The sequence below is a fragment of the Protomyctophum parallelum genome (genome assembly GCF_964188405.1).
Source record: "Protomyctophum parallelum genome assembly, chromosome: 1".
Taxonomy (NCBI): Eukaryota; Metazoa; Chordata; class Actinopteri; order Myctophiformes; family Myctophidae; genus Protomyctophum; species Protomyctophum parallelum.
This window is the reverse complement of record NC_139697.1, coordinates 38086653-38158741: the sequence shown is the minus strand read 5'-3', so window position 1 is coordinate 38158741 and position 72089 is coordinate 38086653. Positions and strand designations below refer to the sequence as shown.

At 43.3% G+C, this 72089-nt stretch overlaps 1 protein-coding gene across 1 annotated transcript; it reads left to right on the top strand.

Annotated features, from left to right (window-relative positions):
• Window positions 1–27271: 27271 nt before the first annotated feature.
• LOC310869622 (voltage-dependent calcium channel gamma-7 subunit-like) lies at window positions 27272–63979 on the top strand (the record flags this gene model as incomplete). Its single annotated transcript, XM_083780451.1, has 5 exons — window positions 27272–27467; window positions 35532–35621; window positions 42949–43089; window positions 56951–57096; window positions 63251–63979. The coding sequence occupies 5 exons, from the start codon at window positions 27272–27274 to the stop codon at window positions 63977–63979; spliced, it is 1302 nt and encodes a 433-aa protein (XP_083636577.1).
• Window positions 63980–72089: the final 8110 nt, after the last annotated feature.

Genomic DNA, 72089 nt, shown 5'->3' with positions numbered 1-72089 from the left:
AAAGCTTCTAAACGTCATTAACATGTATCTTTTTGCAAATTGGGTGAAGTGTCCCTTTAAGTTACAAGAAATGGCTCCATCATCTTTTCTCTGCTTTCCCCTTGTGGCATTCTCTCCTCTCATCTCCTTGCGGTAACACGACGTAAAAGGACCTTGCAAACAGCTCTCACTAATTACTTGTCTCACTTTGAATCGAATCGTACTAAGTGTAATTACAATCATTAACATTAATCACAATTATTTCTCCCAATGGCTCTAATGCTTATAAAACAATGACTTACGTATATATAATTCTGTCAAAGCAGCTGGCAAGTGAGTGGCTTTTTTAGTACTTGGTTTATTTGAAGGAGCGTGAGAGTGTCACTTGTCTCACCGATATATCCTTGACTGATTCCTCACACAGACAGGTAGCAACTATAGCGAGCCACTTCGTCGCACATGTCACAAACACTCGGTTGCAGCTTTTTGAACAGTGACAAGTCAACCAAAGCATTGGTTCCCATCCTTTTTATACTGAAGTATACCACCTATATGTTAAAATACAGGAGCGTATACCCAGAGGCGCAAGACTGACCGAACTGACCGAACGCTAGGGGGGGATATAGAGCGGCGCCGCAAAGCGTCCCCCCCACCACCCTAGGGGAGGGGGGGATGGGGGGGTCTAACCACAAAAACGTGGGGTTATGGTTAGGGTTTGGGGTCGGACTACAGAGAGGTTGTTCCAGTGACTCAATGTACATATAAAACTGCGTTTTGGCACAGTTATTATTATTATTATGAATTACCTGGCTGTGATTCCTCCTCCTCCCCATTTGTCTCAAAACGTAAAATTTTAACCACATTATCAGCAGCGCCTCGAACAGGTCAAAACTCACTGACCATCTGATCTGTTAGGCTATCCTATATAAAATGTACAACACCTGGGAAGTTTTCAGGAGAGGATGTCTTAACATGTAGTTAGTGTTAAACCCATGCAACTTGAGAGGAAAGAAAACCTGCAGCGCCTTACCTGGTGTTGACAGTTGTGCTTTCATTAGTGCATTTAGCGGCGTCGATCTCCTCCTTTCCCCATGAATCCCATAATGGTGTAATAATATAATTCCCAAAGTGGGGTCCGGGGACCCCCAGAGGACATTGAGCGAGTTCCAGGGGGTACAACTACATGATAGTTTGTGGCTTCATGTGGACGCTCTCAGTTTTTTTAATTAATATTGATTATCAATTGGAGTCCCACAGCTAGAAATGGCATTAAAATAGGGTCCGTCCGAGCTGTATAAATCTTCTCTTATGGGGGTCCTTCTCTTCTCTTCAAATGGGGGGGTCCGCGGGCTAATACGTGTCCATTTGGGGGTCCTTGACATGAAAAGGATAAAGTAAATCCATTCATCTACTGATATAGCCAGGGGGGACCCCCTAACTCATCTGGGGGGGACCAATGTGACGCTGGCAGGGGATTCGTCCCCTGCGTCCCTGCGGTTATTGCGCCCCTGCGTATACCGTATACCCTACCCATGCCCTTTTTGTTCCATTCCTAAGCCAATAATGCTGCTGCTGCTCTAAACAAAACGCTGTCTCATCACAAATCAGCACAACTGATGACATTTCTAATGTGATTAATCCATTCTCAAATCTTCTATTTACAGCTACAGTAGGTGTGCTGTCATACCCATTTCAGCACGGCTAGATAGCCTATTTCAACCATTTTCTTGGTCAGAAGAACAACCTGTAGTAATATAAATATTTCATTCCACTTTTTAATTGGGTGATTCCTCTGTGTACCACCAGTGGGGGGCTCAAGTACCAACAGTGGTATACTAGCTAGTACCAGTGGTTGGGAACCTCTGTACCAAAGCATAGCCTTTGTTTCAACTTGATCAAATCTGATTCTGTCGTCCTGCGTTTGTACATAAAATGCAGAATGACATTATTCATTAGAACTTGTGGTTAGTGTCTTTGCTCCAAAGCATGGGTGTCTTTGGTGTGTTGCTTTCTCATCACCTGTTTTGCTCTCCTTCTCGGAAATTTGACAGGTACAGTAGGACAGGTGAAAGGGTTAGGCTATACTCTTCTACTTCAAAAACTGCCATCTTGCCATTGAAAATAATATTCAGTTTTTTTATTTCTCATTCAAGATATAAAATGCCTTGGTGTGCACCATGACAGCCTCAACAATTTAAAATCTCTGAGCTCAAGGCTACGTCCTCAGATCCCATCTTGGGCCAAGTTGTTTCGGTACAATGTTGCTGTCTTCTTGGGTTGAGCATACACCCGTTGAAATGACACCTCACACCCTCGTCATCATTAATTTTTATTATGTCAATATTTCATAGAGAAATACACAGAAGACATACTCTAGGCCGCTCAAACATTTCCAATCAGTGATTGAACCTATTGCACTATATGACAGTGAAGTTTGGGGTCCTCTCACAAAAAATCAAAATACTGCATGCAGAGTTTTGTAAAGCTACCTCCACATTGCGCCGACGGTCGGCTGTCGGCCAGTTTGAAAGAGTCGCGAGCGTGTCGGCAGGAGACTCCCTACGAGAAGCTCCCGTCGTTTGCCGTCCATATCGCCTTATCGACGCGTTGGAACCCGTTGATGAAGAACCGAACATGTCCGGTCGGTTGCCGATGTCGGGAGCGACGCTATTCATGTTGTAGTGATGAGGGGGGTAAATGCTCCACACTGTAGAGTGGACTTCTAGTCCGTCATGTTTCAGGGCTGACTACTGGTGTAGTGTGTGAACTAGATACCATATTCTCAATATCAACTCTCAATTAATATATATGTAATACCAATCAATTAACTCCAGTCTCCAAATCAACTCCAAAGCAAGACTAGTGGACATAATGCTATCTTTGTTTGTTTTGGTGTGAAGCGCCGTGTTGTCAGATTCTGTGAGTGAAACAAGCGACCAGGTCTATGAAAACAAATCCAAAAGAAGCAACCAGTTTCACTACTTGAGCCCTATTGTGTCTGTCTTTGTGCAGATACAAAATGCTAGTCTGCTGCAATATGAGAGTTTTAAGTAGTCTTTGACTGGTCTGGACAAGTTTCCTCGGTCTGGAGTCACCTTAAGAGAATCCTCCGGGTCCAGAGGAAGATTCCTAACAATGCATGCAGAGCAGAATTAGGTCAATACCCTCTAATTATCAACATTGAAAAAATCACACACGTGTGAACCGAGTGGTGCAACTCCCCTCTCTCTCCCCCCCCCCCCCCCCCTCCTCTCTCTCTCTCTCTCTCTCATTAGCAGGCAGCAGGCACAGCATACCCCTCTCTCTGTTTCTGGCGCCCCCTACTGGTATTAATAAGTCACATACTCGTGTCGTTCCAATATCACGCATGTGCACACCACTCGTGCTCATACACACAGGTACACGGACATTGCACACACAGGTACACACACAGGTACACGGACATTGCACACACAGGTACACACACAGGTACACGGACATTGTACACACACAGGTACACGGACATTGCACACACAGGTACACACACAGGTACACGGACATTGCACACACAGGTACACACACAGGTACACGGACATTGCTGGTTGTAGGAGTGGTTGCACCACTCAAAAAGAGCCATAACATTTTGGAAACACCTAAAACTGAGTGACCCCAAATCCTATCATTATAAAGCCCTCAAAAGCCAAGAGATGAACATAGAAAAGAGTCCCCTCAGTCAGCTGGTCCTGATGCTTAACAAACCATCAGCCAACAATAACCAGCCTCAGGACAGCGACAAAAAATCCGACCCAACAGAAACAAAAATACGTAAACTATTGGCTTGAAAGTTGAAACAAGCAAAAACCCAAAGTAAACTTAATTGCTATCTGGCCCTAAATAGACAATACACTGTGGCAGAATATTTGAGCATTTGAATTGAATTGAATTTAGAGAGAGAGAGAGAGAGAGAGAGAGAGAGAGAGAGAGAGAGAGAGAGAGAGAGAGAGAGAGAGAGAGAGAGAGAGAGAGAGAGAGAGATCATTGAATTGAATTTTGAGAGAGAGAGAGAGAGAGGACCTCTCTTTCTGTGTGCATTATGACCTTTATTGTGAAATGTCTAAAACAGATGCTGGTTGTTGTGTCTCAACGAATCTACCATTGAAAGAGAAAATGCCCTCAGTGATATTAGTCTGGCCATACTAGGCTATCAGTACGCATGCACCGAGGGGCAAAAAGAGAGAGGCAATGTCCAAGCCCGTTTACTGCATTGTCTGTTCCTAACCCTCCAGCTGTTTTCACTTGTTTAGGCTACATTTAAAGCGACTATGTTTGCAATGCACCATCCGGCCATCATCTTTAGTTAGATTCAGAATAGAGTATTAGCCTTGGGCCTATTTTTTGTTGTTGCCTATATTGCTCTTTAAAACGGTGGTCCTATAGCCTCTCTTCTAATGTGTGTTAGTGTTAGTGTGTGCTTTCTACAATCCATCCATTGATGATATACAGACATGTGACAAGCTCACTGCTTTGAACTTAGTGCCGGTGCTACAGGGGGACGTTGTGATTGGATAGATTTTTAATATGTTTTACAAATGTTAAATCTGTATGTTTCTTCATGATTATTATAAATATATACATTTTCAAATTAATGAAATTGTTAGTAGAAGTACTTGGTAATATGCGGAAGACATAATGCTCAACATAATGTGTTTGTTGTTGGTGCTGCTGCATCATTTTCAATGCATCACTGTGATTATTGTAGGCTATAATTGGTGAGCAGTTGTTATACACAGGTGTAAATGTATGCCTCCCTGCTGATTTGTGCCTGTGCACTGTTGGCATCGAACCCATTTTTCACTAGAATTCCCTTGAAGCACAGGCAAACACGAGTGTCGAGTGGCCTTCTGGCTTGAAGGCCTAGCTCTTCAAATCCATTGAAAAAAGAGCCATAACATTTTGGAAACACCTAAAACTGAGTGACCCCAAATCCTATCATTATAAAGCCCTCAAAAGCCAAGAGATGAACATAGAAAAGAGTAGGCTATAACTAGCCATTCTGACCGCGCACCCATTTTGGTGTCGGCATCATGTCGTGCTTTAGCTATTTAAAAATAGCAGATCTACAAGCTCATATCGCGCCACCGAGTGGCGCGATACGAGCTTGTAGGTCTGCTATTTTTTGAAAAATCGAAGAACGACTGACATTTTTTAGAATCTGACCTCAGGTCAGAATGGGTTCATCAGACCAGTGTGTGTCCGGCGGAAACCTCGTATGAATCTGATCTCAGGTCAGAATGGGTTAAGGATGACCCCTTATAGGGACCACCTTGACCCACTATAGTCAAGATATATATATATTTTTTTTCAAAGGGCCACTTACAGTATTGCTGCAGCACCGCTGCGCTCACAGACAGGCGCCGAGTGCCCATTGACCTTATGCAGACTGCGGCCATCTTGACAGCAAGGTGCTAACTAGATGCAACTTCCCATTGACAGCCCATTCCGTAGATATTAAAAATATATAGATGCCTCATTTGTCACTGCAGTTCGTTGGAGCGACCTGTCTGCAACAGGAGGAGGAAGTCAAGCGGAATCTTGAAGGCTCTGATTGGCCTATATACCGTTCTTCCGTTTTGCTTCCGCTATGCTTCGCAAGGGTTCCTGGGAAAGCTTGCCAATGTAATCACGCATCGCCATCGCCTCCCGTTGCCTCCATGTTGCCAGTTTCGAATTGCAGCCGTCCGTAGGTGCCCTTTGAGAGCGGTTTTGAAGGAGTCAAGGGATTCACATGTCTTAATGACTGTTGGTAGGGTGTTACACATTTTGGTGGCATAGGAGCGAAAGTAATTTAGTCCCTTGTTTGTGCCGAATTTGGGTTGCACATGGTTTGTTGCACTCTGGTGTTGTGGGTGTGGACTTCGTTAACATTAAGGAAGTATTTAGACAGGTATCTTCAATCTTGGTGGTTGTCGAATCTTGTGGACCATTGCAAGATGCTGTGCTCTGTCGTCGACCCTAAGCCATTCCAGCCTGTCGAAGTGGGCAGGGGTGAGGTGGGTTTGGGGGGTGAGGCCAAGTAGGAGCCTGACCAGTTTGTTTTGGGAAGTCTGGAGCCTTGTTTTAATTTTTTTTTTTTTTAGGTGCTGTGGTACCAAGAGGTGCATGCATAGTCGAAGAAACCTTGTACGAGGGCTCCTGTTAGGGTCTTCAAGGTGTTTTTGTTGACCAGTGAGGAGATCCTGTAAAGGAATCTTGTTCTTTGGTTGACTTTTTTGATTACGTTGGTGGCTATTTTAACACCGGAAAGATTAGCCTCCAGGATGGAACCTAGGTAATTTCATCTTTTCGTGTGATAATATTGTCACCCACTCTAACCAAGAAACCATCAGCCTTGCTGAGATTACTATTTGATCCAAAGAGAATGGATTCAGTTTTTCCCAGGTGTAAAGATAGTTTGTTATCAGCGAGCCAGGTGCAGATTCTACCGAGCTCAGAGCTGAGGTCCTTTTCAACCTGCAGTTTGTTCCTGTCCGAGACCAGCAGTGCTCAGTCATTTGCGAACAGGAACAAGTTGCAGTCACAAGCTGATGTCATGTGGTTTACATATATTAGAAACAGTAAAGGCCCTAGTATGCTTCCTTGTGGAATGCCACAGCACACTGGGAGGGGGGGGGGGACAGTGTTCCGTTCACCTCCACCATCTGTTCTCTCCCCTCCAGGTAGGATTGCACTGATGTGCTATCAAAACCAATTGCTTTTAGCGTGTTAACCAGTATGGAGTGGTTCACAGTGTCAAAAGCCTTTTAGAGGTCCAGCATGACCATGCCGCAGTATTTTCCAGCATCCACCTCGTGTTTGATGTGGTCGCTCAAATAGAGGAGGCATGTGTCGGATGTTCTGAAGCCAGATTGGAATTCATACATTCGTTTTTTTGTGTCAGGATACTTTTAAACCTGTTCATAGACTATTTTTTCCATCACTTTGGAGATGGAGCTAAGAATAGAAATAGGGCGGTAGTTGCCTAATTTTCTCCCTTTCTTAAGGGGGGTTACTTTGGCAGAATTTAAATCATGGGGGACCTGTCCCTGTTTGATGGAGAGGTTTATTATGTGGGTGATGATTGGAGCTATAGAGACGGCTGAGTCTCTGATCAATACATTTGGAGGGAATATTGTCATGGCCAGTGGCCTTGTTGGGTTGAAGGGCACTCCATTTCTTAAAGGACCACTTCACCACTTTTCAACCTATCTTCATATAATAGGTCCTCACTAATAATCATGAAGAAATGGCACGATTTTTTTGTCTCAGTCTGTGTCTCATATAAGGGCCGTGGGCAGTTTAGAAACCGTCTTCCAGTGACATCATCATTAGGCAGATTTATTTTTAAACAATTTTTTTTTACAAAACTATTTAGATTCTCATTATCGTGATAACAATGGCTTCCATTTTCGCATTGCAACTTTTCAGGACTAGAAAGCCTGCAGTTTCTATTAGCTTGTATTCCCCATCGATGATGTCACTGGAAGACTGTTTCTGAACTGCCCACAGCCCTCCTATGAGACACAGACCGAGTAGAAAAATAATTGCACTATTTTTTCATGATTATTAGTGAGGACCTATTATATGAAGATAGGTTGAGAAGTGGTGAAGTGGTCCTTTAAGTACCTCGATCATCAGTTACCATAACTATAGTTCTTTACAAACTCCTAGGTTTCTGTAGAAGGTTTTAATGTGCTACACCAAAGAGCCCAGAGTGGGAGGGCATGTTTGCAGTTGCATCTAGTTGCAATTTACATTAAACTCAATTATGCAGTGCTATTTTCCATTGAGCGCTGAAAGGAGGCCTATGCAAAATATGCTTAAATCCACGATGCCACATTCGTGAATGACTGGTGCAATTTGCGTTTGACATTCGCTAGTAGCACTCATATGCGTGCGTGCACGCACACGTGTGTCCGTCCTCCATATATCCCCCTGTCTAATTCTCCTCACTGTTCCGTTCCTCAGGCAGTCTGGCACCGCTGTAGCAAATCGCACCGTGCGTCCAACAGTAGCCTATAGGTAAGGTAGCCTAGTACACGCTCCATTCAAGCTATTCTCCGCAGTGCTGAAGCTTGCAGAGGGGAGGGAAGGGAAAGGGGGTTGACTACCAGAGAGAGAGAGAGAGAGAGAGAGAGAGAGAGAGAGTGAGTGAGAGTGTGTCTGTCTAGGTAGGGTAGGGTAGGGGAGAGAAGAGGAGAAAAAATTGGAGTTGGAGAAGCCCGAGAGAGAGAGAGAGAGAGAGAGAGGGGATCGACAACCGCAAGTCCGCAACATTTTCGCCGAGGTTTCCCAGTGCGTACGGATCTGTCGTCGGCTGCACCGTCCGAGGAGATACCCCGGCAGCGAGGGTGAGTAGGCAACTATACTATTGTCATCGTCTTTAAGGAACACAATTTCGTTTTCTCTGTGCCTCAATTCGTTCCACATCAATCATTTAGCTCGCCCGGATACGGAGCCTACATTCTATTGACTTTAATACTTGCGATGCTTTTGGAGAGTCTTCTGAATGTCTGAACTAGAATGAATGTCTTCACGTTTCTGTCCCTACAGTGACAGCTTTTTTCTGCGTAGCCTACTTGAACATTGTAGATGCATCTGTATCGGTTGTGGGAACTGGGGAGATGCTTGACAAGTCACCCCAGCTGAAGAAGTGTCCCTAAAATAAGACATAGCCTACTGACATCCCTAGGCTAAGGGACTAGCCACCAGGGGTCTCTCTCTCTCATTCTGTGTTGATCAGTTTTACTGTGTGTGTGTGTGTGTGTGTGTGTGTGTGTGTGTGTGTGTGTAAGAGAGAGAGGGGGGAGAGCAATATAAGGCAGAAAGATGGGGGCCGAAGAGTGTGTTTGTGGTAAGAGACAGACATGAAGGGGTAATGAGTACAAGCATGAGTGTGTGTGTGTGTGTGTGTGTGTGTGTGTGTGTGTGTGTGTTCTAGAATCCAATTGGCATATATTGGGGAAGCCACACTGTGAAATGGCTCCAACAGACTGCAGCACTTCTACTGAGTCTCTCTCTCTCTCTCTCTCTCTCTCTCTCTCTCTCTCTCTCTCTCTCTCTCTCTCTCTCTCTCTCTCTCTCTCTCTCTCTCTCTCTCTCTCTCTCTCTCTCTCTCTCTCTCTCTCTCTCTCTCTCTCTCTCTCTCTCTCTTCAGTAGCTTATTTATTATTTTTACACTTTCCTCTCTATAGCCTTATCTGTGTAGGCGTATGCGTGCACAATTGTGTGTGCACGATCACAAAAGGTTTCAGTGTATAGGTAGGCTTAATATGTTTAACTAACTAACTATGCTGACCTTGTAATTCATACCATTTCAATACTGGGTATACCAATGGTGTAGCTACTTTAGACTGGATAATAGACGTGTAGATAGCTTCCCACAATGTGCACATCATTACTGAACTGGTTTCTGCCAAGTTTAAACCATGGATGGATATTAATGGATGGATGGATGGTGGATGAATGGATGGATTTTGGATGGATGGTTATTGGTTGGTTGTGTGTTTTGTCAATGGCACTGTGTGTCTAACACAGTGGCATTGTTTATTCTCTAACAGAGAATAAATAATAATAAAGTGGTTGAGCCACATGTATTAGGGCTGTGGGATGTGTCACAGTTAGTGTGCATGGGCGTGCGTGCGTGCGTGCGTGCGTGCACATTCATAATGCACAGGGACTCTCCTCACGGTTTCTAGGCCAAGGTCTTTCCCAAAAAACGCCCCCCCTTGTGCTACCTTCTCCCTCCATCACTTTTTTCCACCTCTCCCGTTGTCTCCCTCTTTCTGTTTTTCTGTCTCCCTCGGTTCACTTCCTCCACTCTCATCCTGTCTTTCTCTCTCTGCAGCGCGCTCTCTGTCTCCCCTCTTCTTTTTATGTCCGTTGCTCTTGATCTCTTTACTAATGTTTTAGCTCATGTACATTTGTGTGTGTGTGTGTGTGTGTGTGTGTGTGTGTGTGTGTGTGTGTGTGTGTGTGTGTGTGCGCGCGCGCGCGCGCGTGCGTGCATGCGTGCATGTTTTCTAACCAAGCACATAAGCTAATTTCTTTATCAGAGCCGCAGTAGCGGTGCGCTAGCTATACAGTATCAGGGTTTCTTTCCCCAAAGCTCTCATCGGCTTAGAAGTGCTGCCTTGAGGACTGAGACACCATTTCGCCATTCCAGGACATTTCAATGTTATTAAAACACAAACACACACACACTCCTCCGGTATCTCCCGTAAGTGGCTTAGTTTGGGGAAATTCACTCTCTTAAATAAATAAAGAGTAGCAGATCCGTTTTGAGCTTGTAGATCTGCCACTTTGAATTTCAAAACCCAAAAGTAAGAGTTTTGGACATATGAGGTTTCCACCCGACAGACGATATTTGAACACAAAAAAGAATACAGCTGAAGACAATAAATCTCTTGTCGCAACTGTCTCTTGCCTTGGGCCTATTCACAAAAAATAATTTCGCACACTTTTGTTAAAACTGTGATGTGACAATAAAGATTATTCTGATCCCTCCTCCTTCCCTCCGCTCTGGTCTTTTAATAACTATCTATCATGCATGCCGCCAGTTGACTTTGTTGGCTTGGTTCTGCTGGCAGAAGTAATAAGACAATATTATAGTCTTCTCAACATCAAAACTGCAGAGCACCAAACCTGCATGGGAACACCATCTGTATGTGCACAGTTGCGCACACAGAAAATTAAAGTTGCCATCTGGCATGTACCCATAGCTGGTTCTTAGGAGTGATGCCATAAAATAACCGTTGTTTTGGTTCCAGAAACCAAAGACCAGGTTCGTTAAATCTGTAGTGCCTATATCTTTACAGACCGTTTTCTCTGGAGTCTATATTCCTTTCACCTCTAATACACCAAATGAGGTCCCTCTGGTTAAATAAAGGATTGATTAAAGGATTCATAAGTGTGTAAACCGAATAAAATACTGCTCCTTCATATTGAAGTCCATTGTGTTCAAATTCACTCTATCACATCCAATGTGACCTCACAGCACACTCTCCCTCCAAAAATAGTCATCATTATACGGACACTTGGTCAGGACCCCTTGAACCCAGTTTTAATTAACCTACTATCCCGCGACTGATAATGAGAATGCAGACCATGCAGATGCACCATTGAAAACAAGCAATGTTGCCATTACAAACGTCAAAAAAAAGGTTATAAAACTATATGGAACTAGACAAAGTGCCAATCGGCACAGGTCTCCACCAGGGCAGGTCAGGTTGTGGCCTCATGGTGGCGCTATAACAGGCTGTTGAGGAAGATTTGGGCCGGAGGTTCGTGTTGGAGGGATGCAGGTACAATGTTTTTCCATGTGTGCATACATAAGTTGTATACAGATCGATGCAGTTATAGCTAAAAACAGGAATTGGCCTGTTATAGCGCCACCGTGAGGCTGATTTTGAGGGGAAAATTGTGGCATGTCGTCCTCGGCCTAGTGAAAATGTACGTGTATAATTTAACGGAAATTGCACACTGTGTTTGTGATTTGTGGCCTTTTTTGGAAATGGACGAATCGTGTGAGCTTTGGAAGCCAATCTTAGCCAATCAGGATGGAAGATGGGAAATGGTGGCGCTCCGTGTTGATCACATGACTATGGAGATAGTGTATACCGATTTGCGTGAAATTTTGATCAAATCTGAAGGAGTAATAATAGAAAATGTGTTTTACATATGTCGGCCTCCTGGTGGCGCTATAAAGAGCAGATGTGAAAAATTCCAGGCAAAGGTTTTTCCTTGGCCTCTAGGGAGTTGGCATACAAAGTTATCCACAGATCCGTGCAGTTAGAGGTAAAAACACTTTTGGGCCAGTTATAGCGCCACCTTGAGTCTGAGTTGAAATTGTTCATGTGGCATTTTGTCCTCGGCCTAGTGGGAATGTGGGTGCACAATTTCACGGAAATCACGCAATGTGTTCATGATTTGCAGCATTTTGTTTGAAACTGAGCACTCCTGTGAACTTTGGAAGCCAGTCTTAACCAATCAGGATGGAGTCTGAGAAATCTGAAAGACCGGTTTCGTTGAATGGCTCTAGAGAGACTGTGTACCAATTTGCGTGATGTTTGGACAAAATCTGTAGGTGTACTGTGCAAAAACTTGTTTTGCACAAAGCGGCCTCCTGGTGGCGCTATAACAGGCCGTTCTGGAAGGTTTGGGGCAGAGGTTCATCGTTGGCATCCAGGGAGTGTGTGTGCAAAATGTGGCATCGACCGGGTTAACGGTGGCCGAGATTAGCTGTTCACGGACACACGGACACACGGACGGACGGACGGACACACGGACGGACGGAGTGCAAAACATACTCTCCCCACATGCCTTCGGCCTGGTGGAGACAAAAAGGCAGGTCTGCTGCTGTCAGAAGCAGGCAGGAACCCCATGTGGTACACCTGAGTGAGGCAAAGAGCCGTGTAAGTGGCCAATGCCGAGCGGCGTGAAGACCGCTATGCAGACTCAGTGCCATCCAAGTTGCATACGGATTAGTCTTGCGTAGCCAGATGATCACAGATCTCTGCCCGACTGATACAGCTTGGGAAATCTAAATGCATTGAATGGGTGGGGGCAAAAGCCAGGGCTGACAAACCTATTTGTCCTATACTGCTTGGAAAACCAGTTCTGATAACGTTCCAATATGACGGGCCGCCCTCAAGTCTTTGTATTGTTTCTGTGAGCTCTGAATTGTTTCCAGCACCCAGTTTTAGCAAACAAGCTTCCCGTGACATCCACGTCTACAGATTTAACATTTCAAATGACCAGGCATTTTCTCAGAACGTACTAGGGTAACTACTAGAGTATATAAGCTCTGAAGAAGAGCGGGGTTTGCTTGAAATGTTAAACTCGAATCGATCTGCACATTTAGGTTTGGGATCTCGGTTCCATCACATTTGGAACCGTTTCCAGAAGCGGTTTTCTCACACTGTCAGAGCTGGTATGTGGACTTCACGTCTGCTGTACAATTACAAATCCGGTGGTTCTCAAACTTATACATTTGAAGGACCACCATGACTCAGAGAGTGAACGGGTCCATCTGGTTCCATTTGTACACTCTGAGTTACAAGCCTGTAGGGGTCCATTTGGAACCCCCTCAAGTAACCCAGAGGGTCCCTGTACGTCACTTTAACCCATTCTGACCTGAGATCAGATTCATACAAGGTTTCCGCCGGACACACACTGGTCTGATGAACCCATTCTGACCTGAGATCAGATTCTAAAAATGTCAGTCACTCTTCGATTAAAAAAAAATAGCAGACCTACAAGCTCGTATCGTGCCACTCGGTGGCGCGATATGAGCTTGTAGATCTGCTATTTTTAAATAGCTAAAGTATAACATGATGCTGACACCAAAATGGGTGCCCGGTCAGAATGGGTTAAGAACCAGTAAGTATAGGGATACATAGGAATCGGTAAAAGGAACCAGAATCGTTAAAATCATACAGGATCCTTCCATGATATGCCAGAACCAAATGGGCATTAGACAGCATACACTTACACTAGATAATCACTTTAAAAGACGCAGATAGGTACTAGATAATTGCATGGCTGTGAATTATACCTCATTAAATCAGTGGCCTGTTTCCATAGATTAGTTCATATTCAAATGATTCCATTAGTTAATTAAGATGTCTTGTACTGTAATACCCCAGTGTTGACAACCTGATGTGCCATTTTAATTAAAGTAAAATACTTTCTTTCATTAAGGTAGGGTTAGTCGATATAGCTCCTGGTTTTAATTAAATGAAAGTGAAAAGTTAATTAAAGATACATTTGCTGAATGACTGTCCATGTTATGCATTCATATAATCAGTTAGACAATGCATTGTTGCACACATACTCATTGTTGATAGTGTATGTACAGTATTGTCATTCATATATCACTAGCAATAGATGTACAATATAGTCTTCATTCATGTACCGGTAGTCACTGCGTCTCTAAAGGTTATGATGAATTGAACAAGGTGGACCCTCTTGTAAACAAGTGTTGTGCTTTATTGGGTCGTCCACTGACTGTTTTTGCATTGAGTTGTGCTTGAAATGTACTGTAATTCCGCCAACTGTTAATAAATACTTCAATCAATCAATGTCCAGCAGATTGTATTTGCTGCTGAGAACACGTCTAGCTGTGAAATATTAGTTGGGTTGGTTTTGACTAATTATGAACTGACTGATTTCATTAGTGTTGTTTTTAGTATGTTAGTGTTGCATATTTCACTAACTGAGTATAGTTTTAGAATTATGTAAGCCAGTGGAACACAAGTATGCATTGTATGTACCATATTGTTGAATGACAAATCTATCTATCCGTTAACTTGGTTTGTTTCTCAAGGCCTACTCTTACCTCTGTTGCTATGAACCCTGAAGTCTACAAATGTGTAGCCTACTTGAAGACTTACATGATGTTATGATGCCACCCTGGCCTGTACATGCATTTGTCCTCCATCCCATTATTAACACTGTATCAAGTGGATTCCGTTGAAGAAGTCCACGTTCATGCTTGAATACTGTAATGCAGATCAGATATAAATAGCATACAGTAGCCAGTGCAGCCCTTGCCGAAAGGGTAGAAAGGCTGTCTGGGTATAAGAAGGTCCCAGGTCTTTTCTATGTTTGACGCAGAGCCGTGTCAGCATTGCTATGAAATGTTAATTTTATTGAATGTCATACCAAAAGAACCATTACGACACAATACAACGATCAAATGTTCTTCTAGGGATAGTCCAAAAGTACAGCAGTATGTTTGGCAAGACAGCAGGAGGAAGTCTGCATATTATGTCCACATACAGTAGTATAATCAGAGAGAGAAGAGGGATAGGAAAAAGATAGGAAAATATAGTGTGAATGGAGAGAGAATGAGAGAAAAAAGATTTGAGAAACCCCATCAGTTTAAACAGAGGAGAAGAGAAACAGGGCTGGTGTTACCTAGCCTTCATCTGCCCCTAACAGTGCAGCGCAGTGGTATATTAGCCCATTCTGAACGGGAACCCATTTTGGTGTTAGCATCATGTCGTGCTTTAGCTATTTAAAAATAGCAGATCTACAAGCTCATATCGCGCCACCGAGTGGCGCGATACGAGCTTGTAGGTCTGCTATTTTTGAAAAATCGAAGAACCACTGACATAGAAACATGGCTTCATCAGAAAACTGTCAGGATGTAGAAGACGTTTATAGAATCTGATCTCAGGTCAGAATGGGTTAGTATCGCAACGCGAGGCTAGGTGTTACCAGTTGTATAGTTTCAGCACCACTCTGAACGAACAGGTGTGTGCTCTTCAGAACCAAACTGGGTGGATAGCTTCTCTTATCTCAGCACCATTATGGATGGATAGTTCCTCGGCTGTTGTGTGTTTTCAGCACCACTCGGGGTGGACAGCTCCTCTGTACTACCTCCACTACAGTAGGCAGAGCCAGTGTCTACCTTGGTTCCCTCACCCTCTCTACTGTAGGCCTAATATGACCCTCTTTCTTGTATCCTTCTCCCCATCTCTCGCTGTCTCTGCCCCTCTCTCTCTCTCTCTCTCTCTCTGCCTCTCTCTCTCTCTCTCCTTTTCAACTGTCCTGATTCTATTTTTGAGTGGTGCAACCACTCCAAGGAACAGCAATGTCCGTGTTCACCCGCCTATGTGTTAGTTCACCCACCCACCCACCCACCCATGCACCTATGTGCCTGTGAGCACCATTAGTACACTATTAGTACCTAGGGGCGCTGTTGTGCCAGAAACAGTGAGTGAGATAGTGCTGCACTGTTGCCTGCTAATGAGAGAGAGGGAGAGAGTGAGAGAGAGGGGGGGGAACCACTCAGTTCACACGGGTGTGATTTTAATTTCCATTCCGTGTTGCTCACTCAATTCTTCTTTGTCATCTGTCTCCTTCATTCGAACCCTACTCTCTCTTCCTTCACACATCCTCCCATCACTCCCAAGTTGTATACAAAGTCCTATCTATCTACCTACACAACTTTTCTCTCTCTCTCTCTCTCTCTCTCTCGTGTCTCTATTTACCTCCCACTGGCTGTCCTCAGACCTCCATTCATGTGTAATTCATTACACTGCTTCCTCCCCTGGGCTCACCCAACACACACACACACACACACACACACACACACACACACACACACACAGGTTAGTTAACTGCTACTCCCACCTGGGAATCATAGTTCTCTTCCCCAGGCTTATAGCTACAAAGTGCAGCTCATCCCAAATCATTTGTCGTGAGATATCGTTTGGAGAATAAGGCTGGTGTGTGTGAGTCTCAGTGCGTGTGCGTGCGTTCGTGTGTGTGTGTGTGTGTGTGTGTGTGTGTGTGTGTGTGTGTGTGTGTGTGTGTGTGTGTGTGTGTGTGTGTGTGTGTGTGTGTGTGTGTGTGTGTGTGTGTGTGTGTGTGTGTGTGTGTGTGTGTGTGTGTGTGTGTGTGTGTGTGTGTGTGTGTGTGTGTGTGTGTGTGTGTGTGTGTGTGTGTGTGTGTGTGTGTGTGTGTGTGTGTGTGTGTGTGTGTGTGTGTGTGTGTGTGTGTGTGTGTGTGTGTGTGTGTGTGTGTGTGTGTGTGTGTGTGTGTGTGTGTGTGTGTGTGTGTGTGTGTGTGTGTGTGTGTGTGTGTGTGTGTGTGTGTGTGTGTGTGTGTGTGTGTGTGTGCGCGCGCGTGCACTATTGCAGTGAGCTATTAGTAGAGTGACCCAGGAGAATGGTCCTTGTGTAGCAGAAGCATTGGCTTCCAGAGATACTAACTCACGTTGGCTATAACAAAAAAGGTCGAAATACACTTTTTATGTCTGACTAGAAGGTGACCTTATAATTAATTGTGGTGCATGTGTACTGAGAGTGTACAAATGGACCCAAATAGACCCCATTTTGGACACTCCCACAGTTTAAGCAACACTCTGCATTTTTACAGTATAGATTGCACGGACATTGTTTTATTTAGTTTTTAGTTTTTTCAATGTGGGCTATTTTGGGACAGTGCGCACTAAAGTGTGTTCTGACTTTATTGAGACAGTATGGATCCTAAGTGGGAGGCAGTGTAAAGGAGAGAAAGGCTATTTCTGGTGCATGGTGGTTTTGGAAAGGTTTCCTAAACTTAGTGTTGGCCTATATGGGACGATGATACGCCACTGAATATGCATTCGTAAATGGTAAATGGTGCATTTATATAGCGCCTTTATCCAAGGCGCTTTACATAGATTGTGCATTACATTCACCCATTCACACACACATTCATACACCGATGGCAGCGGAAACCATGCAAGGCACCAACTAGCACATCGGGAGCAATTAGGGGTTCAGTGTCTTGCTCAAGGACACTTCGACAGTAACTCTGGGGGAGCCCGGGTTCGAACTGGCAACCTTATGGTTACCATCCAGGCACTCTATACCCCTTAGCCACCGCCGCCCCGCATTTGTGCTGTCATTTATTTAGCCTGTCAACCGGGCGGCCTGTTAATTAATTAATTAATACCCTACTTGATCATACTAGAGCGTCACACACAAGCATCAAAAGTAGCAAGCTCGAAGCTTTTGAGCTACGTTTGATGCTTTTGAATTGGAATGATGGAATCCTGAAAAGTAACAGTTTCGGAGATCTGAGGTTTCCACCCGACAGAGACTATAATATGCGAACTTTACTCTTGCGGTTGCGGTAGACCTGCCATACCATGTGGATTTCTTACCTGTGAAGTTTATGCCCTATGTTTATTTCGTTTTTTTGCACCATATATCTAATCTAATATGCCGCTATGTGGACCTACCTATGTGTTACCACTTTCACACCTTATGTTTAACCACACCTACATACTGTATCTGCTGGTCTCACAATTATCACATAATTGCCTAATCGCAATAATGTTTTGAGATATCACAATTATTTTTGCATAATCGTGTTGAGAAAGGTTTCATGCATTTTTAAACATTTTCCAGAATATGTGACGAACTACACATTTTTTGAACATGTTTTGAGTATAAAATATTAATAGCATATTTTGAGCATGATACATTATTTATCGGTCATTTCGTTTTTTCGAATTTATGTTTAAAAAAAATTAACATCTGCCCTGTGCAAATTTTAGCCAGGAGCCAGGTCAGGTATTCAGTATTTAAGTCTGACGTCATTTTGTAGTGTTATGTTACGTCCGGGTCCAAGTGGCACCAGCTCCCATCCGCATCTCATTGTTAATAGAATATCTCTCTCTCTCTCGGCTCTTCGGTGCTACTGAAAATTTCTGACGAGCCGAAATCATTTCGGCACTACAGCGCCGAAACAGCGGTAAAATAGGAGTATGAATCGGCCCCAATGCTTCCAACTCGAGTAGAATTATTAATGTTTTGTTCCAGTGTCCATGACAAAGAAAATATATGATGTGGAGACAATAAAGGCTATTATTATCATTATTATTGAACGTGGTAACAGTAAATTTTCTCAGTACAATATTTCGGGGGCATATTTAGAATGTGTGCAGGCTTGAGTATGTTGAATCTAGTTTGCAATGAATGAGTATTTAGTTGACACAATGAAATAAAATGGCGATAGTATCCAGTGTGGGGTAAACGGCCTGTCACAGCCAGATTTGGGAGAGCAGCAGCTTTGTTGTTGCGAGGAAAGCGGTAAAATTAGACTTTCATGGTTGTTTTCGTCTCAGATTTAGACCGACGGAGCGTCACAGTATAACTCTATGGGGACACAAAAGCAACACAAAAGTAGGACCCGGAAGAATCTCTGGAGGGGGCGCTCACGTCACAGCTAAAATACTGAATTGGTTAATGTGTGCCACAAAAGTTCTGAATTGTATCAGCCTTCTGGGCATGAACAGGCACGTGGGAACTTTGCACAGCAATCGGAGGCTGCGTTCATGACTTGAGGCATTTTGATCAAAACGGACCAAACCTGCAAACTTTGGAAGCCAATGTTAGCCAATCAGGGATTATGGAAAATCTGACGGATCTTGTGATCCGATGGCCCACAGAAGACATTGTGTTGCAGTGTGACACATTATTGTGGTTTGGATCTTTTTGGTGAAGGGATTTGCTGTTGTATCACAAGAGCAAAGAATGATTTCTTCTGATTTCTGGGACAATGACAGGACTAGTTGTAAAACCTCCAAGATTCTGCCACTTTGAAATGACAGGGATGCTCACAAATGAAGTCATGTACTCGTATCCACTACAAAATAAATAAATACCACACTGTTAGTGTGAATATGGTGAATATGGTACAACTTGCAACATTATATACTGTACTGCATGTGACTTATTTATACTCCACCACCTCTCCCAATCTCATTACTTGCATGGGAGGGGGAGAGGTGGTGGAGTTCGTTGCTTTAATTGATAATAAGTCGCAATACCAACTTTGATGCGGCAGTATTGCATCGTTGCAAAAGGCTTTCTTCATTTCCTGATAAATGTATATTTTTAGTTTTTAGTTTTTTCATGAGACATTTTGGAGTTATAGGAGGTTTCTCACCTCTAGCAGCGATATACTGTACATTTACATAGTATACTTTACTATACTATTTCTTGCCTAAAGATGACCATAGGAGGGCTTGTACAAGAACCACACATTTGATGCTTGTAAAGTTCATTAGGAGAAATTAACCCATTCTGAACGGGCACCCATTTTGGTGTCAGCATCATGTCATGCTTTAGCTATTTAAAAATATCAGATCTACAAGCTCATATCGCGCCACCGAGTGGCGCGATACGAGCTTGTAGGTCTGCTATTTTTGTAAAAATCGAAGAACGACTGACATTTTTAGAATCTGATCTCAGGTCAGAATGGGTTAATCAGACCCAGTGTGTGTCCAGCGGAAACCTCGTATGAATCTGATCTCAGGTCAGAATGGGTTAATATTATCTGCCATCCATGTCCAGGCCTGGTGCAATTTATACAGGTGATTTGTCTGATCTCCCTCAGCGGGGGACCAAGTGCAATCATCCAATTATACAACCCCCGGCCTCACTCCTTGTTGGGGTTCATCATTATCATTCAACCCCATTTGTATTTGTCGTTCACGTTTCACCATCTCCAAACAATTCACACATTGCATCATTATTGCCAGTGGTGTAAAGCAACTACGCACATTTACTCAAGTACTGTACTTTACCTTTGAGGATGTTTACTTTAGTAGAGCATTTTCCAATACATACTACTACTAAATATCAGAGGCAAAATGTTGTACTTCTACAATCGTTGAAAACTAGTTACTAGTTAGTCCTATGCGTATACTTATTTGAAAATAGACGATCCACGAGCTCACAAGCTGTCCCAAGACAACATGTTGTACATGTACTTTGTTACTTTCCACCACCACTATACTGAGTGAGTCATCTACAATCAGTGATTGGTTAATTTAGTCATTAACCCATTCTGACCTGAGATCAGATTCTAAAAATGTCTATTACATCCTGACAGTTTCATTATTAACCCATTCTGACCTGAGATCAGATTCATTTTTTTTTTTTTTTTTCAAAAATAGCAGACCTACAAGCTCGTATCGCGCCACTCGGTGGCGCGATATGAGCTTGTAGATCTGCTATTTTTCAATAGCTAAAGCATAACATGATGCCGACACCAAAATGGGTGCCCGGTCAGAATGGGTTAAGCAAAGGGATGCCTGCTCAAATGGTTGGGTTAATTCTTTCCCCATATGGTGATGAGTCACTCCTGATCATTAATTGTTTAATTTGTTGAAAACCCCACTTGTGAATCGGTAAATCACCTCATCTCAGTGATTGGAGAATGAGTCATCCATCCACTTTAATCTTACTCTATCTGAGTATTGAGCGCTTTAGGGGATTTAAAGGAAGACTTTGCCCATTTCTTTAACGCAAAGGCCCTATACATACCTGGATAGTGACAGAGCAAACAGTGCGAAATTGCATCTGTGCATATTTCACATACTGTAAAACTATGAACTTGTTGAAGCCTCAATCATATAGGGGGGAATTTACATTGCTGCATAATATTGGCTTTCTGTGTGGATGTTTAATCAATGCGAATTGCTGGGCTAATTAATCACTCAAAGTAAACTCTCCTGGTTTGTAAGGACTTTTATAAAATAAAAAAAGATTAGATTTGAAGAAATCATATCATATAACGCAAAAGGGTTCCCACACTTTTCAGACCACAACCTCCAATCATTATTAAATTGTCTGCCATTACCACGCCATCAAGGCCCGCCAAAATATTTTTTTGTCGACAAAATCAACTGTAGCTTTAAAACTAAAACTAGACCAGTGGCGGCCTTATGTTTCAATCGTTTCAATTGAAACAGGGGCCTCCCGATAAAAGAAAAGAACATTTTTAATTAGTAGTAGTAGTAGTAGTAGTAGTAATATTGCATTGCAGCCTTCCAATCAGCCTCGTCAATTTATTATTCAGCCTCATCCTGTACGTCCACTTACCACTAGTTGGCAGCAGCTAATAATCACTGCAGGTACTTGTCATGTCACATTGACCTGTGTTGTTTGTTTGTAATTGTTCCCACTTCCTCACTAGCAGCGCTGACAGTTGCGATTGCATCATTGTATAGCCTATGCTGTCTCCCAGTTATACCTTACACTTACAGCAATTCAAGACAAAGTAAAATAATTGTTTAATCTAGCTGCTTTTGTGTATTTTTCTACTTGGCTGTGCTGTATGCTATTCATGCTTTTATTTTATTCAAAAGAATATGACTCAAAACTAAATCAACATTTGCTGCCAAAACCAACACTATAAGAGACAATGACTTCTTTCAAAGGTTGACGGGTTGGCAACAGGAATGGGCTCTATGCACACACGCCATTTTGGAAAGAATGTGGGTCCCTTATCCCGACTTTCTTCAGGTGTTACCGCTAATATAGCCTCGATACCCAGGCTTTCATTTCGTCTGCGCGAAAGATGAAAGCCTGGAAAAAGCCATGGGCTGAACCAGTCTAAAAGTGGGAGTCAACCCTTCCAGGTGGGCGTCGCTCTAAATGATGTGACGTAGCGCTGCACTAGGGGGGAGAGGAGGGGCCGGGGGTGACGGACAGATCGATGAGATCCAATCAGGGTGCGCGCATTTCTGAGGCGCGACCCTCCCATCTAGGCCAGAAATGTCTCTGCTTAGGTCAGGCTACCGCTAATATGAATGAAGACTCTGTTCCATTCTGGTCAAACAGAGTCGGGGTGCTGCTATTGTGCGTTTTGGCTCACTGGAAACACTCTGCTACCCCAGTGGGTGTACAAATGGAATCAAATGGTGCATTTGGTTCCATTTGTACACTCTCAGAGTTATGGGGGTCCTTGAAATTAAAAAAAAGTTTGAGAACCATTGCACACTTAATGGAACAGAGCCTTACTAAGTATCATCGGTAACACCTGTGAAGGAAGTGGGAAGAGTTCATCTGTGTGCATATACAGTAGTCCATTGCCTCTGCCATCGACGTCTGAATGGGTGAACGCATTAAGGAACATTGTACAAGTGCTCTGGATGGAAGAGAGAGGCGCTGTGGAAACGCTGATCGTTCCTGACATTTTCAGCTGTAAGACAGATGTTTGTTTAAGCATAATTTGCCAATGCAAATGTCCCCAGCCGGGCCGCCTCGGTCTGAGGCCGTGATGTTTGGACTCGTCCGTGTCCCCGAAATGTTGGGACGTGCCGTGACTCATTGAAATCATCGGGGCTGACCTCGCGGGAAGCGCAGAATGTGTCACCATGCATCAAGTCTAGGCACACACGCATGTACAAACGCGCAAGTGTGCGCACGCACACACGCTCACGCACACACACACGCGCGCACGCACGCACACACACACACAAACACATGCACGTATCACAGGCAATCTCACCACAAAAGAGACACACGCTCCTTGCCTAACGCTGTCTATTCTTGACTCTCCTGGAGGCTAATGTGTTTCAAATCCCTTTTTTCGTGGAGGTCATACCCCCTGCGTCACCTCACAACTAAAGCCCTCCCTCCCTCCCTTCCTCCCTTCCTAGCAAGCCCCCCTAGCTGGCACCTGCTGCAACCCCCACCCGCAGGTGCTGCGTGTACTGCATGTTATATGAGAGGTTTATTTTTGTAGTGTGCATATGTGCGTGCGTGTGTGCGTGCGTGCGTGCGTGTCCAGGTCTACCTAATGTATATTGTCGGACAGAAACCGCTGAGTATCATATTCCACGCCCTACTTGATCACACCTCAGCAAAGCAGCAAAGGTAACAGATCAATACAAACTCGAAACGGTATGAGCTTGTCGATCTGCTACTTTCGCTATTTCTTTATTTGAATCCTGAAAAGTAACAGTTTGGGACATACTGTATATGTGGTTTCCCCCTGACAGAGATGATATGGTGTGTGTGTGTGTGTGTGTGTGTGTGTGTGTGTGTGTGTGTGTGTGTGTGCGTGCGCTAAGCTTAGCTAACACAACAGGGTGCAGAATGACAAAAGCCTGCATGTGTGTGTCTGTGGGTGCGTGTGTGTGTGCGGACGGGCGGGAGTCCACCTCTATACCTAATGTATACGTGTAACAGCACTGCAGGTGGTCTGCTGCGTTGTCTGGGCTGTCCTGAGACGACCACACTACCACAGGGTGTTTTACCATATATCAGATGTGTGTAACACTGAGTGGTGACTCATGACTGGCAGAGAATCCACTCTGACACTGAGGCACTATATGTGCCTCATTACCGCAGCTCCTCCACAACGATGAGGTCATTCCTTCCTACTCTGTCTCCTTCTGCTCTCCGTCTCTGTATGTCTCTCTCTGTCTCTGTATGTCTGTCTCTCTCTGTCTCTGTATGTCTCTGTCTCTCTCTCTCTCTGTCTCTGTATGTCTCTGTCTCTCTCTCTCTCTCTGTCTCTGTATGTCTCTGTCTCTCTCTGTGTGTCTCTCTCTCTCTCTCTGTCTCAAGATTAACCAGAAAGTTGCATTTGAAAAATTGACTCCATGATCTCACTGAGGCAGTTAAAAAAACTTGCTAGCTATTGTCTAAATTGTCATTGTTTTAAATTATTCTGGTTTTCATACTCTGTCCTTTGCTTGTTTTTTATTTTTACTTTATATAACTCACTTTACGCAGCTGTTCTTATTTTCAATATTATTACACTGTTGTATTATGCCTTTTGTTGCCACCACTGTTGGAGCAGCCATAAACTACACAGGTTCATTCCGATGTTCTGGGCATCTTTGTAAAGTTAGTAAAAAGCAGGCAAAAGAGTAACGTTTGAGCAGATTAACATCATCGAGTTTACACCGCAGATATGTCTTCTCCGCCTACAGGAAATATGTTCGCTGCGACCATGAGACCCGTTTCTGAATTCGTCTATAGGGGTGATCAGGTCCAGAGCTCGGGCAGAGATATTTTGTGGCGGTTCTGGACAACTGTGGGTCCGACCGACTCGACACCGGGCAATTTGAAGTCGGTGGCGCAAACGGTTCTCGAGTTACGTGGATTACATACGTACGTAGAGACTTGGTGCATTTTTATAGATATTATAGATAGATACCGAACTTTACTTGTAACAGACTATATTTGTACAATAGGGTACTGATACTTTTACTTAAGTGAACATTTTGAGTAGTTCTTCTATCAGTGCCCCCAGCACTGTCTTTCTTCTACACCTCTTCTTGGCGTCTCCTCCCAGATGGGGCTGTTCTTTCACTTCTCATTATGTCTGCTGTCTGGTTGCCACTCTGCTCTCCTCTCCTAGCTGTGCACTTGAAGAGTCACTGTTGTTCGTCAGGGACATTGGAAACCTTTGGCTTTCACATTAGCATTTTTCTGCGTACTAATGGCAAATCAAAGCCAGCTTTTTAATGTTCCTTTTTGCAAAAGCAAAGAAAGAAAGAAAGAAAGAGGGTATCAAATTAATTAGAATTTAAGTATATCGATTAGATTAAGTGTTTGAGTTTTTCCCTCCGCCTCTCTCCTCTCCTACTACTTTAGTAATTAAATAGTCTGCAATTAGATCAGAGTTGTATGCAATCCATAACTTTAACGATGGCCTGCCCTACAGGTTGCCAAAATGTCTACTTCTGAGCTGATATAGAAAGCCTTGGGCAGAGTATATACAGAACAGTTTCTCAAAGTGGGTGCTGTGAAGCAAATCCATGGGTGGCTCAGAATACTTATAGGCTATTTGGAATTTACCAATATCAGTTTAGACCCTCTAGTCTGGACTGATTAAAACAGACTTCTGACTTGAGTTGCACTTTCATTGGTGCGTTCTTTTTCAACTAAATCTCTTCACCGAAAATAGACAATCTACACGCATTGTTGTTTTCCTCGTGACGTACTGTATGTTAGGGGGAAAGATTTACCGTTAATATGACAAAAGCTAAACTAATATGTAATGTAGGGGTGCCGTGGATGAAAAGGGTATTTACAGGGGTCAGGGGTGCCCAGAGACAAAAGTATTTGACAACCAGTCCAGTACTGTACTGTAGTGTTTTGAGCAGGGCTCCTGCTCAAAACACTACAGACAAATCCCTGGCAAGACTTGGCCTCGTCCGTGGCAATTTGTTTTTTACACTACACCATTATACAGTATGTTCTTATTTTGTTCATAAGACCCAATCACTGAATGTCAGTCTCCAGGTTTTCTTCAGAATATGTATGACACTGATTTACTACATGACACGATATGGCACATTAGGAGTCCCATGGTGCAGCGGTTCTAAACGTTTCATTGTCAAGGACCACCATAACTCATTTAGACATTTAGATGTACAGACCTGTATGGTCATTTAGGGCTAGGCAAAAAAATGAATCTATAATGTCGGCACCCTGTTTTTTTTCTCAAAACTCAAACTCAAAACTAACCTAAACGAATGGATGACCGTAAAATACAATAACAGAACATCTTCGAACACCTTGGTACAGTAGTAGTACATTTTCAGTACCAACAATATATCAATAAACGTTTTAGAAGACATTTTTAGGATCGGCCTCTGATGCGGGTAAATTCAACTCTCCTCTATTAAAGTGTGATTCTCTTCAACAGATGAGTTCGTTCAGCACCCGGGCTCTCCTTTTTTTAACTTACATTTTTATTGATTTTTCAAGACAGAAAGACAGAAAACATACAGTACTCACAATAACACCACAAACATAAAAAAAAAACAGTAAACAGGTGGGTCACGTAGGGCATCACAGTACATATCATAATTGTTACAAGTCATTTGTTACATTTCTTGTTATTAACTTTCACAGTGTAACGGGTCTTACAGTTCCAGGAGAGTAAGGGAAACCCCTTTGAGTAGTTTCAGAATGTCTTAGTTTGTTCGTTTCCAAGTATAGGGTTCATGATAATCACACATCGGTAGAATAAAACAATAAATAAAGTCTTTACAAAATATCTCCGGGCTCTCCTTTATTAAAGTGTGATTCTCTTCAACAGATGAGTTCGTTCAGCACCCAGACTCTCCTTTATTAAAGTGTGTTGTTTCTCTTCAACAGATTAGTTCGTTCAGCACCCAGACCCTCCTTTATTAAAGTGTGATTCTCTTCAACAGATGAGTTCGTTCAGCACCCAGACCCTCCTTTAATAAAGTGTGATTCTCTTCAACAGATGAGTTCGTTCAGCACCCGGGCCCTCCTTTATTAAAGTGTGATTCTCTTCAACAGATGAGTTCGTTCAGCACCCAGACTCTCCTCTATTAAAGTGTGTTGTTTCTCTTCAACAGATGAGTTCGTTCAGCACCCGGACTCTCCTTTATTGTCTCCACCAGGCCGAAGGCATGGGGGGAGAGTATGTTTTGCACTCCGTCCGTCCGTCCGTGTGTCCGTCCGTCCGTGTGTGTGTCCGTGAGCAGCTAATCTCCGGCACGGTTAACCCGGTCGATGCCAAATTTTGCACACACACTCCCTGGATGCCAACGATGATCCTCTGCCCCAACATTTCCAGAACGGCCTGTTATAGCGCCACCAGGAGGCCTTTGTCCAAACATCACGCAAATTGGTACACAGTCTCTCTAGAGCCATTCAACGAAACCGGTCTTTCAGATTTCTCAGACTCCATCCTGATTGGTTAAGATTGGCTTCCAAAGTTCACAGGAGGGCTCAGTTTCAAACAAAATGCTGCAAATCATGAACACATCGCGTGATTTCCGTGAAATTGTGCACCCACATTCCCACTAGTTTACTTTTGTTGCCCTTTTATCCAACCACCAGATGAAGGCAAGCTGCAATGTCCTACATTCCTATCCTGGTGGAGACCTGTGCCCAGAAGGGCACTTTTTCTAGTTAAAGTGTGATTCTCTTCAACAGATGAGTTCGTTCAGCACCCGGGCTCTCCTCTATTAAAGTGTGATTCTCTTCAACAGATGAGTTCGTTCAGCACCCGGGCTCTGACGCTGCTCTCCTCAGTCTTCGGGGCGTGCGGGCTGCTGCTGGTGGGCGTGGCCGTGTCCACCGACTACTGGCTGTTGATGGAGGAAGGCATTGTGCTGCAGCAGAACCAGACCATGGAGGTCAAGATGTCGCTGCACGCCGGCCTGTGGAGGGTCTGCTTCGTGGCAGGTCAGTCACCAGACCACCTTCACCTTCCATTTATTTTCCTTTTTTTGAGGGGTGCTATATTCAGCTTTTACTGTAGATTTTCGTCTTATGAGTTAATAGCACAGGCAGACTCTTCACATAGAGCATGTCTGACATAAGTGTCAGAGCTGAAATCGACATGTATATGAAAAAAATGCTTAAACATGTAGCTAGGTGTAATGTTAGAGACCACAGAAGTGAACCTTTCAAGCCTGTTTTCTCAACTCGCTGCAAGACATTACTCTATAAACCATATGTGACCGGGGACAGTAGTTTGATATACAAGGGGGCCATGGTCATTTTTCAGTTCTTTACATATTATGAAACTGCACACTGTAACCTTTGTAATTGGGGGAAAAATGAAGAAGATATGACCATTTGAAACCTAGTGAACCAGAAATGTCAAAATAGAGCGTTCCACCTTCAAAGATTTCAGCAGTGATCTGTGACTTTAGGGGGCGCTGTTTTCCCTTCATTCCTCCATTAGTCAACAAGCAGTGTTGCCATGTCTGCGACTGCTTATTATAATTAGTTGGCCTTGTTTCTAAAGAAAAAGAATGCATAGGCCTACTGTACCAATAAGTCTACACAATTAGAGAATGTTGTTATCTTGATAGTTTTCCTGTTATCTCTCCTTTTTTAAATAGGCTACTGTATTTATTTGGCATTTTGTAGTATGAAAAAAGGGCAAAAAACAGTGGCAGATAAATTAGGCCTATGTAAATGTTCCAGATGAGTACAAATACAATAGCTATATTAGCCTGTTATTATTATTTGTCTGCAGAAACCCCATCTGAAAATAATGTATGCCAGGGACAAGATTTGTTTTGTTAAATGCTTGTAGATCGGCTATTTTCGCTTATTTTGGGCTTCTTTTCATATACGGGGTTGCTTATTTCTCTCGCAGAACCTGGCAACCCCGCAACGATAGCTTTTTAGCTACATTCAGCATTATATTGATATCAATCCTGTAGCTAAAACAAGTACATAGTACAAGTGCAATATTACATATCGATGTGATCTGCGTTATGACCTTAATTTTCATGGCAGGTACATTCCAAAGCAACTAATAATAACCACGTTATGGTGACAATGTTACAATGTTTACATTAAATCCAAGTCTTCTTCTATTGGAAACAGGAAGCCATTTCAGCATGTTCCATTGTTCTGATTCACCAGTGCATCTGGAACATTAGCTTTAGGCGGACCGAAAATAAACACACTTTTTACAAAATACGATGGTTAATACTTCTTTCTCTGCTATTTCTGTTAGCCAGTTAGCTTATAACAGGGAAGCAGGAAAGCTGGTTAGCATTTGTTAGCATTGGTTAATCCAATGGTTAAATCATTAAACATAGTGACATGTTTAAGCAATTACAACGACTTAATGACACTAAAACGACTTTCTGATGGAATAAAAACATTCTTTAACATTCCAACTGTGTTAAAGGGATTGTGACATTAAAAACAAGGTTTTGGAATTGTTCTTATTTTTTTTTAGGTTTTCTAAGCTCAATTGCACCCAAAAAACCTGAACTTTTAACATTCAGTAGACTTTCTGTGGTCTGGAGTTTTCTGGCTCAAACAGGTGCTCTGATTTGCCGGCAGTTTGTGATGTAAGAGCCTGCAAATCCCATATATGTCAATGGGATTTGCCAGCAGATGTCACTGTTTTCACTGTCTTGCCTGTTTTCATTGTAGCTCAAAAGGCTTCCAAACCCCAAAGAAAACTCCAGACCACAGAAAATCCACTGAATGTTCAAAGTTCAGGATTTTGGGGTGTAATTGAGGTCATAAAACCTAAAAGAAAAACGAAAAATTAAAATAAATTAAAATGAATGTCATAAAACCTTTAATGTGGCTAAAAACGAAAACCACCAAAAAAAGAAATTAATTGTATTTTGGTCAATTGTGAAATACGAACACTGCCGACTTGTGGTTGAAAATACTGGCACTGGTCACATATCTCCAAAACTGGTGGGTCAAACTGAACAACCAATACGTCAATTTGAAGCTATGATTCCCTGATTTCATATGACATGAAACAACGAAAAAAAAAAAAAAATCCAATGGCAGTCTCTCAGTCAAATGTGGTCACATATGGAGACATATGTCTGTCTGCGTCTCTATATGGAGATTTCTGTATCGGGCAGATTTTTCCCCTTATATATATATATATATATATATATATATGGAGTTCCGTGTGCCGTGTCAAGCATGCCCAAATATGGAGTCCAGGCCAGTCTACGATGTCATTACTATGATGTCATATTGATGACATCAGGGTTCTCCATATATGGGGATTTACCTCCCTCTCATGCTACAGTTTGAAGATGATATAATGTATATAGTACAAGGAGCATATATGGGCATGTCCAGATTGAAGGTTCTGGGCAACCGGATGCTTCCATGGGGGAGGTTAAGTAATAATTAACATGAAAATCACTTTAAACATGCACAAAACCCTGACTTTTGAAATTATATATTAATAATACTGTATGGCAGCCAAGTCTATGTACTTTTATGGCACCCAAGTCTATGTACTTTTATGGCACCCAAGTCTATGTACTTTTATGGCAGCCAAGTCTATGTACTTTTATGGCACCCAAGTCTATGTACTTTTAATGTTTGTTTAGAGCAATGACGTGACGATGTGAGACGTCATGTGGCCAATAAATACGTCTTGTGACTGATTTTATGTTATATAACATGCATTCATGTCTCGTATAGTGGAAATGCATTCATGAATGAAAGTGACTCTGCCACATATGTGCAGGCTTATAAAAGTGTAAATGCTCCATTTCAACATTGCCAGGCGCCCCTTACTGAATGTCAAGTCTCCAGGTTTTGTTCATATGTATGACATTAGGTGCGTTTCCATCCAGCCCTGTAAATGCGCATTAAGGCTCTTGCACATAAACATAAGACGTTTTCTTTCCCAATGGAAATATCCCAAAAAACAGGGTTGTATTAGAATCGGGGACTAAACTATTTGACATTCAATGTTCTTTTTCCACAAATTGAGCTTGAAAAATGGGGGTCGTATTATAGTCAGAGTTGTCTTATATTCGGCACAATACAGTAGGAGTCCAACTAGTCGGCTACTAGTTCTTATCAAATGTTTTATTTGCCGTGTACAAATGGAACCAAATGGATCCATAAGGGTCCATTTGTTAGCAGTCTAACACTAAGGATGTTATACTGTAGATTGGGTCCCCAACGACTAGAAATAATCACACTTGTGTGAAGTGAGCGGTGCCTTTCATCACAATGATAACGTCTGATGAGGTCAACAACATGACGTCATGGACATTCCGTGCTCAAAACGGACAGACAGAGGCAAAGCTGTGCATTATTAGAGCGGCCAGTCCGCTCAAAAAAATCTAATGGAGCTCTGTGGCCTAATGCATAGCAAATTGGGGGTCCTTGAAATAAAAAAAAGTAGCTTAGATTACTTGTAGTTTTAAAATGCAACCAGCAGGGGGTGGTGCCCTGACAGAGTGACCACCAGAGCACATGATGTGAAATGATCTCAGGAGGAATACATCCTAAGAATACCTATAAATAATCCAGCATTCACGGAATACCTATAGAGTGTACTAATGTAACCTCGTTGAGTAAGTGCTACAACTAGGAATGTGTCACATTCAAACATGTTTGGGGTCATTCTAACATTAACATGTACTCAAGCTTGAATCAGTATTTAGATATTTGATTAAAAAAATCACACCTGTGTGAAGTGAGGGGCGCTCTTATCATCTAACTGTACTGTACTGTACTGTACTGTACTGTACTGTACTGTACTGTACTGTACTGTACTGTACTGTACTGTACTGTACTGTACTGTACTGTACTGTACTGTACTGTACTGTACTGTACTGTACTGTACTGTACTAGCCCTCCTCCCTGGCATGTGTGTGTCTGTGTGTTGAGCTGTGCAACAGTGACACTTTGGTGCAGGTGAACAAACGCTATAATGCTATTTTCGTGGTCGGACACAGCCAGGGACACCGGGACAGACCCAGGGACACAGGGACAGACCCATGGACACAGCCAGGGACACCGGGACAGACCCAGGGACAAAGGGACAGACCCATGGACACAGCCAGGGACACAGGGACAGACCCAGGGACACAGGGACAGACCCATGGACACAGCCAGGGACACAGGGACAGACCCAGGGACACAGGGAGAGACCCAGGGACACAGGGACAGACCCAGGGACACAGGGACAGACCCAGGGACACAGGGACAGACACAGGGACACAGGGAAACAGCCAGGAACACAGGGACAGACCCAGGGACACAGGGACAGACCCAGGGACACAGGGACAGACACAGGGAAACAGCCAGGAACACAGGGACAGACCCGCATGGACACAGCCACACACATAGCTGTCTATAGTGGTTGCAAACATGCACGCTTCCCATACAAACACATTGCAACTTTGAACACCATTTTAATCATGATACAGTAGATGGATTCATTGAAAACACCCATCCTTGGTTCTGGTGACTTATAATGTCCTAATGTGTGAGGGGGCCGTGTGATTTTCAATCTATTTCTTATATCTTTGGGGGGAAATTATTATTATTTTTGATGGAGTTTGACGTTACAATGGGTTTGTACAGGCAGGGTCTGATTAAATTAATTCAAATGTCTATTAAATACGGAATCAAGCAACTTAAAAAAACTGTCTGAGACGAAATGAGCCTGAGATAAAAATGACCTCAAACATGTTTGAAAGTGAAATATCCCTTTAGGTGGTTAATTCGTCTCTCACTTCTCTGCAGGTTGTTTCATCATTTGCATACATCACAGACACCCCCCTCCTAACACCCCCCCCCCCCCCCACCCCATTGCACGCACACACGCCCACGTGCACACACACACACACACACACGTGCGCGCGCGCGCACGCACGCAGCAGGAACAACTCTGGTCTTTGTAGTAGCGATGATGGTGCGATGAGCTCCTGGGAGGGCAGCCATGCTTCCTACTACTGTCTGACAGGCTGATACAGCGGGTGAAAGGGCAGGCGATGCTGGTGGCATCTGGACCAACTGTTCTCTCTGAATACTTTGCATGTGTGCGCGAGTGAGTGTGTGTGTCGGGTGAGAGAGAGAGGGAGAGAGATAAGAGAGGGATTATGTTTGCATGGAAGCTAGGGAGAGAGAAAATGTGTGCGAGTTTTGTCGACTAAAGCTGACAAATTAACAATTTTGTGGACTAGCTTTTTTACTGACGAAAACTAAATAAAAGCTAAGCTATGATGTCTAAAACTCTGACTAAATACACTAAAATAATATACTTGACAATTTTGACTAAAATGTTAGGGAGAGAAGAGATACAGTAGAACTAAAAGACAAGAAATGTTATGTTTGGTTGGCTCGGGTGTTGCGCTCATGCAATCAAGTGTAAAATCTGCGACACCGCAAGGCCCGCCAAAATTGTGTCGAGAAAATAAAAATTGCTGCCACAATAGAACTCTAGTGTGGCAGCGGGGGCAGTGTATTGAGTGTACAGGGTTTGATGAGGGCTCAGGTAGGGCCGGGCCTTAATTTTCGGGCCAGTTGAGAACTCTAGTTTTCGCCGGCTGCACTAATAACTTTGGGGCAGGCCCGTCTAGAGTTTAAATGGACAGGTATCAGTCAAAAGGGAGACATCGAAGAGGAAGGATGGATGGGGAAGGATCAACATATGGAATGTCAGAACAGGTCAGCTCCATATATGGAGATCAAAGGTCAGATCAGATGTACAGTTGCTGGCCAATATTGATGACATCAAGGATCTCCATCCCTGATGATGTCATGTGATGTCACAAGGTCATGCCTGGGGTGACCAACCAACCAAACGACTGACTGACTGACTGACTGACTGACTGACTGACTGACTGACTGGCTGACTGACTGACTGCACAATTTCATAGTAAATGCGACCTGCAGCAATAAATTAATCTCCCATGCCATTTTTCAATTATAGTGAAAAGCTCACGCAACACGTTGCAATGCGATGCATTGTGAACTTCTAGATTTGTGATGTTTCCTATAATTTGGAGCAATTTAGAACAATTAGTTGAATTCTTTCGGAAGGTTTTCAGAAATAAAATGAAATGAAAAAGAACTTCCGCTCTACCAGTTAAAGTTTAATAGCATGGCCAACAAACAGTAGGTGGAATCGACAATAAAAACTGCCAGCACATTGAAGATAAATGATATAATAAGGATCATTTCATGTAGCCCACTAGCCCTAGACCTTCCTCAGCTGATTCATAGTTGCATACCCATATTGGTTAAGATGTCATCCTTGTCAACATGCATGTCATCCCATTTTATATGTTATCGGATATAAATATGTCTGTCTGTCTGTTTTGTGAATCTGTCTGTTCTCGCCTGTCTCGTTCTCCTCCGCCGCAGTTTTTTTTAACCGTGCTTGTGTTTCCGTTGATTTATTTTCCTTTCCTCATATTTATGCTATTACGTTTCCTACTGTACAGCTTCAGTGTGTGTGTGTGTGTGTGTGTGTGTGTGTGTGTGTGTGTGTGTGTGAGCGTCCTTCACTGTCATAGTAGTGTCAAGTAGCATTTGAAGCCTCTGTCCTTTTCTTTTTATTGTAGGAGAGAATGTGCTAACGTCTCGTCATTCACAGCAAAGTCCTGAAATGAAATGGACACCAAGGACCTCATGGGTGCATTTTCACACTGATTTCTGTTCAGTTACACGCGTCATGTCTCGCAGCAAATACAGCCACTCTACAAGCTCACGACCCGTCACGGCACGACGCGCCGTGCGCTCGCATCGGCTATTTTCGGTGGCGAGAGACACGTGGCACACATGCAACTGAGTATACATCAGGTGCCAGGATTGGCTGTGTACAGTGTCACCTTCATTGAGGTTAACCCTTTCTGGGCGGGAACCCCTTTTGGTGTTTTAAACATTGTTATAATTTAGCTATTGAAAAATAGCAGATCTACAAGCTCATAGCGCGCCACCGAGTGGCGCGCTACGAGCTTGTAGGTCTGCTATTTTCGAAAAATCGTGAAAATGAGCCTCAAATTTGGAATATATTCTTTCAGAACGAACGTTTTTAACTCAAATCTTTGCTTCTGGAGAGGTCCCTGGAACAACATATTTTCTGATGTGGGGTCTCGGAGTCCAATTACAGATAATTTTTGGGGTCCTTGACATGAAATATTGAGTGATATAGGCCTAGAAAAACAGGTATTTCAGAAAACTGAATGGCCTAAATGGGTTAATGGGAAGTCTAAACTTAATGTCTTTGTCTCTCCGTCTGGCTCTCTTTGACTCTTTTCTCTCTCGTGTCTATGTTTATCTGTCCCACCTTCCCCCTCTCGCTCTCAGTCTCTGCCTGTCTTGGACTATATCTCACGCGTTTATCTCCATCTTTTCCCTTTCCTGCAATCTGTCTCTGTCGTTTTTCTCCCCCACGCGCCCTGGGGGGGGCCTGGTTGCTCTCTCGGTCTCCCTGTCACTGTCCATCTCTACTCTTCCCTCTGTTTTACTCTTTATCACTGACTCTGCGATGTGCCCTCGAGGTGTGGCGAGACATTGTAAGCTTTATATATATATATCGGCTATTTTCGGTGACGAGATTTGGTTTAGAGGAGGGGAGTATAGTCGAGCTCTGGGGGAATCCAGTCCACGGAGGGTTTAGATGGTTAATTCAAAGCTTGCTTCGTGTTTAATTAAATAGAAATACCTTTCTTAATTAGCCCATCTGTCTTTGTTATTACATTCCACCACCACCCCTCCCCCCCCCCCCCCCTCTCTCTCTCTCTCTCTCTTATGGTTTGAATAGAGTAGTCTGATGTTGCAGTTGTTCTGGTTAGTTTTCATTTGGTTAGTTGTATGTCTATTTTGATTAGTGGTATAGGTTTATATGTTGTATAATATATTTATAATTTCACTAGTGCATTAATTCCTGTTTCAAACGGCCATGGGGCGTTTTTTAATAAAGTTATTTAATAAATCTCTCTCTCTCTCTCTCTCTCTCTTACTCTCTCTCTCTTTCTCTCGTCCCCTCAGGTGCAGAGAACGGGAGGTGTGTGGCCTCCGAGTATTTCTCGACAGATACGGAAATTGAGATCACCACAGAGAACACCGCCAACATACTCAGTGAGAACAGCGCGTGCACACACACACACACACACACACCATTAATGAAGGTGACACAGCATAATACCCGCACCGTGATGAATAGCTTTGTTAGTGTCTATCAGTGCTGGTGTCGATGCCACTGTAAGATTGCGATGAAGCCCATTTGCAGGACCACATGCATATCTCGCCAGCACTGGGCCATATGTGAGGCCTGGGCGGAGTCTTCGCTGGTGCCACACTCTCCTCAAGTAAAGGTGTGTGTGACCCCAGTGTGGCACCGCCAGGTCCATTTCAGCTGATCTGTATGCAACACCTTTCAACCACCAAGGCCTTAATTGCTGGCTTGACAGAAACTGTCCATGAAGTGCCTCGTTGTGGTTAGTTTTGCAGGAGGAACCACATCCGACATCGAGACGAGGAACCACTAAGCAGGACTCCGTTCCATCTCGTTTAGAACCGTTTCCGGACCCGTTTTTTTATAACCCTGTCAGAGCCGGTATGTGGACTTCACTGCTATACATCATCTGCTATACAATTACAATACCGGTGGTTCTCAAACCCGCTGGGGGGGCGTGTTCTCTCCCCCGCGTCATCAGTGCCCATACCCGAGGTGGGGTTGGCGAAAGGGCCTTTCTGTGTGGCGTTTGCAAGTTCTCCCCGTGTCCCCTAGGGTAGGTACCCTCTAGAAACATGCAGTAATACTGGTCTCTAAACTACCTCCCTCTGGCCAGCCGGGGCACCTGATGGGAGGGGAAAGGAACTGGTCTGAATAACGTGTTCCTTCCACGCGCTACGTCCGTCCGGGGAAACTCTCCCCCCTGTCAGGTGAAAAGAAGCAGCTTGGACTCTTCATGCATAGAAGGAAGCATGAGGTCAGTCCGCTGCACCCAATTGGCAGGGGAAGTGTAGCGCCCCGGGATTACATTACTGTAGATAAGACACTGGGTGAAAAAATGGTTTGCAAAATAGTGGGATAAAAAAATAGAGGAGTTATAGACATCCATAGTCCATTTGGATTTTTGGAACCCCGTATAGGAATTGCTAAAGGGAACCGTTAGGGAATTGTGCCGTTAAGAGGAAATCAGAATCGTTAAAATCTTAAAGGTTTTAGTGGCGGTAGATGGCAGCCAAGCATCCAGGCAGACCCCACCCACCCAGACTGTCCTCTGCACTGGGGTCGTGCCTCCATTCTAATGGATGAGCTAATGGAGTGCGTTGGGCGGCATGGGAAACTCAGTCCTGCCAAGCCAGGTGATGCCAATGATTGATGTGCTGGAGTCCTTTAATGTCAAATGCATCAAGGTAGTCCCGGCTTATGACCCATAAAGCAGCACGCATGCACGCACGCAGCCATGTGGACAGCGACAGCGTTGGTGTTCTTAAATGTTTTTTTTTTCAAAGACACAAGGTCTACCAAAGGCAGAGGAGGCTAGCTTGATGCGGGGCCTGGTTGTCATCATCGATTATCCACGCGGATGTTAACCCATTCTGACCTGAGATCAGATTCATACGAGGTTTTCCACGGGACACACACTGGTTCTTCGATTTTTTCAAAAAATAGCAGACCTACAAGCTCGTATCGCGCCACTCTGTGGCGCGATATGAGCTTGTAGATCTGCTATTTTTCAATAGCTAAAGCATAACATGATGCTGACACCAAAATGGGTTCCCGTTCAGAATGGTTTAATATACTGCCAAGGTAGCAAAACCCGCTGCACAACCTTCAGGGTTGCTGTCGATGCCGACTTCTGGAAGGATACTGGAAGGACAGGCGGACGCTTGGAGACCTCTGTTGAATGATGATTTCAGTTTTTTATGGGGGGTAAATCGTGAGTGGTAAAAAAGAAGACATGATATCCAGTTCATGCAGCATGGCAGCTGGGTTGTAGGCAAAGAGTGCGCAGTTATCTGCATATTGCAGCTCTTGGATGTTGCTGACCAGCCAAGGGTCTTAACCTTTGCCTCTTACAGCGTCTGATGTTAGAAGCTGCCATCAAGGCGAATATAGGGTTGTGAGCAGAACCGGAGGAACCATATCCAGCATTGAGGAACCGGAGGAATTGGTTCCATCACATTTGGAACCGTTTCAAGAACCAGTTTTATGGATCCACATGGGTTGATTTGGTTCTATTTGTACAATCAGAGTTCCAGACTTCTAAGGGTCCATTTGGAACCCCACATAATAATCGTTAAGGAATTGGACAGTTCAGAGGGAACCGGAATCGTTTAAAAACTAAAGGATTCCAACCCAAGACAGAAGTAGGTTTGAATGCCACCATCGCTCCACTGGTGGACTGGTGGAAAAGGAGTGTGAACTGCCTTCAGGAAAAGGTGGAATATCACAGGACCAACATCCCTGCATCACAGGACTTCTGACCTCCAACAAACAAGTACACAAGCCTGCATTACTCCGCTAGTAATCAAATTATTGGCTTAGGAATGCGATAAAAAAGGAACAAAAAAACTCTCCATGAATTCAGGGGAGGGGGGGGGGGGGGGTGCGATGTCATCGCGTTTCGATGATTGCGTGAATGATCTACGTTTTTATTTGATGGTTGCCCCCCCCCGTAATGTATATATTCCGTAGTTCCGTAGTTTGTTTTGGAATCGTACATTGTTTTTAATACAATTATAGAGAACTAACTATGCAAGTTATAATCAGGGCTGCACACAACTTTTTTGGTCTAGTACTCAGAAGAGCACCTGGAGGAGTTGCTTGGTGCTCCTAAAATGCGGCGACCCGTCTCGCCGGATGGATAAAAGAGGGATGAATAACTTATAGCAAAACAATATTTATTGGATGAGTGGGGAGTCAATGGAGGGTATTGCAACTCTAGATTTAGCCCTAGAATGGCTCTTGTTGTAGATTCATCCCATTATTAAAAATATATAAATTTGCTAAAATCTAGGTCCATGTGTGGTCCAGCCCTATGGAATGCATATTATAATAAAAACAAGTTAACAACTTAAGGATAATATGATATGAGCATCAAAGCAATATTTAGATTTTGTATTATTTTGTATTTAAATAACCAATCTACTAGCTCACAACGTATTGCGACACGTTGTGAGCTTGCAGATCAGCTATTTTTTTAACATGCGACACATAGTACGGCGAATCATACATCAGGCTTCCCTAGTTCCCTTTTGTTTTTAGATGAGGCGACGTACGTAGTCAGACAGTCAGACACACACACATGGCTCCTCGGTGAAAAAAATAAACAGTGTACACTACCCGACTTTATAATAAGGGACAGTATGTCGAGACACGGTGTTCATGTTGGGCAGCAGCAGTGCCAGTCCGCAATGCTTTAAACTCTTCCCACTCCACTATGTCGGAACTAAAACCTTAGTACCCGTAAAAAGTCGGTGGCCGGTGCCTAGGCTGTGAGAGACGCTGGTTTCTGCCTCGGATTCGGGTTTTGAGACGGCATCGCACACGAGCAACCATGCTGCTCCAACAGCCGGAAAACAAACACAAGCACAGCGGCAAATGGGAAGAGTGCAAAGAATCCAAAGCATGACCTTTTACACCGGGGACTACAGTAGTTTGCTATCTGAAACGGAGAAGAGAAGACGAAACTATTTGTGTAAGGTTTTCCTGTCAACCGCCCTCCGCCTCCTCCCAGGCTCCTAGCACTCAGAAAGAAGCATGGATCCTCCCCCTTATGAGTAAGGACGCGCTGTGATTGGGCCAGTAGCCACTTTGAGTGGCAGTCGGTGGGAAATGCTCTCGCCACAACATTTTCTAGTATTCTGGCCATAATAATTATTCTGGCCATAATAATCATTCTGGGCGGCCCCAGCTGTTGGTACGCAGAAGCGCTTCCCGGCGCTTGATTGACAGCGCATTTTTAATTTTTACCGCGCATGCGCACCTGCGCACCACTTATGTGCAGCCCTGGTTATAATGTTTAAATATTGTTCAACCACTAACAATGCAGACATTTGGTAGATTCAAACTTCCTTTGGTCACAGTATATTGTGCAGAACTGCAGTCTCCTGGTATACTGCGACTCTTACAATGATTCATAATGTTGACACGAACACTATGAATTCCTTTGGAACTCAAGCGTCTGAGCACTTGAGCAGGGTGCAGTATAATGTTTCTTTGGGACCGCACTGGAGGGAAAGGCCATTTTATCTTCCTTGCACTGTTTAAGAAACATCCTCTGAGTCCGGTCGACTCAGCCATGACGGAACAGTTGATCTGCCAGTGCCAGGAGCCTTTACTGAATAAAACATGGATTCGTACACTTGCCACTTAGCACATTTGCTTCTGTTTGAATAGATTAAAGGTTAACCCATTGAAACTGTGAAAGCATTTTATATATATATATATATATATATATATATATATATCATCGTCATTTTTCGACCGCGTTCGAGATCATGGATTCCACAATGCTACGCCAGACTTCCCGGTCCTTCATTGCCACCCCCAGTTCCTGCCTACTGAAGCATGTGTCCCTAGCGATGACATCAGGGAACGACATCTTTCTACCTCTGGTCCGCCCTGAGGCTGCAGGACTCCAGAGAAGAAGGGAAGATCATTGTCTGCTCTGTAGCAGTGGCCGGCAAACTGTGTTCTTCTGGATCGGACTAGTGAAGAAATACAGGGAAGGTTGTCGTATATTAGATTAGTCGATGGGTGGCTCTTCCAAGACAGATTTTGCACTCTCATTAGAAGGCGGGTATAAGTGCCATCCAACCGATTCTCTTGTTTCTTTTAAAGTGTCCATGTCTCGGAGCCATAGAGTAGAATCGGCTCAACAGTCGTCCTAAATATCTTTACTTTTAACATCGTACTAAGCTGGGATGACCAGATCTTATGCATGTCATTGCAGGCTGACCAGGCCATACCCTTCCTAGTTTGAAAGTCCTTTTGGGAAGATATTGGAGGTAGGACGATATGGGTACCTCACGATACGATATATATCACAATATTGGAACTGGAAAAAAATGTAATACTCCCTGAGTCCCTAAATAAACTCCCTCTTTGCCTCATACCCTCATCATAATACCTCACAAACCACCAACTGACCATTATCACTGGTATCATCATAATGCCTCACAAACACCACCAACTGACCATTGTCGTTAAGTGTTTTTATAATGTAGTTATTGTTGGATTTGCATATGTTTACGTATTCAGTTTTCGTCTCGTTGAGATAAAGACCAACACAGTTGGAGGCCTGCTCAAGAGACTGAAGGAGAGCCTGAGCGTATTCTAATGATTGACACGATAAGCAAGAGTCAGATAAGCGTGAGTCAGGTCAGGTCAGGCAGATTCCTGCTCCTGCTACTGGTAAACTTTAAGCCAGTACCACCTGTTTCAGTCGGACAGAGAAGGTCCGTTAGCTCTGGAAGCAACACGAACAATACGGCGAGGGTATGAATTCCAGGATGGTATCTGGCGCCGGATAACCCACCTCACGGAGGGGGAAAGACCTTCTTTAATACTTGGCTGTACAAATCTTTCCAATGTGTGTAGTAGTGGCGCCCACACACATTACCAGCTACTTGAAAAGAAAGATATATATATATATATATATATAGGAGAAGGCATTTTGTGGGCAGAAACCTCTTAACTCCATATTCAAACTTTTTTCTTAAATGAACGCCCTTCTTGATCATAATACAGAATCACACAAAAGCATCAAAAGTAGCAGATCCGCAAGCTCAAATGCGCAGAGTTTCAAGCTTGTCTAGCTGATACCTTTGCTATTTTTTAACCCATTCTGAACGGGCACCCATTTTGGTGTCAGCATCATGTTATGCTTTAGCTATTTAAAAATAGCAGATCTACAAGCTCATAGCGCGCCACCGAGTGGCGCGCTACGAGCTTGTAGGTCTGCTATTTTTGAAAAATCGAAGAACGACATTTTTTAGAATCTGATCTCAGGTCAGAATGGGTTAATCAGACCAGTGTGTGTCCAGTGGAAACCTCGTATGAATCTGATCTCAGGTCAGAATGGGTTAAGTTGAATCCTGAAATGTCCAACCGTTTTGATTTCTCCACCCGACTGAAATGATTTGCAGAATTGGCCTCATGTCTTAATGGCTTAATATGTCACCCGTCTCTAATAAAAATGTATTTCCAATATACACACGACATACATGGAGACCTGGTATTCTAATCATTTGAATCCTAAAGAAAATCTCATATGTATACCTTTGTAAATGTCAGACACAGAACTGTGGTCTCTTTCCTCATGGGTGCACGGTTGTATTATTGTGTGGTGGTAAAGGGCAGCGCTGCAGTTTAGAAGGGAGTAGGGAACTAAAACCTACAGTAATACATGTATGCTACGGAAAAAGTATCAAGCAATATGTCGCTCGGTTAAAAGCGCCAGAGATTGTTTAACTGAACAAATGTTGATTTGTTCACTCCCAAGAGGTAAAATGGGTGACTTCTTAGAAGTCAAACGTTGACTGGGAGGGGTCAAATAAAGCACATCTTGACTAGGGGGTAATGGGTTACGATTCTGTGTTGGTGTGTTGGACCCAAGTTCAGAACCACACAGGCAGGCAGACAAGACAAGTTCATTGATGATTTCACTAGTAAGTTTAACAGTTTATTGAAACATAATGAGATGAATGTGGAACGGACTGAGGAACCCAAGGTAGGGCGAGACTCAGGGTGGGGACAGAGTGACAGCTAAAGTCTCATACATAGTCCGGATTTTCGGTGGTGGGGTGACCACCGAACTACAACTTGACGTCACGAGCCGCGGTGAAGAGCAAACCACTGCCACCGCTCCAGCCCTTCTCTCTGTTTTTACTCACCACCGCTCAACGTTATTTCGCGGTGGTCACGGTGGTCAGCTCACCACCGAAAATCCAGACTATGAATAGGCCTTAAGCAGAGGGTGGTCTCTACTCCTGAAACTACAACTACCTTTATTATCAAACACTCGATACAAGCTGGCAATAAAGCAGGACATAGAAGGGCAGGACACACCATGAGAACAACTATAAACTGGCAAGGGAACACTGAATTGGGAGGTTTAAATACACAGAGACTAACTAGACACGGGTAAAACATAACTACAATCAACACATGATTGGCTGAGACTAAACAAGACACAGGTGAAATACAATTGCAGAGACAAGACATGTAGCAACAAGAGCAGACAGGAAACACTAGGAATATAACTACACAATAAAAGTACACAATTCTTGACATTCTGCAGTCTGCACGGCAGACTGACGTTTGGTCACATTTGTCCCAAGACGTCACAATGTGCATTATTGTGGCGAGTGAGAGTGTGTTGAAAGTGTGTCGAGATCAAAGTGAAATGCCTTCCTCCCTTCACCTCTCTCTTCCTCATCCTCTGTCCAGAGATGGTGAGGACGGCCACGCCCTTCCCCATGGTGTCGCTGCTCTTCGTCTTCACAGCCTTCGTCATCAGTAATATCGGACACATCCGGCCCCAGCGCACCATCCTCGCCTTTATCTCCGGAATATTCTTCATCCTGTCAGGTAACTCATGCCGCACAGCACATTCCATGGAAAGTTCCATGGAAATCCAACCAGTAGTTTTTCCCCAAGGCATTTCGGTTTTGTCACCAAAGTTTTGGACAGACTGACGAACCAACCCGGACGACAACCCCTATTCTTAGTAGACTTAGTAATATGCTTCAATTTGTAGAGCGGTAGATAAACTTTTTGTTATCGCCGCGCAGACACGTACAGTACAGACACGGAGAAGAAATGAAAAAAGTGAACTCACTCTTGTCATTCTGCGACCCATAGAGTACATATGAACTAGAGAGCGGATAGCCCCGCCCCCCAGCTATTCATTTCAATGGAAGTTGCTCAGTTTGAAGCACCCGTGATTTCTGCCAGAAGTGCCTCTATATATTTAGGGCAGTAGGGGCAGTATTGGCAGCTTCAACATTTGGCCAGCCCTTCTGGGGGCCTGGTGCGACCCCTCGATTTGTAGAACATCCATACTCGTACAGTATAGGAAGGAAATTAAGCCATGTTTTGCACCCTGAGTTACCCATGTACGCTAGGTAAATGCAGTTGTCATCCTTGAATATAAGATGAGAATATGTAACTGCCTCACCCCGTTTCTCCCCTAGGCTAGACTCATCAACAACTGTATCGCTCTGTTGTTGTTTTTTTAACATAATCATACGTGTGAAATTACTTCTGATTGATTTTCCACTATGCTCACTGTGGCCATGTCGGAGCAGAATGTCGGGGGAGGAGAGGGAGATTCGTTAATTTGCGACTCCCCATGCCCCTGCGGCGTATTGCCGTGGCTTACAGTTACACTGTCTGAATACATTTCCCCAGTTTGACTTTTGAAAATGTCTGAAGGCATTCATGCAAAAAGTTGAAATGTCCCAGAAAAGGTCATGGAATTATGAATTGGTACCATAGAGACCAGGGTTTCTCAAAGTGGGTGCCGTGGCACCCCTTAGGGTGTCTTGACAAGTCCAGGGGTGCCTCAGAATACTTTGATAATATTTGGAATGTATCAATGTCACTTGCACTTTACTTGGTGCGTCCTTTTTCAGTCTACAGTACACCTAGGGCTCCATTTTCGTCACCGCTAAACCCCTTATCTCTAAACTTCTTTGCCTTTTTTTTTTACTATTTTGTAAAACATTTTTGAATAGTTAAAATGGCCAGTCTACAAGCTCACAACGTGTCAATGTAGATTGGCACGTTAGGGTCACAAGAAACCCCTATAAAAAGATCGCCCAGTACTAACAGCCGGCCAGCAAGTGGATTCATGAATGTATATGTATATAGACAATATTTTAGGCCAATAAAAAATACTATATATCAAATTTCCCACTTTAAACAAAAGAAGCCTTTCGGCTGCCGGACTACACCTCTTTTTTTTCCCAGTTGAATTGGATCACATTCTGAGTCCTGACCCGCTGCAAAGTGCTGACTGCACCCCAGTGACGCTTACCATCTCCATTTACAATATGGGAGTAATTTGGCTTCAGCATTCAGAATGGCCTCAATGGCTTCTCCAAAAAAAGAAATAAAAAAGGTTCTACAGCGGTCTAGAAGTAATCACAAATAGCAAACAGTTTTTCTTTCGTTATACTGAAATAATTACAAAGAGAACATTGACTTGTATGTCTGTGCCGTGTGTGTGCGTGTACGTGTACGCGTGGGCGTGTGTGTGCGTGAGTGTGTGTTTAACCATTTTCTGTTGCATTGCAGTGTATCGAGATAGCAAGGAGAGTGTTACACGTAAAGTAATTAGTTGTGAGAGTACCTACTTGGACTGTGATGATAACAAAACCCCCTCTGCTGAATTATGTAAATGTATTGTGGTTTATGCGGAACTGCAAAGAACCTAATTCGAAATTACAATGAATGTACTGTCGGGCAGAAACTGTTACTTTTCAGGATTCCAATTCAAAAGCATCAAAAGTAGCAGATCTACAAGCTTGAAACACGGCGTGAAGCGATTGTAGTATAATCGGTAGCGTGGCACTGGTCCGACCGCTCATTAGTCCGATCATATTAACCCTATGCCCAAAACCTAACCCTAATCATAACCGCACGCAGAAGCCATGGTGTGAGTCTTAACCCATTCTGACCTGAGATCAGATTCATACGGAGGTTTCCACTGGACACACACTGGTCTGATTAACCCATTCTGACCTGAGATCAGATTCTAAAAAATGTCAGTCGTTCTTCGATTTTTCAAAAATAGCAGACCTACAAGCTCGTATCGCGCCACTCGGTGGCGCGATATGAGCTTGTAGATCTGCTATTTTTCAATAGCTAAAGCATAACATGATGCCGACACCAAAATGGGTGCCCGTTCAGAATGGGTTAACTGGCCACCTAGTAACGGGATGTCTGACTAATGTACAGTCCCTGTATGATGATGAAGTATGGCAATTTTCCTAAAAACACAAAAAGTATGGAGATAAGAGAGCAACGATACGACGTTAAATGAAAGGTGCTGAGAGCTGGGTGGCATAGAGCTGCGTGGCATAGAGCTGGGTGGCATAGAGCTGGGTGGTATAGCCGTTGTGCTGTTGTTTGGAATTGACTTTTTATCCTTTTGTCTGATTTTGCTCACACCGCTGTGAAGTCACGAACAGATTTGCAGATTTCCTCGCGGTTTCCGTATCTGTTCCTAAAATGACTTTACCTTGCTCTTGCTGACGGCTGTAAAAAGTGAACAGAAATTAATTCCAAATAATTGCTTTCCAACGTGCGAGCTACAGGGCTCCGCTGACCTGATTGCGTTGCTACAGGCACGCGGGGGGAAATTGTGTTTCATCTGACGAGTGTGGAGAGCAGTTTTCATTTAGCTCAGTGAAGCTTTGTTCTGATTAAAGGCATTATACTAGAACTGAACCGTCAGGGGGTAAATGTTGCCAGCTGAGGCAGGCTGGACAGCCAAAACAATCTCATTATTTATCAAATTGCAGATATAATGAGTTGTTTCAGTGTACTTCTCCAATGGAGTGACACAGCGAAGCTCTAATGGAACTCAAAATGAATATGTAAAAAAAAAAAATCTATTTGAATTTTGGATGAAATTATGAATGCATGTGTGACAAACAATTTTGGTGAAACGTTCCGCCGAATAAGGGCTGAAATGGAAAAACTCAAATGTATTCAGCACATTTCCAGCGGCCAAGGTCGTACCAAACTCATATAAATGCAAACAAACGCTGTGATGCGATGCGAGAGTGCATTCTATAGCCAACACCAAACTCGGGACTCCTGAAGTTCTGCCTTCCACACTTTCAAGGACCTTGAGAGTATCGACAGTTGTTAGCTCTACTGTCGACACTGCAGAGCTCAGTGAACTGATGCTAAGGGTAAGGAGAAGGGTGCAAACAAACAAGGAGATGTAATCATGTGAATCTTACGATCCACCCTGTGTGGCTCGATGCAGATATTGGCTTCATGTGGCAAAGCAAAGCAAAGCAAAGTTTAGCCAGGGTAACTGGACTAAGCTCAAGAACTTGTTTACAGCCAGGCCCTGCTCATAGAACATTTCATGGTAGGGGTTCAATGCCTTGCTCAAGGGCACTTCAGCGGAGGTAATTTTAACGTGCCGGTCCGGGGATACGAACTAGCGACCTTTCCGATATCAAGACCGCTCCACCACTATTGTGACCTACCTGGCACATGTGGTGGGGGTGCCACCATTACATGGATTAAGATTACGTTGTTTTTTTCCCTTGTTACGCACGTTAAATCACACAGGCTACATTCATGACATACATATGTAGGCTACACTAAATAAAAAATCACACCCGTGTGAACTGAGTGGTGCAACTCCCGTCTCCCCCTGCCTCTCTGTCTCTCTCTCTCTGTCTCTCTCTATAATTAGCAGGTAACAGTGCAACACTATCTCTCTCTCTCTCTCTCTCTCTCTGTTTCTGGCACAACAGCGCAACTTTTGCCCCTACTGGTACTCTAAACATAGGTTAACACATAGGTTAAGACATAGTCACATATAGGTAGGTTAGGTTAGGCTGTTCCTTGGAGTAGTTGCACCACTCACAAATCTATAGGGCCCAACATTTTTGTTGGATACTGCCACATTTGAATGCATCAACTATGCAAGTATTTTTCCCTGGACCAAACGTGACACAGAAAGAAAGAAAGAAAGAAAGGCCTATAAGACATTCTTTGCCACCATTACAGTCATAAACCAATACAGCCACCCTGTCACAATAATTCACAATGAATCTCAGCAACCACAACACAACACCACCCCACACATAACCTACTGTTTATCAGTCTTCAATATTGAAAATTAACATTTTGAATTGTTGACTGTTATGTCAAAGCCCAAAACCTCTAGCTCGAACCAAAAGGAAATAGCACATTCACTCATAGGATTATTGAAGTGATCAAGAGCCACATACACATATACTGTTCCCTGTTACAACTCAAATACTGTAGATTCACATCAGCATTCAATTCCAATGCCACCCAGATTGGTGGTATTTTGAGAGCCAGATTGGGTCCCAAAATGAGTAGCAATAGTACACCAGCTTGAATCACACTAGTATACACAGTACACACACAGTATACAACACAAGCAGCAGCAGCAAAGAAGAAAAAATTCAAAAGTTTCTACCTTGAGCTGTCTTCTACTGGACTTCCTCAGTTGTTTAAGTGATGCCAGGGTCAAACTTTGGAAACCATGGATAGAGAGATCTCCAGTGCTCCATCCTCCATACTGCACATCTGGCTGGCTGGCCAATACTTTCCTCCGAGTATCAACGGCACCGACCAGCCTCATTGTCCTGGCTGCCATCTGGGCAGGCTCGGCTCAAGGGTCCAGGCAGGGTTCAGCATTCATAGCATGTCACAGGAGAATGGACTCAGGGCTGAGAGGTAGAAATAAAGAAAGAAAGAAAGAAAGTGAGGCGATCAAAAGCCACTATAGTCGCAATTTGAAACACTCACTCACAGGCAGGGGTCATCAATGTCTCCGTACACGGAATGAGTCCGTGGCAAAGACTTGGTCATGTCCGTGGCAACATTTTAGATTTTATGTTTTACACACCATTATATAATGTACAATTTTGATCATAACACCCACTTACTGGACTCTCCAGGACACTATGGCACATTAGGAGTCCAACTAGTACCCAGTGGTTCTCCAATGCACAGACCCCCTTAACTCTGAATGTTGGAACGAAATGTGAAACGGACCCTTACGGGTGCATTTGGTTCCATTTGACCACTCAAGAGTTACAGACGTGTTATGGTCATTCAGGGCTATCTATATGTATGTGCTTCTGGTAATATTATCGTCTACTCATGTTGTATGTCCGTGGCAAAAATGGAATGTTGACAAAGAATGTCGACCATAAGCCAACATGGCGATGACCCCTGCTCACAGGTGGCACAAACAATAGAAATAGTCAGCGGTGTCCCTGCGCACGAACACATACGCATGTGAACGTAAATGCTTAGCATAGGTAGCTAACTCACCTGCAGAATAAAATCACACCTGTGTGAACTGAGTGGTGCAACTCCCCTCCTCTCTCTCTCTCTCTCTCTCTCTCTCTCTATCTCTGTTTCTGGCACAACCACTGATCTTTAGTGTGCTCACTGTGCTTGTAGATCGGCTATTTTCACTAGTTTGGGGCCCGGGTAGATATCCATTTTCTCTTTTGGGTCTCGAGCTAAAAAAAACCATAGAGGTTTATGAGAGACACAGACACACAGACAGAGAGACAGACAGAATATAGACCCTCTTATTAGATGGTTAGACTCCTGCAGAGCTTTGCCATAGTAGCAATCAGTGGTGGAAAGTAATTAAGTACATTAAGTACTGTACTTAAGTACTTAACCCATTCTGACCTGAGATCAGATTCATACGAGGTTTCCACTGGACACACACTGGTCTGATTCTAAAAAATGTCAGTCGTTCTTCGATTTTTCAAAAAGAGCTAAAGCATAACATGATGCTAACACCAAAATGGGTTCCCGTTCAGAATGGGTTACAAGTACAATTTGCACAATATTTCCGATTTCCAATACTTTTACTACATGTCAGAGGCAAATATTGTACTTTTACAATTATGTGAACTTTAGTTACTAGTTACTTGTAGATTTAGATTATTATTGCAAAACATAGGCCTACATTAACCACTTCAGCCCTATATACATTTCAGCCATTTGAAAATAGCCGATCTACTGTACAATGCATCGCAATTGAAAACTTGAAATGGGACATTTTGCACAATGGGTATACTTGAAGTACATTTCGATGCGAGTACTCAAGTGTATACATTTAGAGTAATTCTACATTGCAGTATTGATACTGTCAAGAAAAACATTTGTGTACATTTTCCACCACTGGTAACAATGTCTCTGGCAGTCCCAGGGAGTGACATGTCTCACTTAAATCTGTGTCCTCTGGGCTAATGTTGAGCTGACATGGACTCTCTGTGTTCGTCTGAAACGGTGACGTCGTGTTTCCCTCCTCTCTCTCCCTGTATGACAGCTAGATAACACTTATCACCTCCTGCAGTAACCGTGCTTTATTTAACCTCATTCCGCTCAGAGAATCGCCTATGGGTGTAGCGCCATCTCATGGCGTGAACACAGAAGTACATCCATAACCTCACGATCAAATTAGATTCATCGTGCTTTCACGTGATACGGCGTGATCATTGATCCACCCCCTTATCACGTCATTCCAACGCTTCTTCTGCCGTTGAACACACGGTTCCATTTTTGTTAAGCTACCACTAGCAGCCCTGTTGAATTTGCATCCCCTCGACGAGTCCTGTACTTGTACATCGGGATTTCACAGCAGTGCTCGGTAGTCTTTCTCCCTCACGAGCACGTAAGGGCCTTGTTAGCCCTAGGTTTGCAAAAGCCAGCTATCTCTCTCCCGAGGCCGAAGACTCTCGGGAATAAAACCCAGGACTAGCTGTGAGGCGACAGCACTACCGACTGTGCCACCGTACCCCTTCAAGGCCTCGCCTTAACACCCAGAGCATCATAAACAAAGTTCTCCGTCCTATCAAATAGTAAGGCCCAGCGCTCAGGACGGCGATTAATAAAAGGACAGAGATTTATTTATTTATCATCAAATCGATTGTAACGCTCCACAGGCTGGGAGCGTCTGTTGGGCAACATTCAATGTCATTTCCGGTTTGGACGTCATCCAAAATGTCCCCCCCATTTTAGTGGATGAGACCGAAAATCTTAAAACGTGAATAACTCTTGATCTAAATCATTCCATCCAATTCTAAGCAACGATTATGTTTTAGATGGCCCATCGCGGTCCTGACGCCAGTCGCGTTAGAATGAATCATACCTCCCGTTGTTGTCGATCGCCTCTGGGGTGTTTTGGCTACATCTAGCTATACTTCAGCTACATCCAGGATAGCGCCTGGTGCGTCGCTAAATGTGCAATGTTGCTGCAAATCGCTGGGCGCTCTGATTTAATGGTCCGAAATACCCCCGGGCGTTCAGGGTGTTAATTAGCTGTCCGCTAACAACAACAGCTAGCTCCCGCTAGCCAGACTTCGCTCCGGCTTTGTTTTGCTACAACTAGGTTCGCTCTCCCTCCTTGAACAGTTGTTACTTTGTATTGCAAAACTGTTCCAACTGTCTGGCCAACCGGAAAGTCGTTAGTAATGACTGTTACGGTTCGGTCAGGTCTGTCTGCTCTTCCGATAAGGTCTACGAGGGACTACTGGGTGGATGGTGGGAACGGAATGAAGTTAAATAAAATTAACCGATTGGAGCGATTGAGAATCATCCTTACTACCCTTCTTGCTTAACAAAGGCAGAAGAAGCTGGTTGTCTAGGAATGACGTGATAAGCCGTGGCAGTGATTTATATCACCTCGTGGGTGGATCAATGGTCACGCCACGTCACGTGAAAAGCACGTCGTCTGTGTTCACGCCATGAGATGGCGCTACCCCCATAAGCGATTCCCATCGCTCCATTTGGTTAATAAACTGAGGTTACTGAAGTAACCCAGAGGCTTGTGTGACAGCCTGACTTCCTATTGACCTGGCCTGTTGCCATCACCGTGTCTCTGATTCTGTCTAAATGTAGCACACACACACACACGCACGGTCGCACGCACACACAAACAATGACATCACCTTCCTGTTTACCGTGTGTGTTCTATTTGCGGGGGACAGATTTGAGCCACAGATGCTAGCTTAGCGTGCTCCTGTGCTGACTTGGCACTTTGACATGGTGCCACTAAGCTCTCATTATCTCACACTCACACACACACACACACACACACACACACACACACACACACACACACACACACACACACACACACACACACACACACACACACACACAGTCACACACACACACACACACACACACACACACACACACACACACACACACACACACACACACACACACACACACACACACACACACACACACACACACACACACACACACACACACACACACAGGGCACATGCCCCCAATTAAAATCTCTGGTTGCCTGTGATAGTCTAACAATGTTTATAGAACCGCGTTACAACAATATTGTATTCTTAGACATGGAGTTTAAAAACATTCGTTTCGAAGAATGGAAAAGTGTGTGTGGGGGGGGGGGGGGGGGGGGGGGATATGAGAACTTGTCGCTGAGTCTGGTATTTTGACACAATAAGAATGGCTCCCTGCGGAAATCAATGGGACCAATTTATTTCTCCGTGCTTACAATGGTTTCTTCTGCTGCTAATAACAACGTGGGATCATTGTTTTGCATCATTATTCATCATCTCTGGTCTCCGCTCATGACAGTTCTCACGTGCGTGTGCGTGCGTCTGCGCGTGCGTCTGTGCGCCTGCAAGTGTACACACATTTGTCCATCTGTTTCAAGTTGTTGTGCATGTCTCTATCTGCGCGTGTATACGTGTGTGTGGTTTGAATCAATAGTCGTCGTCGTCCCCCCCCCCCCCCCGTCCCCCCCCCAAAAAATGTAATGCATCTACAAATAGCCATAGCACTTAAAATGGCCTTTTCTTTTCTTTTTTTCTTTTTTGATGGGGTGTCTGCATGGAGGCTCAGCCAGTTAGGGCACAGACCATATGCTCCCCCTTGTGAGTCATGAGGACATGACTTAGAATACATCTCCCTGTCCTCTCTCTAGTCTCTGCGCCCTTGGTTTCCTGTCTCTCTACACTCTATCTGAAATAAAGTGCAGAATGCCAAGAATAAATCTTCATTTTCTTTTTCTTTATCTACCTGTCATGTTATCATCTTTTTTTGCATTGCTGTCATCTGTCTGTATAATCTTCATATTTCCTTTGATGGGTTGGTGTGTGCGCGCGCACGCACGTGCGTACATGCGGAGGCGTGTCTTGGGTGGTGAAATGGCTCAAAAGATACATAATAATTACTCTATGCAGTTTCTTATGTCTGCATTTAGTCGATAGATAATAGTCAATATGAACAATGTCACATGAAAATAGAAATACTACAAGTAATATTACACAAACGTGGCGAGACGATATCATGAAAACCACTGGCTGGATTGCCATGGAGTTTTACTGCGTACCTTTATGCTCCCGGGTGATGAATCACCACTGATTTTGTGGACACTGACCTTTCCTCTAGCTAGCACTACCCTTATAATGCTGCGTCCACACTGCCAGCTGCAAGAGATACAAGACTACACAAAGCACTACCCTTATAATGCTGCGTCCACACTGCCAGCTTTAAAAGATACAAGAATATACAAAGCAACGCAGCAGTCGCAGAGTCACTGGTGAAGTGCTGGAATGTACCTAAGTACATGTACTATACTGTAAGAATTTGAGGTATTTTATGTTACTTTCTTCAGTATTTTCAATACTTTTACTATAGCTTTTACTCCGTTAAAATTATATAAAAATGTAGGAATTTTGTAGGTTTTTATTATCATTACAAAACATACTACTTAAGCACTATTTCGGCCATTTGAAAATATCCATTCTCATTGACGTGAGCTGGTAGATCTGCTATATTCAAAAATGTTGAACTTGTGAAATGGGTAGGCTACTTTTTCTGCACAATGAGTACTTCTGTACTTTTACTCAAGTACATTTTGAATACAGGACTTTTCTTTCTTTTCAAAATCTTTTTATTCAGGTTTTTTGTAACAAGCCCAGGGGAATACAAGACTTTTAGTAGAGTATATTATTTACATTGCAGTATTGATACTTTTTTACTAAAGTAAAGCACGTGAGTATACTATATAAAGGAAAATTATAAAGGAACCTGTGCTTAAAAGAGCATGGAGCTGGCGGACAGAAATAATTTTAGTGCACAACAATCTGCACACACTGCATTTCTTTGCGTTTTGTTTTTTTAACTATACTATTTATCCCACGATTTTGCAACCCAGTTTTTTCACCCAGTGCCAATTATCTAATGTAATCCTGGGCACTGCACTTCCTCTGCCAAAGTGGACTGACCTTATGTCTCCTTCTATGCATGAGGAGTCCAAGACCAGGATTACTGCATGTTTTTTGTGAGGGCACCTATACCCTGGAGAAACGGGGCGAACATGCAAACTCCACACAGAAAGGCCCTTTCGCCAACCCTACCTCAGGTATGGGCACTGATGACGCGGAGGAGGGAGCACGCGCCACAGCGAACCCAGGACCTTCTAGCTGTGAGGCGACAGCGCTACAGACTGTGCCACCGTGCCCCCTTTTTGAGCATTCTTACTAATCTTTCAAGACCCACAGAATATTTTGTGTTTATATAACACCAAATATATCAAAGGAAAGAAGAGAGTTTCTACTTTCCCCGGGGGTGGGAAACGTGTCACCGCAATTTTCCGTTCTTTAGTTATTGGCAGTTATAAGCTTGTTTTAAATCCTGTAACATTAGACTAAACCGGCTTGGATTTTTTATTTTTTTATTTTTTCATTTGTCCTCTGACCCGGAAGTCCTAGGTTAACTGACAGGTTGAGAAGAGTGTGGCTAGTGGCAGAACAACCCTTGGTTGTTGTGTTGCATTGTAGCTGCAAATGAAGCCAGCTCAATTTGGATTTTTGTAGCAGCTACAAAAGTCGGGCGTTGCTTTTTTTTTTTTTTTTTTTTTTTTTGAGTAAGCAGGTTCTCTCGGGCATCACAGTACAATATAATTGTTACATTTCAATTGTTAACATTCAGAATGCACATAATTTCCTTTCTCACACATATACATCCAAAGGTCATTCATCAAATATCCATTACTGTGTATAGTATCCGTTTCTACCAGTATTTGTATGATTTTTTTTATTATTGGTTCTCTATCAATTATCAATTTACTTATCTTAATTGGGATCTGTAGTCTGTTTCGGGCGTTGCTTTTTATCTTCATGTTTTTTGGCTCCCATTGAAAATTCATGGTAAACTGTAGCTTTGTATCTGCCAGTGCGAGTAAACACTGAACACAGCATTATAGGCCAAAATGTAAAAACTGTTTCAAAGGTTGTACCCTACAAACATGTTTTGCAATGATAATACAGAGACCTTTTTGATCTCGAGAGATCAGGGAGCTGTGCTCAGTCATGTCTGGTAGTATTGGGTGGAAAATAGGCGCAGTGCTGCCATCGGGTGGTTCTTTACTGGAATGACACTTTTATTCCATCACCCTCCAACTGTATTCCATCTCTTTAGCAAAATAGATTAAATTACACACTTCTCCCTCTCCCTCTCTCCCTCTGAGGGTTTAAGTGGTTAAATGTCTATTATACATACTCTTTTATATAATAGTAAAGGGTACTGGGTTGCATACAGTGGCAAGAGTTAGTTTTAACTTTCAAAAGACTGGATAGCCAAAACGTTTAGCCAATACATGTTTCTTGCCAACATGTGCGACCCAGTACCTTTTCATATGATGTTGATCTAAGAGGATGCCGCTTCAGATGTCAGAGTGCAGTGCTTACAAGAAAAGTTACTTATTGAAAACACACATTGACATGAATTAAATATGTAGTGGGGGTCCCTGCTTCATCCCTTCATCACCAGACAGTGGCCTTGTGGTTAGAGCGTCCGCCCTGAAACTGGGAGGTCCGTGGCCGGGGGGAGGGGGATACCAAATGCTGTAAAACTGGGACCCAATGCCTCCCCGCATTGCACTCAGCATCAAGGGTTGGATTGGGGGATCAGATCAACTACAAACTAGATAAAGTGCCAATCGGCACAGGTCTCCACCAGGATTCTTCCTCAGCCTAGTGGGAATATGCATGCACAGTTTCATCGCAATCGGACGCTGCGTTGAGGAGTTGTGGCCATTTGCTACTCCTGAAAACTGTAGGAGCCAATCGTGGCCAATCAGGATGGAATATGAGAAATCAAACAAACCTGTCTTGATCACATGACTATGGAGATGATGTGTACCGATTTGCGTGAAATTTGGATAAAATCTGAAGGAGTAATAATAGAAAATGTGTTTTACATATGTCGGCCTCCTGGTGGCGCTATAAAGAGCAGATGTGAAAAATTCCAGACAAAGATTTTTCCTTGGCCTCTAGGGAGTTGGCATACAAAGTTATCCACAGATCCGTGCAGTTAGAGGTAAAAACACTTTTTGGCCAGTTATAGCGCCACCTTGAGGCTGAGTTGAAATTGTTCATGTGGCATTTTGTCCTCGGCCTAGTGGGAATGTGGGTGCACAATTTCACGGAAATCACGCGATGTGTTCAGCATTTTGTTTGAAACTGAGCACTCCTGTGAACTTTGGAAGCCAATCTTAACCAATCAGGATGGAGTGTGAGAAATCTGAAAGAGCGGTTTCGTTGAATGGCTGTAGAGAGACTGTGTACCAATTTGCGTGATGTTTGGACAAAATCTGTAGGTGTACTGTGCAAAAACTTGTTTTGCACAAAGCGGCCTCCTGGTGGCGCTATAACAGGGCGTTCTGGAAAGTTTGGGGCAGAGGTTCATCGTTGGCATCCAGGGAGTGTGTGTGCAAAATGTGGCATCGACCGGGTTAACGGTGGCCGAGATTAGCTGCTAACGGACGGACGGACGGACGGAGTGCAAAACATACTCTCCCCACATGCCTTCGGCCTGGTGGAGACAATGATTCCTGAGCGCGTCACGGCTGCGGCTCATTGCTCCAAGAGATGGGTCAATGTGGAGGAAAGAATGTCACTGCAGTAACGTGTGTGACAAATAGTAGGGCTTTGACTTTGATCTCTCACTCACCTAGAGGGTCCTTGGACTGGAAATGTTCAAGACCCCGGCTTGAAACTGGACCTTGGACCGCTTTTCCCCCTTGACACCAAATCTCTCGTGAGCTTACAGAATACGGACGCTGGGTTTCAAGTGGTTAAAGAAAACTGCTGGCTTACAGAAAGCAAAGTAGTGTGACTGTGGACAGGTGTGTTCGGCATGTAGCTATAGCTGTTGCTTACATGTGTACTTGCATGCACAAAATTGTTTACGTGCGTATATGACGTATACGCGTGTACGTGTGTCCGCGTGTGTGCTTGTAATGTATAGGCTACTGTATGTATTAAAGCCAGTGTCCCGGTTTATCTCTGGTCCCAGCCAGGCCACTCATTGGGGGTTTTCTCTTTAACCTATTTTCACTAGAATAAGGTCACCCAGAAACCACAAACATAAAGTACAGCCATACTGTACACACTTTCTCTCTATTAACACATTATATGAAGCACAATTTGATGCAGAGCATGCGTCAGTCTGCTTAAGTGTTAAGGATGATGCAATAATGATGTACTGTAAGCAATGCACGGTGTTTCTCCCATATTTCTTATATTGCATGCTGGGTACAACTCGTATCACAAAACACAGACATGTGATATCAACGAGATATCTCTCTCTCTCTCTCTCTCTCTCTCTCTCTCTCTCTCTCTCTCTCTCTCTCTCTCTCTCTCAGGTCTCAGTCTGGTTGTGGGCCTGGTACTGTACATCTCCAGCATCAACGATGAGGTGATGAACAGGCCGAGGGAACCAGAGCAGTTCTTCAACTATCACTATGGCTGGTCCTTTGCCTTCGCTTGTTCCTCCTTCCTACTCAAAGAGGTACAGTATGCGGTGCACGCACACATACCATGTATACTGTAAACACACATGCAAGTAGCTACTGTATCTATAAGTCCTTCCTTCGTAGATCTGGAGAACTGCTCATCCGATCGACTTACGTTCACACTTGGTTTACTCTGATGAGTAAATGAGCTTTAAATGATTTTTTTTAAAGTATCAATACTAGTACAATGTAGAACGTAAAAGTCCGGAATTAAAAATGTACTTGAATAAAAGTATAGAAGTATTGGTATCAAAATGTTGATGTGTTGATTGGCGTTTTGCATATGTTTGGGAACCCCCCCAGAAATTCAGAAACACTTAATTCTTTTTTTTTTAATGCTCAGAAATAGCAGATGTACAAGCTTGCCGTGTGACATGAAGTGAGCTTTGTGAGCTTGTAATTCTGCTATTTTTGAGAACCACTGTACTAAATCCTAAGAGTAAAACATAAATAAATCTATGTTGCTATATAAAGCTAAAGATCTAAAATGACTTGGTTTTAATGGGTCAAATATGTTTCTTTGGGACTGCACTGGAGCGAAGGCTGTTTAACAGACCTTGTACCGCTTAAAGGAGAATTCCATACTAAAAGGCTTTCTTACCTTTCTTTGTAGTTGTTACGTCCCCACCAAAGAGGTCCAGGTGTTATTTTGTGCAAAAGCTCCTTATTGGCTATTTGAATTGAATGGGAATTGAATGGGGCTATGGGGTGTTGTGCTAATTCGCTTATTTCCATCGCTCAATCTTTTATTTATTTTTTATATATCCTCTCTTCATAATGTAAATAATATCCCAAGCGGCACACTTTAATACTTATTTAGATGGAAATAAGCGAATTAGCACAACACCCCATAGCAGGGGCGGCCTTAGGAATCTGGAGGCCCGTTTCAAGACCAAATATGAGGCCATATAGCCTACCTATGACATAATTATTTTGTTGATACAGCCATATATATTGATACGAATAGTTTGACTGTTCAATATCACACGCAGCCATTACTCTCGACAATTAGCAACAACACCTTTCCTCATCCTGTCGTCCCTTCACAATTAAAGTGTCTCCCCTTTACCTCCCAATGCTGCACATTTTACCATGTTATTTACATAAAGTAGGTGTAACTTTACTAACATTAACATTGTGGGAGAGAGCAAGGCAGTGAGTGAGCGAGAGAGAGAGAGGGCCAAGAGTGGCAGTGGTTGACTGAGAGGACTTCAGTGCACTGTACACTCTTGCTTCGTGTCCCAGGTTGGCTTGGTGTGGAATGTGCTAATTTGTCCCCTATATTCAAAGTCTGATTTCCATTGATTGTTGGCTGTGTTTAGCATGTATATGGCTGTGGAGTTTTGGTACAAAATCAAAACAACGAGGAAACCTCCAGGAAAATCCGTGTTGAGGTTCTTAATCCACTGTTTCCCATTAAAACGTCTTTGTCCTACTGTCCAGTTGGGATTGTGTTGAAGTCCAGATACTTTTAGAGCTTCAATGCCATGTGCCATGTGTCGAGTTATTCCATAAAGGCTCTTCACAACGCTATAAGCTCTGTAGTATTTTATTTGCAACAGCACAATAAATCTCACGTAACATCCAGTCGTAGTGTGTACACAAAACTTCCCTCGTATCCGCTGCCCGCGTCAACATGCACTGACGTCACATCCGTTTCCCCCCTTAAAGACATCTCATGCATTCAACCATATCATACTACCACACCATGTAATGTTGAACAATCCTTTTAGTTGTCTTTTTTGCATTGTTAATATTGTATTTGTGTTGTCTCAGCCTTGCAGCTATTGTTTTACTCGTTTCTCCGACATATTGTAAGCCACATTTTTCACATGTGATTAAATAAACACAGTTACTGCTGCTGGCTGTTATCTGTTGTTTAATCTCCAACATGCGTTTTGTAGTTCTATTTGTAACTATTTGTTTGGGTTTGAAGTATTCTGGTCTCTGGCTTGCTGGTGTGTTGATTCCTTTTAGCTTGCTGTGTACCAGATAGTCTTTAAGATTTTTGTTTTTTATTTAGGCCGAGTTTCGCGATTATTATTTTGGAAGAAGGAAAAAAAAACTAACAATAACAATAAAGGACCAAGTCCTTTCAGGACTGCTTGGTCCTTTAAATAAAAAAAGATCATAGAAATAAATATACAATAAAGAGAGTTCCACCGTGTTCAGTTTGGAACATACAGACACAGGTTTGTGTTTCCACCGCATTGTGTTGGACGGAACAATTGTCATTGTTTGATGCCTAGCTGAATGGTTAGAGAGCCTGTCTGGAGAGAAGGAGTCTCCTGAGGTTTGAATCTCAGTAAGTGATGCTGAGGTGGCTCACCATCAGGTGGGATGAGATGTTGATCCATCATTTCTTGATCTTTCTGCTGTTCCTTCGTCTGGAATGTGGTCTCGGTTGTTATTGTTGTTGTCGTCTGTCGTCGTTGGTTGCCATGGCTGCCAGTTCCCACCTGATGTCGTGTGGGAGTTCTGATTGGTCCAGAGCGTACTGAATAACTTCTAGCTTACATAACGTCTTAAGACAAGGACTGAAGTCTAAGATGAACAGCTCATCAGAGATAGTGTGATCTCCTTTGTATCCTCCAAAGAGGATGATATGATCTCCCACAATGCAACAGCACATACCATGCATTGGACATGGTCCTTTCCACTTGGGCTCAACCTTCTTCCAGGAGAAGGTCTCTGGACTGAATTTCCACACATCATTGAATTTCTGGTTACAGTTCCAGCTTCCAGTTCCACCAAATATGTACAGCTCTCCATTGTAGGTAAATGCTGAATGACACCAGCGTCCTCTTGGTAGAAGTTTTGCAGAAGGTGTTTTCGGCCAGGCGTTGGTCTCTGTGTCAAACACTCTGATGGTGTTGTAGACCCCCTGGGGCCTCCAGCCCCCGAATACAAACATCTTGGTACCAATGATGGTAGCAGAGTGACTGTGTGAATCAGCAGGTGGAGTTCCTCTGGTGTTAATTAAAGACCAGACCATTGTGCTGGTGTCGAACTTGTACATGTCATTAGTGTATACAGTCAGCTTGGTGTCTCCTCCATGGATAAACATGACCTTCTCCAACACACAGGCTGAGTGGTTGCACCTCCCCTCTGGAACAGTCCCAGAAACCCTGTTTTGGAACCATCTTTGGGCGTTAACATCAAATGCATAAAGCACATTGTAATAATGCCCTCCCCAAAACCCTCCCCAGATGTAGACTGTATCTTCAACCAACACAGCTGTGTGGTCGAAGCGCCTGGATGGAACCTCAAGGTGACCATCTCCTCTTCCTGGTTCCACTGGAGGAAACTTCTTCCAGCATAAAGACACTGTGTTGAAGAAATGGACATCCATCTGTCCCATGTTGTTGAAGGTCCTTCCATCACAGTAGCCTCCAAAGGAATACAGTTTGTTCCTCACTGCTACAGCAGCATGTTTGGTTTGCCATGGTCCTCCTGCTTTGGAAACGGTCCAAGACAACATCACTCTGTCTGTCTCTCTCTCTCTCGACGTCTACAGTCATTTTCAACACAGTGCATCATCTTATATCTTCTGGTGTGAAATCACACAAGACACAAACTGTTGCCATGCACGCCTTAACGACGCCAATTAGTGCAGCTGTTCTTCATCTGCACCCTTTGAACTCTATTGCTATATTTATTACTTCATTGCGGCTACCTTGGGGTCTATGGATCTATGGATCTATGGGTCTTCCACACGCTACAGGGTTCCATAACACTGAGCTGTGTTGTATTTTGAGGCTGTGTGTGTGTGTGTGCGCGTGGAATGTGCTCAAGCTGACTGGCTGAGCATGGAATGTGATGTATGGTGATAACAGTGCCGCTCACGTCACGCGGGTGTGATATTTTTCTCCATATCGCTGTGTGGGAGACAGTCCACTGAGCAACTCAAAGTGAGGCTAAATGACAAGCATTTTGCATTCTGGCTCTTTGAGGGGAGCTAGCGCCCCCTATGGCCAGCTTGGTGTAGCCTCATTCAATTCAATGCAATTCATTGAGGGCTTATGGTAGGGGAAATAGCCAATAAGGAGTTTTTGCGCAAAAAAACACCTGGACTTCTTTGGTGGGGACGTAACGACTACAAAGAAAGGTAAGAAAGCCTTCTAGCATGGAATTATCCTTTAAGAGAAGCATCCTCAGGTCAACTCAACCAAGAAAGGAGTAGTTGTAATCTGCCAGGAGCTTTTGCTGAATAAAACATGGATTAATGCACTTCTCTGTCTGAATACAATGAAGGTTCAAAAGGAAAAAGTCCTCAAAGTTCCCCAAAAATACATTTAAATGTCTAAACATTTCCCGATGCTACATGGCACAATGTGAACTTGTAGAACGGCCATTGTCACAATATTCGTCATTACCACAAAGTATACAGTATAATATTGTAAGTGTAAACAGTATGCAAACGGATGTCAGTTTATGGAGCAGGCAGGCACAGCGTTGTCGATTAATGAAAAGGATTCACTGCTTATAATAATAATAATAATACATACGATTTATATAGCGCATAAGTCATTTTACAGGACAAAAATAATAAAAAATATTTTATTAGAAAAATAAACTAGTTAAAAACTAGAGACTATGGGAAAGGTAAACCAACAAAGTGGGCTGTAGGGATTTATGTAGGCAAGGGAAAGCAAGTCTGAAAAGATGAGTTTTGAGTGTGCTTTTGAACATGGTGAAGGAGTTAGTGAAGTTGACTGACTGACTAGTCACTACCGTATGCCCAGATAAACACACACAAATTGTGGGTGTTGCATCATTGTTGCTATTTTTAATGTGGTGCATTTGGCGTTGCGCTCGTCAACTGCAGCAGGGAACTTTATCAACGTGTTCAATTCATAAAGTAGGCTACACAGTAAAGTTAAAATAGTACTTTTTTACTCCGCTACAATTATTTGAAAACTTTAATAACTAGTTATAGTTACTAGTTACTTTAAAAAATATATATATTGTTACCCACTTCAGCCCTATATACATTTTGGCCTTTTGAATTATTATTATTAAAACTTTCTATACTTCTGGTACTTTAAGTACATTTTGATGCCAATTGCCAGTAACAGAATCTTTCTATATTGCAGTCTTGATAAAAAGTACTTTTTCAACCACTGTTTGCATCTCCTTTTAAGATCCTAAAACAGACCATCGGTCTGAGAAGGAGAGAATTTCACACAATGGAGTCCCACAATGATTTGACGTTGTGCATCTCCTCTCCTCTCCTCTCCTCGTCCTCATTGTCATTCCACATTTTAATGTGAACAATCTTAGAATGGGGAACATCAGCCTTGTGGGAAATCAACCGTTCAAAACCAAACAAACAGATACACACAGTTATAGAACCACTAAAAGCAAATTACTACATAAGCTCATCTAACCACTATTTCATCTATCCACACACACACGTCACCACTGGGGCCAATGCCAATTAACCACGCACGCGCACACAGACACACACACACACACACACAAGCCTGATAAAACAGCTGGCTATTAGTCTTCATTTAACCGTTACCAATAACTTTTACAAAGATATGCACCCGTGACCCGAATGCACACACACACACTCATACAGTGTACACAAATACAGATGATAGATGCAGTGGCACAGACCCCTCACTCCTAGGAAGTCATGCCAAAGACAGTCAACCCCTCTCACACACACACACACACACACACACACACACACACACACACACACACACACACACACACACACACACACACACACACACACACACACGTAGGATGTCAGCATCCTGCCAGCATCAATATTCATGGATGTTAATAGATTGCAGTCTCGAGGGCAACAGCATCTCCTAGTGTGACAGGAACCAAAGACACCTCCTATGTATACTCTGCTCCACTCTAGATTTCCATTTCTCATTCTTTATCTCTTTCTTTCTCATTGTTTTCCACCCCTCCGCTTTTCCCTGCCTGAGCACTAATGTTTGGGAACCAGCTCGTTTAAAACATCATGAGGAAACAATCCCAAATAAACAACTACATTTTACATCCAAGACGAAAAACCGCGACTACGAATATTTACGAGCAACTTTGCAAGCAACTATTATATAAAAGATGTGAGATCACATACCTTCATTCTCTCTCTCTCTCTCTCTCCCCCCCCCCCTTCAGGGTGCGGGTGTGATGTCCGTCTACCTGTTCATGAAGCGCTACGCCGAGGAGGAGCTGTACCGGCCCCACCCGGCTCTCTACCGCCCCCGCATGTCCGACTGCAGCGACTACAGCGGCCAGTACCTGCACCCGGACTCCTGGCCGCCTCCCCGCAGCCGCCGCGGCCGCAGCCCGTCCGACGCCTCGTCCGACATCTCCATCCAGCTGACCCAGACGCCCCCGCCGCCCCCCACCTCCGCTCCCCACCGATCCTCCTCCTCGTCCTCGTCCTCCTCCGCCCCGCAGCCCCCTCCCCACGGAGGCGGCGGCGGCACCCATCCCAAGATGGGCGGAGGGGCTACGGCGCCTCCCTCCCGCTGCCCCTCGTCGGGCCCTTCCTCGGGCCCGTCCGTGGCGAGCTACCAGCTGCCTGCGGTGGCCGGCGCTAGCGCCATCATCTCCTCCTCCACGTCCTCGGCGTCCTCTGCCTACCCGCACCCGCTCCACCCCGGTGCCTCCTCTTCCACCCTGCCTCGCCAGCACGCCCACCACCAACGCCACCCGCTCACGCACTCGCACTCGCAGGCGCACGAGCTCCCGCCTCAGCAACAGCACCATCACTCCCACCCGAACAGGCCTCACCCTCCGCATGGCCAGTCCCTGCCCATGGACGTGCCTCCGCCTCGCTACCCGCACCACCAGCACCACCACCACACCACACACATGGGCATGAACGCCTCGCCATGCTAGGCTAGGCACTAGGCCAGGCTAGGTTAGCGTAAAATGTAGCATGGCAGCACAGGGCGGGGAGGAGAGAGGGAGGGAAAGAGGCAAGGGGACAGAAGGATGGGGTGGGTGGCAAGGGAGGGACGGGGGTTTTGTTAAGGTGTGGATGCGCCATGCAATCACACACGCACACACACACACACACACCCACACACACACACAGAGAGGGAAAGAGGACAAGGAAGAGGAAGTAGAGACGAGGGAGGGAGAGAGAGAATGGGGATGTTTAAGAGGTCAAGGGAGGAGCGAGGTGGAAGGTAATCAGATTTGCAGAAGAGGGATTAATGGTAATCGATGCTGTTGCAGAGATGAAGACAAAGACACTTTAACAAACTCTAAACACACAGGGAACAGAGCGTGAGAGAGAGCGTGTGACAGTGGATGTGATGATTAGCAAACCAGAGGAGTTGAGAGGCAATGTTGTTTCAATCACACACAGTAGATGGCACCATGAGTCGCAGGGATGGGAGGGGGGAAAATATATGTTTTGTATACAGCCTTTGTTACCATACCAGAATGCAGTTCAAAGTGCTTTACCGATAGCAAACAAACTTCACTAAAGAAAATAAGAACAATGATTGTTCATGCACAGAATAAGGAAAATCATGTACGTATTTATGTTTGTCCTTGCAACTAGATCTGTAGCCATACGTAGAGCCCGACCAATATATCAGTTTGGCCGATATATTTTGACCTGTATTTGACTTTATTCAAAACTGTTACTTTTCTGGATTCAAATAGTTTTGATATAGGCTACAGTATGCGTGGCACTGTAGTATGGTCAAGTAGGCCAGGGTGTTAATTTACGCAAAAACACAAAAAGTTAAAATAAGACGAATTACAGTATGCAGCTGATGTATCCTGATTATTAACCACTTTCAACCTACCGTTCCTGTTTCGGGCTTTTCGTTATATAACTATAAATTATACAAAAAATTTAATAAAATAGGTATTAAGTGGTTAAATAAAATAAGTATATGTGTAGTTTAAATGTACTTGTTATTTTCATATTATCATTATGCTAATGATAATACACCTTTCAAAAGTCATTTGTGTTAATTTGTATCAGTTTGGTTTTACGTTAAAGTGCTTTCAAAAGGAAACTAAATGTTTGTTTAGAAAATGTTTTTCAATCTTTTATTTATTCATTAATCATTACAAAATATTGTTCAAATTTGTAGGACTCTCCAAAATTGTGATCGGCATTGGACCCACAACTCTGGCATCGGTCGGGCTCTATACCTTTAACATTTCCCTGTGTATTTAGCATTGCCATGTGCGATACGTGTTTCTTTAGAGCTGTTTAATACACAGGCAAGCGTGTAAAGTGCAGGTACACAAAACATGTGCAACATCATAGTGAGGGTGGTTCTTGTTTTAGCAGAATTCACATCTCAGGTGTCTGTCTCGGTTCTTCTGAAGACCGCCTCCTCACCTTCATCTTCTAGAACCTCCCTTCATGAAAAGCCCAGTCCACAGTACTAGCTCCGATCAGAACCCCTCTCTCCGCTATAGTATAGCTCAGTTGTCGACTAAAACTATGATACTAAGACTATGACAAAAAATGTTCATTGACTACCTTTTCATTCACTGACGAAAACTAAATATAACTAAACAGGTATGATAACTAAGACTAAAACAAATAAAGACTTGACTAAAATGTTGACAAAATTGTCAAATTATATTTTGTCTTAGTTTTAGTCATCATAGCTTAGTTGTTATGTATTTTCATCAGAGCAAAAAAGTAGTGGACAAACATTTAACATTTAAAACTTCTTCCCAAGGAGAACATGTCCAATAGGGAGTCCATTATATAGCTGGTATATTCATTTCTGACTGTTACATTTTGGAAGTGTGAGTGTCAGGATATGGACATGAGGAACCTACACAGTCACATGTTCTACTCTGAAAAACAGACAAATTGTCGCTGTTGGGCGGAAGACTTTTGGGTTGTTTTTTTTCATACATTATTGTCCTATCTTATAATTCAATGTATGATATTGTCTTGCAACAATAGAAAATCTACGGTTTATAGCAATCTATGCCATTTTATCTTTTATTTTTTTAATGTACAGTAGGACATTTTCAGATAATTTTGAATCATCTATATTCGCAAAAAAAGGGATTACCAACGTTAAAAGTGGTTAAACTGGATTTTATAAATATTTAACCAATTATCCATTGAAACACAAGGTTTATTTTCTCAATTTCCTGAAAAGTCACTTTTTTGACATAATGTTTCTGCCAGAACATTATGGCTGCTGAGTGCTGAGCCCATCTAGAATGGACCTGGTCAGTCTAGTGTAATGAAGAGGGCATGGTGCTAATGAATGGTTTGCACACTCATGACGTTAGCTTTAAGGCAATATCTGTCTTTACTAGTGGGAGTACGGATGCTCAAATTGGAGGTTGTGAACAACATGGTTATCAAATTGAGTTTCGACCTCAAGGGTCAGAGCAAATTTGCTGTGATGGTATAATGGAGCTAATTGAGAGCCATTACTATCACACTTCAGTATTTGCTCAGAGCAGTGTCTCATGTTTTGTAAATTGTATATGAATAGAGATTTATACCTATAGTGTACAGACATTCTTCTGCTATAATACTATACGTACCCCCCTCCCTTCAGTGTCTTTGCCTTTAAAACAGAACCGTGAACATGTATGTATGTCTTTCATGGGATATAAGTATTACACTGTATGTTTTAAATGTTTTAGGCATCACATTTTTCTAACCAGTTTGTATCCTGAGAGGGGGAAAGCGCCGTGGATGAATGTTCAACATTCCGTGGAATGAAATCTACGACTTAAGACGAGACTTTTTATGGCATTGGTTGGTTGCTGAAAAACATTGTTTTTCTTTCTCTTTTTTGGCAGGACATTGGGGGTGCATATGGTTTCTCTTCGCATGGTCGTAGAATCAATAGAAACTGAGCACTTCCTGTTACCACTGCGAACGTCTGCAGCGATTTTAAAATGGCTGCCCTGGGAAAACTGACATTGTTTCATGGAACAAGGGTATAATTTGTGGCGTGTACATACAGTAGTCTTATACATACAGACCATTTATAACCGGGTCTTAGGTAAAGTTTTATTTGAATTTTTTCAATTCAGATCCAGAAATTCCATCACATCTGTTATCAGTGTGTGTCATGATCTAAACAAAAGTTTATTTGTCAGATAAAGAACTCAATAGGACAATATTGACTGTTTAATATCTTGGTTCCTGACTTAAATACAGAAAATGTGTTGTGAAACAAGTTGGAAATTACTGTAGTATAACATTACTTACGTATTATGAATACACACTGTATATGACAACCTAACCAAAAGATACAAACATCATAACCTAGGATTGTGAATGCAATTATTATTGTTTGTTTTATGTTTGGATGACAACCCACTTCATGAACTGACAGATGTAGGCTACTTCACTCGTCTTGTACAATGAATAATTGACACATGTGAAACACAAATGCTGTACTAAAGTCAGTCCAACATCTCTGAAAGCACTTTTTGAGGTGTGTCAGTGTGTGTTAATTAGAGAATCTTTGTTTTTCAACTGAACCTGTATTAATTCAGCAAGGATATGTTGGAGTTCAGCAGGATAAGTCACCTTACATACTGACACATTTTGAGAGACGTTACAAGCCTCAAATCTACTCATACTACTACTCATTATTTGTATAGTTTTCGTCCTATATATAAATATATATTTATTAGGCTATTAGCCTGCTCTGCCGAAAACATCGCGAAAAAAAGTTTTGTACACCACACCATAGACAACCAATATATGGCAAACTTTCCCAAATATCATCATGCTTTAAGCAGCATGTGACAATTGTGACTTGTCAAACTAGGGGGTTTTCATGATTCTGAATCCATTCCAAGCATTTGTTTTGCACGAAAAACACACATACGAAGTACTCCGACCGTTCCACACAAAACTTGGCTGGTTAGTGGACTGCCATCAGAACATCCACAACAGGGACAACATGTGACCCGTCCCATAAAGCCAACGTTGCTCCGATGCACACCAAACGTAGCACACACTGTTCAGGGGACTGCCATCAAAATAGCCACACCAGGGACCACATGTACTGCAGCTGCAGCCATTTTATGAACCTGTAACAATGAGGCCAGTTGAATTATAATTAGGCCAGTGTACCGTGAAAAAGACAAAAACAAACAAAAAACACAAAACAAAAGTAGCAAAATGAAATGTGACGTCTGCTGTCGCTTTGTGTCTTTATGAATATCTGGGAGAAGAAAATTAATCCGGATGAATATTTATATGGCAAGCTATACTGTCTGCAGATAATGTTTTTAGAGGTGTTTAAAATGCTAAGCTTTCATGCTGTGTATAACACGCGCGCGCGCACAGCCGCACGCACACACACACACACACACACACACTAACACATTTGTATTACTATCTAATCTTAACTATAAATGCGCCAAGTCTCTGTGTGTGTGTGTGTGTGTGTGTGTACGTATGTCTGTACGCCTGTAATCCACGTAACTCGAGAACCATTCGCCACACCGACTTCAAATTCGACACACGTGTTCCAGCGTGTGTCCCAGGAAGTGCAGTACCAGGGGTCGCGTCGGTCGGACCCACAGTTGTCCAGGGCCCCTGCCCAGTGTCCATATATGGAGCTGGCCTGTTCTGACATCATTCTGACAACTGCATCGACTCCATATTTGGGCATTCCTGACAACGAACTCCCTATATATATATATGCATTTCCAACTTGCATCGTTCCAAGTACGCCAGTGCCCAACGGGCACCGCTGTAGAGGCTCCAATGGGCACCGCTCTAGTCTATCTAAATGCACCAAGTCTCTCTGTCTGTGTGTTTGTAATTCACATAACTCGAGAACCATTCGCCCCACCGACTTCAAATTCGCATTCCACACCCCCACAGGGAGGGCCGAGTGTAGAGTCCGTCAGATAGCCCATAGCCGGTTGTCCAAAACCAACACCTCTGCCTGGGATCTGGACCTGGTCACCCCTATATCTCCATTTATGGAGCCGTCACGTACGTCTCTGTACGTACGTGTATACGTCTTTAATCCACGACGTAACTCGGGAACCGTTCGCCCCACCGACTTCAAATTCAACACACACGTTCCACACCCCCACAGGGAGTGCAGTATCGTGTCTATACTGTCTTCTAGTCCATCGGAGAGTCGGTTGTCCAGAACCAGCACCGAAGCCTCTGCCTGGACCTGATCACCCCTATATCTGCATATATAGAGTTGGCCTGTTCTGAAATCACAACACTTCATATTTACAGATACAGAAATCTCCATTTATGGGCATAAAAGGGACATAAAAGAGACAGACGGGTTACTCGTTATTGCATAGCCGGGTCGGGCATGGATCTCCAACTTCCATCGTTACCGACTCTACAGCCGGGCACCGGTCTAGTACTTATTGAGTGGTGCAACCACTCAATAAGCTTTGTGTGTCCCTGGGTCCCATGTGTCCGAGCACGAAAATAGCGTTTGGTTGGTTTTCATCACCACGTGTCACTGTTGTTGTGCAACCACACACACACACACACACACACACACATGGGTGTGTAGCGTCCCAATATTCGACAACCAAATCGGCCCACTCCTACTGGACAGTAAGGTATTTTATTGTGTTTCTTGCATGTTTATGTGCGTTGTGTGTGTTTGTTTAGTTTCTACACTGTCGTGATTGACTGGCAGTGTCTAGTTTAGTTTGCATTGTTTTCTCCTACGTAATATCATCTTGTCAGTGCAATAGTTGGATGGAGGTGCATATAAATAGTGAACCTCTGAACCAGGAACCTAAAAAATCGAATGGATACACATACCATATAATGCTTATTCACCTTTTTCTTACAGGCCATAGTGCATTGCGTTTGTGTGTGCATAAGTTCCTCTTTCTCTTGCTGTGTTGCCAGTTTTGCAAGAGAAACAAGTGGCCAGGTCTATGAAAACAAGCAGTGAAATGAAAATAGCTACACATTGTGAGGTTGTACATCCGTTATTTAAAAACACATAAATAAATCGAAATAATTTGAATATTCTTTAAACACTTCGGAATGAAGCCCAAAACAATCAACCAGCAACTACCAATAATTTATTTGCAAGTGGCTTTACAGAAAAAACAAGTCAAAGGTTGCTTATAATAAGCAGACGTGGCAACACGGCCTGAAGGAAGCAAAGCACACACACAAGGAGCCCCAGTACCTTGGCGGGGAAAAACGTGGATAGCCTTAACTTACAGAAAGCAGATACAAGCTCAGTGCGCAGTGATGTGACATGTTGTGAGCTTGTAGATAAAAGTGACAGTGGACGTTAAAATAATGTGTATGATTTATAGTATGCATCATGCCGGGATCAATGAGGAAAAACAAGTACTGTTTTCGTCATTATGTAGATGTGTGGGTGGAGTTAGTGTTGACCTCAACTAAGCTAGCATTGATCAGGCTCAATATGTACACATATTGAGCCTGATCAATGCTAGCTTAGTTAGTAGATAATACACGTATTATCTAACGAGCAAAAATAAGCAAATTTAGAGAGTGAGATCCACAAGACAATTTTGATGTAATTTACAAGATGGCGAGGGAAGTCTCACATCAAATGCCTCTCTTACAGAAAATGCTAAAATATATTGAAAACCATAACTCCAACTAATCCTCATTTAGAACAAAGAGAAGAAGTTATCTGATGAATCTTAACACATGAAATAAACCTACGTATAGTGCATCAGATCAGTCCCTGCGATATACTAGCGTCATGTCCATCAAGCTGCCTCTACGCTACAGAAACAGGAGATAGGGGGCCTATCATGGCTCGGCAAGGCTACTTACTATGTGCATCATCAGACCATGTATCCAAACTGTTGCTCATGAATGGAAGAGTGGTTTTACGTGGGGAATAGAAAACATCCATGGCGACCGTGTCTCTCAAACTGTGTTCTGGGATGGGTCACCGATGTCTGTTCTGTAACAGGGTCAACAACGTGTCTATATCTTTGGACGGTCAAACTGCTGGCAAACTGTCTGTTTTTGACAGGTCATTGATTTCTTCCACTCTGACGGCATTATGCTGCTTTGGCTCCCATAGACACACACTGTAATGTGAATCAGTGCGCGTGTGTGTGTGTGTGTGTGTGTGTGCACAGGATCACACACACACACACAGAGTGTACATTTGATGTGTATTGACCATTTGTCTTGGTTTTCCCTCCTGTCTGTTCCCTATTAACCCATTCCGAACGGGCACCCATTTTGGTGTTAGCATCATGTTATGCTTTAAGCTATTGGAAAATAGCAGATCTACAAGCTCATATCGCTCATATCGCGATATGAGCTTGTAGGTCTGCTATTTTTGAAAAATCGAAGAACGACTGACATTTTTTAGAATCTGATCTCAGGTCAGAATGGGTTCATCAGACCAGTGTGCGTCCGGCGGAAACCTCGCATGAATCTGATCTCAGGTCAGAATGGTTTAAAGCAGTAAGGGCCGTCTAGTCCTACCTGTCTGTTCTCCTTCCTCCAGCCATTCCTCACTCCGTTGGTTCTTCTCTCCTCTCTTTGTTGCTTCTGGGAAATGACATCATGCCCGCTTCTCAACCAAGAGTCCCCCAAGGTCACTGGGCCTGAAACAAGAGTTGGAAATATTAGTATTATTATTATGCAAATGTTAAGTTTTCTATTAAAATTGTTTTACATAACAGATTTATATTTTATTGTTGTAATCCATAACAACAATAATAATACAATGTTTGTGTTTAAAAGCTAGGGGGAGCCATTTACATGTTTTGATATTGCTATTGGTCCATTTTCAGTCGGTTGCATTTTCTCTGAATTTGTTTATTTGAGCATTTGTTTTTGTTTATTAATTTATTCATAGCATAATCCTACCCACAACAAATCCTGAGTTTTATTTAAGTGAATCAACAGGCAAAATCATTAAGGGATCGCATCTTTCTGGATTCACCCAGTCTGTCTTTTATTATTTCATTCTTTTGTTTTTATTTTTTAGTCCCCCAGGGGTTTACACTATAGGCCCTCTCTTTTTCCCTGCAC